We start from the raw sequence: 68706 nt of genomic DNA, 5'->3' as shown, positions 1-68706 counted from the left end.
TGGTACTGCAACTGCAATGGGAGCCATCCCCAGTTAAATTTAGGATTATCCAATCATTCTCCAAATTCCATCTGTCTTCTGCACTGATTAAATAGGTAAGTTGAATAGGGATGTGGTGGGGATCACCACCCCTGCATCCTTTGAGAACTTACAGCACTGATCTCTTCAAGACCCTTAAGAATTTAGTACTAATGATCCTTGGTTTACAATTATTTCAAATGTACAATTTTGCCAAAGCGGCACACATTAAATAGAAACAGCACTTCAGCTTTTGAATTTTGATCCTCCCAGGCCAGAGCTATGGGTTATAATACTCTCTTGCATGCTGAGCAGTAGTAGCCAGCCACAGCTCTCCATATTCCACATGATAAGGAGGGAAAACAACCAATACTCTAGTGTGTTTCCAGCATTTTTTGGCAATTGTGTTTTGTGTTTTCATACCTTATGTCTACAAAATGCCAATCGCTGTCTCCTGTACCATACAACCATTCTGTTTTTATTACTGTACAGTCATACTCAGCATAACAATGTTTCAGTCATTGACAGAATGCATATATGTTGTTCCATCATACATCCTATAATGTCACTACATAATCAGAAAAATTTCTGATTATGTAGTGACATTATAGGAATCATAACATAATAGCACAGAACATTATGTGTTCATGGTAAAGCTCCTGCACTGCCAGTCATGTGAAACATGTGCCAGTCATTGCACATTCCTTATGTATAACATTGAATAACAGATGACTGTTAGTGGCTTATGTATTTATTATACTTTAAGAGTATACCCGGGGCTGGGGATGTGGCTCAAACGGTAGCGTGCTCGCCTGGCATACGTGTGGCCCGGGTTCGATCCTCAGCACCACATACAAACAAAGATGTTGTGACCGCCGAAAACTAATAAATAAATGTTAAAAATTCTCTCTCTCTCTCTCTTTAAAAAAAAAATAAGAGTATACTCCTACTTATAAAAAAACACAGTTGCAGGGCTAGGGATATAGCTCAGTTGGTAGAGTGCTTGCCTCGTATACACAAGGCCCTGGGTTCAATCCCCAGCACCACAGAAATAATAATAATAATAATACAGTTGCAACCATGTTAAGGTGGCAGAAGCTTTACAATTCTCATGTTTACCATGTCTCTGGATTGTTTCAAAAGGATACATCAAGTGATTGATCTTTACCATCTAGGTTTGTATAAGCACACTCTAATGTTTGCATAATGATGAAATTGCATAATGACACATTCCTCAGAGATATCCCCATTGTTAAGTTATTAGATTATGTGAGATATTCAACACTTTCATTATAAAGTAGGCTTTGTGTTAAAATTATTTTGTCCAACCATAAGCTATTGTAAGCCCATTAAGGTAGGTAAGTCTAAGTTATGATGTCTAGCATGTTAAGTATATTAAATGCATATTTCACTTTATGATATTTTCAACTTAGGATGAATTTATCAGGGTATAATCCCATCTTAAGTTGAAGAGCATCTATAATGCTCTTGGGTTTTTTTGGTTTTTTTTTTAATACTTATTTTTTAGTTTTCGGCGGACACAACATCTTTCTTTGTATGTGATGCTGAGGATCGAACCCGGGCCGCACACATGTCAGGCGAGCGCGCTACCGCTTGAGCCACATCCCCAGCCCCAATGCTCTTGGTTTAATAGATAAAAGTCCTAGTGGCTTCTACTTAGCCTTCCCACCATAGTTGCTTACACTTCACAGGTTAGAGAATCAATATGGGGATTTTGCCATCTGTTGAGTATGTATTCTAAACCAAGAGAAATAGCCACAGGATACACTGGGAGATGGGCCTGCATAGACACTGTTCAACACTTGGTGGGCCACATTGACATTTTGGGTCTGTTGAAATTTGTGTCAGTACAATGCCAGTATCCAGTATTCCACAAAAGTTGATTATTGTCTTTTACCTTGTATAGAAACCCTGTCAAAAGGCTGTAGGTCCCTTTGGGAAAGACTGGGAGACACTTAACACTAAATTCTTAGTAATGTACTAAAATCCTTCCTTAAAGGACCCAGCCTCTGCTTTCCTCAAGGACTTCTGTACACTGACTTAAGTCTGAGAATTAATTCGGGGTCTAAGATTCTTTCATCATTATGATTCAAGTTAGGTTTTTGTTCACTTGACCTAGAATTTTTGTGTTATACATATTAGGTAAGAAGTTAATAGACTTCCTGTCTATTTCACTCACAGGAAAACCATGATCACCAAAGCCATTGGTCTAGGCAAGCAGACTATTATTACTCCTCTGGTTCTGATGTCTATTTTGAAAACTGTGCCACATTAACTTCAGTGATTTTTTTTTTCCCCAATCACTTTACCCCACTACCCTGGGGTCCATTATTCCCCTTTCATTTAAATTTCCCATATCAGAAACTACAGTTATCACAGTGTGAGGTCTAGCCTACAAAGATTGACCAGGAAGCTCTGAAAAGAATACCTACCAGGATACTGTTACTATTTGGATCTTAAATGTCCCCCAGAGACCACTTGTTGAAGACTTGCTTACCTGCTGGTGGCGCTGAGGAGAGGTGGTAGAAATATTTGAGGCAGAGCCTAGTGAAAGAAGTTATGCCATAGGGGTAGGCCCTTGAAGGAGATATTGGGACCTAGACCCTTCCTCTTTCTTTGTTTCCTGGCCACCATGAAGTGAACATATGTTTTGCCACATGCTGCCAGCCATGGTGTTCTGCCTCACCATGGACCTAAAGCAACAGGACCAAGCAACACCAAATGAAATTTCTGAAACTGGGCCAAAATAAATGTCCTCCTTTAACATGATTTTCCAAGGTATTTTGTCAAAATGATGAAAAGCTGACAAATACTTAACTCTGAGACCTGATTAGTACATTCATTGGCGGGAACAGACTGGACAGGGGTGATTGGTCACCCCTAAGCGGGGTGAACATTCAAACTGATTGGTTTTGGGGCTTGGATGCCTGCGTGCCAGGCTACTTAGAGTCCCAAGTTATTAGACAGCCAGAGGAGTCAGTGAGAATATTACTGGGCAGTTCAGGTATTGTCCTAACAGCTATAGGGATTACAGGTTTGGGGGGGTAGCAGAGGAACTTAACAATACTTGGTCTTTTACTTTTTAACCCAAGCCCTGCAGTTTAGAAACTTTACAATGTCCGGTCTTTTACACTTTAACTCAGGCTCTGCGGCTTAGAATCAGCTTAGAAATTTTACCTTTACAATACAAAATATATACCCCATAGCCATGCCCCCCCCAATTAACCACTTCCTCCAGCCACACCCAACCTGCCTCTAGTTACCACTCAATCTCATCAGGGATTAATTCACTGATGAGGTTAAGACCCTCACAATCCAATCATTTCTCCTCTGAAACTTCCTGTATTGTCTCAAACATAAGCTTTTGGAGGACACCTCATTTCCAAACTATAACAGTAGGCCATTTTTTCTTCATGGTTCACCTATCCAAACTGTAAACTCCTAAATTCCCAAGCAGCAATATGACTGGATCCAACTTTATGTTTCTCCCATCATTTATTCATATCCTTAGTATCCTTCCCCACACATTTCCCCAGATTATTTTCATATAAATGAGAAAATTCAGGTAATTTCTTTTGGAATATTGTGCACCTTTTCATGGGTAACACTTCCTTATCTTAGGGAGCCTATGAGGCTTGAGTCTAGTTATAGGTCTATTTATCCCAAAGATGGGTGATGAGGAAAGTCCTTCAAAGAATCAGCATTGTCTACCTTGACAACTGGCTCAGAGGTGGGAGGGGAGGCCATTATAATTTTCACAGACAATATGAGGTTAATTCCCTCAGGCAAGGTTGGAGGGTATTATAACCAAATACAGGGATGCTGCTTCCACTGGGCTTAGGGAAGCCTCTTCTACTGGCAAAGAAGACTTACCAGAATTTAGTGGTTCTTGTATTTCCAGTTTCATGGAGATCTTTTCATGTGTTATCACAACTTAAAGGATTCCATTCTTTCCCAATCGGTACCCTCAGTTTAATAATAGACATCCTGAAAAGTTGGGATTTCAACTTCAGCTGCAAGTCAGCCAGTGGGAAGATGAGATTCTGTGTTTAATTTTCATCAGCCTGAGCTGTGCAGTGACTCGAGATAAGTCTCCATAAGGGCACACATAAACACTTGTAGATCATGTTTGGTCACTTGAGCTAAAAACTGGAATTCCTGAACTCATCCTTTGTTAGCATCACTTTATCAAGTGATATTAGGAACAATCGGTCTACCTCATTTTACCCAACAGTTTTCCTAAAACATTTGAAATAGTCACCTAGCTCCTTGCCTTTTATAAGTGGTTGACTAGGAGTACCCAATGAAAATATTTTATGTATCTCTATTGCCAAACCATTCCATGGACTATCTTTATTTCTGGAAAGAGGATTATTACATCTATATACATATTCCATCTGGAAAGAGGGGTATTAAGTTTCATGAGAGTGCCAACTTCAGAATCCCTGAAAAGCAATTCAGAAAATTTATCCTTAACCTTTTGTTCCTTTTGAACCACTCTAGATACCAAAACCTGTATTAGTCAGGGGTTTCTAAAGAAACAGAACCAGTGGGAAATAAATAGAAAAGGTATTTTATTATGAAGAATTTTGGCTCATATGATTTTGAATACTGAGAAGACCCATAATCAGCTATTTTTAGGCAGCAGACCCAAAAGACAGACACAATTCAGTCCAAGTTCAAGGGCTTAAGAACCAGAAGAGCAGATGGTGCAAATCTCCATCTAAGGGCAGAAAAAGTCCAATGTTGAAAGTTCAAACAGGTAGAAGGGATGAATTCTCTCCTCCTCTGCTTTTCTATTTGGGCCTGATTTAGAATCTGCTTTACTCAATCCAGCAATTCAAGTGTTAATCTCATCTGGAAACACAGACACACCCAGAAACAATGTTTAGCCATATATCTGGGCACCCCTATTCCTTTCAGGTTTACACATAAAATTAATCATTACACTGGACTTGGGAAACCAGTGCATATCTGGCACAACTCATGCCCTATGTATCTACAATATCCTTTAACATAAACATCCCTTAAAATAGGGTGGGGACTCAAGGAAGTCTGGGTTCCTATATGTGGATGGAGCTGGATATTGAGATATCTACCTTGTTACAAAGGTTACTTGAGTTCAGCTCACTGAATAGTCCTTTAAATCAGAAGTCATCCAAGCTTCAATCACCAGTCAAATTTTGTTAGATTTTTAGAATATAGCTCAGGGTAGAGTGCTTGCCTACAATCTTCAAGGCTCTGAGCAATAGAGTAGCTTGTGTGATAGATAGTTGGGACTTCTTGCAGTGCTTTCTCCTATTCTAAACTGCTTCCTATTCCTCGTTCATTCCTCACTAACATGTCATATAATGTCATCGATGTAACAGACTAGTGTAATATCTTGTAGAAGGAAAAGGCAATCAAAATTAAGTTAATCCCCTTAGAACAGGCTGTATAATGCTATAACCAAGCATGGCAAAGCTGTTTCCACTGGGCTTAGGGAAGCTTCTTTAACTGGCAATGAAGATTCATCAGAATTTAGCAGGTCATTCTCTCCAGATTCTTCATTGAAGGCTTTCTACTCATTTCAATCCTTACGAAAGTGTCTGTACCATGTAAAATTTGTACTTAAATACATGTATATGCTTTTTTAAAAAAAGGGGAATTAAATATATATATATATATATATATATATATATATATATATATATATATACACACACACACACACACACACACAACATATTTATGGATTGCAAGGCAAGCCTAAGAAACTTGGCAAGAACCTCAGCAATTTAGCGAGAACCTGTCTCAAAATAAAGAATAAAATGGACTGGGGATGTAGCTCAGTGGTAGAGCAACTCTGGGTTCAATCCCCAGTACCAAAATTAATAAATTAAATTAAAAGAAAATGAATGAATAAACTACAGACTAAGGAAAAGCAATTCCAATACAAATTTATTTTCAGAAATATTTAAATAATTCTTTCAACTCAATAATTCGAAAAAAACAATTTTTAAAATGTACAGAAGTTTTTAATAGACACTTCACTAAGGAAGATATTAGAATAGCCAACAAACACAGAAAAAGAGGCTCAACATCTAGGAATTTCAAATTAAAACCATATTGAGATACTGTTTCTCACCTAATGGAATAGATAAAATTAAAAACACGAATATGAAAGGAAAAATTTTGACTCTACATTTTAGGCTTTTTCAGTTAGACCTGAGACTTAAATTGACATAAGACAAGCACACAAGGACTGGGGACGTGGCTTAGTTGCATATTGTGAGGCCCTGGATTTGATCCCCAGCATCACCACCAAAAAAAAAAAAAAAAAAAAAAACAGGAAAAAGAAAAGATATTCATATATATATACATATATATATATATATATATATATATATATATATATGAAGATATTCCCCTATATTTTCTTCTAAGCTTGATAGGTTAGCTTTTGTACCTTGACAAAGTTAATTTTTAAGATACATATTTAAATATAAACACCAGGGGCTGGGGTTGTAGCTCAGTGGTAGAGCACTTACCTAGCACTGTTACCGCTGTTGACCGGTAACGAGTCCTTGCTTCCCCATAACACCAGAGAAGCACGACGAGGCAAGGTCAGAGTGGAAAATAGAAGTTTATTAAAGGACAGCAGAAAAGACTTCTCCAGGAGGAAGAAAGGGACCCAAGAGATGGAATCTGTGGAAGTGCGGTTGTCTCTCCATTTTATAGTTTCCTTCAGTGATGGAATGTAGGTGAGAAGGCTCAAGGGGTGGGACACAGGTGAGCCAAAGAAGTAATCTGGTCAGGAAGGACTTCTGAGTCAGCACCTTCAAGTTTGCTGGGGGCTGTTCATTAACACTTCTTTGGGATGGGCTATCTTTAAGTTTGCTGGGGGCTGTTCATTAACACTTCTTTGGGATGGGTTATCTTCATGTTTGCTGGGGGCTGTTCATTAACACTTCTTTGGTATGGGCTCTGGCCTTGCGCTTTTTCCTGGACTTCATTAACATTCCATGAATTGTCCTGCGTTTCCCTAAATTCATTCTCAACATGGCCTCCATCTTAGATCTTACTCGATATTAGACCTGATTTACCTAACTACACTGACTACCTAACTTTAAATCTGGCTTCAGCACCACATACAAATAAACAAATAAAGGTAATGTGTCCATCTACAACTAAAAAACTAAATTTAAAATTTTTTTTAAATAAGAATTTAAAAATTTTTAAAAATGTAAACAACAAAAGTTTATGCTATGTAGACACCCTGAATGCCTCCTAGACTTTGCCATGTGCTGTAAATTCTAAATGAGCAGAATATAAAGACTTAAGTAATTTTTTTTCAAGCCCAGTTAAAATGACAATTTTGGTTGCTTTTTAAATTGGCACAGAGCCATAATCCAAAACAGTTGTTCAAAACTTAACTTTTACAATATAATTATTTTGCTTAACTTCTGGAGAATGATTTTGTTGTATAGGTTTGTGGTGCACTCAAGTTTGGGAATTTCTGGCTAGAACTCCTTAATGCTTGGCTAGATTTAAGGCCACTTCACCTACCATTTTCTCAAATAATAAGAGGGCCAAAAAATGTTAATGGAAATAACCTGCTGCACTCACACATCCGTGTGCTGTTACCACCAGTGCTTTTTATTATCCCTTGAAATAATTAATTAAAAATCACTGCGGGAAAAGCTTTGGAGAATTTTACAAAACACATTGTTACAGTAAGATATGACGGTATAACCTATTTTAGGAAAGGAATCATTTACTGGGATTGTGCTTTCCAAAAGCTTGCTTATGCTTACCTTCTACGAGAGAAAATTTCATCAAGCCTGGACAGAAAGTTGTAGGGTTTTGTTTTCTTTTTAATAGCTGTTTCTGCCATATGGTTTTGATAATGGATTCTAGTTTGTCTGGCAATGAAACATGAAACTTCTCATTGGGTATTTTGGAAACTACCATGGGGAATCAGCTGCCAGCTTACTGCTTTGTGGAAAACTGCACGAGGTTCCGGGATTGGAATCAAAATGCTAATATAAAAGGTCAAGTGAAGCTGCGCCTCACGTTTTGAGCGTGCCTACTCTTTCTGAAGGCGGAGGAGACAAAGAGCCAGCCGGAGAAGGCAGTTGCTGAGACCTATTTCGATTGTTTTCCCGAAATAATTTTTGAATCATGCCTGAAATGCCTGAGGACATGGAACAGGTAAGAGTTAGCAATAAAAGAAATTAAGAGTGTGTTTAAAAGCATTCCGGTGAACGCCTGGTACAAGCAGAATGGGTATGTAAAGAAAATAGAAACTGGCGTCATTCATTTCCTTAAAGCATAATCTTAGGACACTGAGTTACTAACCCAGGAAACCTGGTTATGGAGCCCTCAGCTAACATTAATTGACAAAAATAATGCAAAACATAACAGCAGTTTCATATGCCAAATTAAATGCAATGATAAGTAAAGGTTCTATGTAAACAAGGATTTTATTCATGCATTAGCTTTTGTGTGACTTGAATCTGCTAACATTTAGTTTTAGGCTGTTCCCTTTGGGTTTGGCCTCCCTGTGAAGTTGCATATTGTCTGTAAAAGGATAGTTAATGCACACAGAACCTATCATTAAAAGAAATGATTAGAAATGGTACCCGAATATGTGTCCCTAGAACTGTACCTAGTTTTCCCTGCCCATCTCAGTACAGGGGATTGAGCTCAGGGTCTCGGGCTTAACCACTTGCTCTACCACTGGGCTACATCCACAGGCCCTATACCCAGCTTTTACCTGGCAAACATCAAATCAGATTCTTAAATACAGAGAAGTACTTTGTTCCTCACTCAAGTAGGCTCTGAGAATTAAAATGCCAATTACATATGTAAACCCTTGAAATCTCCTAGATGGACCCAGTTTTTTCCCCCCTCAAGGAAGATTAGATTGCATCACACATTAAAACTAACAACTTTAAACAAAACTCCCACTTTTAAGGAAAGATAATGAAGAAGAGGATCTTGAGTCCTTTCCTCGGCCGTTTTATCATCTCCTGATTATGCTTGTTTAGTGCCTGGGCAATCCGCACTAGAATTTCCTAAATAATGCTAAATTCATGAATTCACAAGCACTAAACTGTCTGGATTAAAAAAAAGCGGTGGGGGGAGGGTAAAGAATCTCAAGCTGCCTTTGGTTACTGTTCCACAAAAACTTTTTTGTGTTTACGTGAATAAGGAAGTGGGTTATTTGGGAGGTTGGGAGGAAGGAAAGTCACGGGTCTCTGAGGTAGAAAAACTTTCTTAGGGTGTTTGATCTTTAGTTCTACAGTAAACCAGAGGGATCTTAAAAAATAAGACCTTTTTAGGGAAATCCAAGCCATGGTCACGTTTGTGGGCAACTTTTAAATCTTTCATTCCGGTGTATGGACTTGCACACTCACAAGGTTCACGGTTCAGTTAAAAGTGAAAGAATCCAAGAACCCTTCGTGCTCTGTGTCGGATTCCCCCGCCCCCAACACACGCCTTCCCGGCGTAAATTTCAGAGGCTTGGCTGACAGGGGTCTTTTGAGATTTAGAACTGGAAGGGAATTCAGTTAAGTGCTTGGTCAGTCTCAATCGTTTGTGCTGTTGTTTCTGCTGATTTACTTTTTTTTTTTTTTTTTTGGTGGTGGTGCTGGGGATTGAATCCAGGGCCTTGGGCTTGTGGGACAAGCACTGACTTACTTTTAAAAAGCGATACAGGTGGGAAAACGCCCAGCTTCGCCCTCCCCATCCTTCTTCAATCTGCGTTCCCCACCAAGGCTTGGTGCCCAGAGGCTAGTGAGGCACTCTAAACCAATGCTTCTTAAACTTTGGCCTGGACTCCTGTTAAAGATACTGAAAAGTCAAGTCCAGGGTCTATTACCAATTTTCATTACCAGTTTTACCATTACTATGGATATGGATATGTTTTGAAGAGATACCCAGATGATTCATCTCGTCTCCCACACCTTATTTTAAAATTGGTGCAAAATTAATTTTTGAAATTTCACAACTATTTTTTTCAGGACTCTAGAAAAACAAATGATTCCTGAGATGTTAATAACTCAGATGCTTGCACTTTTTATTCCAGTCTTTTACTGAATCTCGTAAAGACCACGCCTAATGCCCTAGAGCTATGTCCTTTCGTTGCCTCGCCGGACTTTAAATGTTTTATTCTATTATATATGTTGCATGTTGTTGATTTTGATGTACTGTGCATGTCCTGCAGACCTGAAATTCTAGACGATTCAATTCTATCCCTGCCCAGTTAAGAAGAAAAAATAAGTGGAAAGAGAAAAAAGAACAATTTCGGGGGGCGGGGGGAGTTGGATTCATTGCTTAGGTCAGAGTCTTTGTTTTGTGTGTCACTTTAAGATTTGGCGCGTGGGCTGGGAGCGTCCTGCACGGTCCCGCCCCCTTTTTTGAGCGTCCGCGGAGCGTGGCCAATCAACAGGCGCGACCATGGCGGCGGAAGTCGGAAGCCGCGAGCGGGGTCGGCCTTGGCCTAGGGGAGGCGGGCCGAGGGCGGGTGAGCTGCTGCCCGCGGTAGTCAGGGGTCGGGGAGGTGGCGGCCGCTGCGGCGGCGGCGCGAAGACGGCGGGCATGGTAGGACGGGAGAAAGAGCTCTCCATCCACTTCGTTCCCGGGAGCTGCCGGCTGGTGGAGGTGAGTGGTTCTGGAGTCTCCTGTGGGAACCTGGTCGGCGAGGAGTACTGCTGCCTCCGGGGGCTCGGGTAGTTTTCTAGTTGCTGCCCTTTTAGATTTGCAGCCTCTGGCCGGAGACGCTCCGGAGCCTCCTCCCTAGTCGCGAAGCCGCTGGGGACGCAGCCAGATTTGTTTACTTCTGCGCGCAGCAGTCACTGCCCGCTTTCCCAGCCGCTGCGGCAGGAAGCTCCGAGGTGGAGGTTTTATTTTCGAGTTTTCTGTCCTCCCCTCCTGGGGACCAGGAGGCGGGGCTTACAGTTATTTCTGTTTTGATTCTTTATCCTTCATCTTTTGTTTGTGTTCCTTGATCTTTCAAGTTCATAGCTTAGCTTTGAGAAAGAAGAGGGGAAGATAGCTTTTCAGAAACATCAGTGTTGGCTGTGACAACTCTGAATTCTTGTTTTGTACAGGCACTTCAGGCTGCGCGCTTCGCATACGTTAATCTTTTGAGATTGTTATTCCCTCATTTTACAGAAGGGAAAACTGAGGCATGGCTGGTGGTCTTACGGTCCAGGGCTTTGAGCCACTGCATTTTGCATGATGGAAAGTGATAAGTGATGTTTCGAAGATCTATCCCTGGCATCCCCTCATCCTCCCTTCCATTCCGTTTTAGGCACCTTAACATTTATCCATGCACAGAATATAGGCAGCACTGAGGATTGGAAGACTGCTAATCCCTGTATCAATATGTTACAGATGTGAGAAAGAATATAGGATATGGCTGTTTTTATTAATGAAACATTTTTGTTTCCAAAATGTAATATATTGTTTTCAACTCACTTTGAGACCAAGGTTTAAGTAGCCCATCTATCAAAACTTTACCAATCTTCCCATGTATCCCAAATTGCTGAGTACCTGTTACCTATTGCTTTGTATACCTGCATACATTTATTTTATACATGTATTTATTTGTGTGTATATACAGCTTACTTTGTTTTTAAAGTTTAGTAAAGAAATGAAAAATGGTATTTCATGTTTTCCTCAATTAAAAATGGTACAAGATCTTGGCACCCACTTGTTGCTCTCTCAAAACCTGTAGCAGTAAAATTCACTCGTTCACAAGGACACTTACAGTTGATGTTACAGAAGCAGCTCCTAATGATTCCTATTAAGAATACTATATGTGGTACAATAATAGGGTGACAATAGAGTCAGACCTATGTAAGTAGTCATGAGATCTTAGTTTCTTAAATTCCAGGGGTGCGTAGGTAAAGGTCCACTTCTGTAGGAACACTGGGAGAATTAATTAAAAATTCATTGTGAAAATTTGCTAAATTTAAAAATTCCTTAAAGTATTAAGATACTGAATTTCTTAACTCCTTTCAGATATTTGTGATATTTCACTTTACTTTTTGAGAAATCACTGCCCCTGAGTATTCTGTTGGACCATTTGGAAAGAGCCATTCATTTCCCAATATCTATACAATATGATATCATTTGATTAAATAGCATGAGTACTAGCTCTGTATTTATTTATATGTACTTAATATTTCAAGAATTTTTTGGTGTCTATATACCTGATCACCTGAAGTGATTGCATTTCATATACCTAAGACTTTGTACAGTATGGCAGATATGTTTAGAGTGACAAACTGGTGTTTGTTTTGTTTTTATAGAGCTTTGTAGTTATACATGGTAGCTGGGTTCATACTGACAAACTTATAAATGCATGGAATTTGGTTTCATTTATAATCCTCCCCTTTTCTCATCTTTCCTCCCTCCCTCTCTGTTCTATACTAGACTTTCTTTTACTTATTTTTTACTTTTTTAGTTGTAGATAGACACAATGCCTTTATTTATTTTATTTTTAATGTAGTGTTGAGGATCGAATTTAGTCATTCACAATGAAAGACCCACCGATTCCCTGTCCAAGAAAGACGCACGAGGCACTGGCTGCAAATGCAAGAGGTTTATTCAGACACAGACGCCTGTGGGTGCTCAGCAAAACCTCAGCCGGAGCTTTGGTGAACTGGCACACCGGGCTTTGGGGTACAGGTCTTTTATAGGATAATGGGGCAGGTTTCGCGCGCGCGGTAAGCAACAGGTTTCTTATTGGTTATTTTGAACCCAGCATATAGATTACCTAAAGGGCAAAGTTGTTCTTCACTTTATGTTATCAGTTCCTATTTGCCTAAGAATGCCCTGGGACCTGTTTTTTTTTTTTTTTTTTGTTCTTTTTCCAACCATCCTGTCCTTACACAATAGACTACCCTTAACTGATTAACAGATAGACCTCTCCGGTGTTTAGTGGGTTAGCAACACGCCCTGATGGTTTCACAATGGGGCCTGGGGTTTCTGGGCTGGGGTCTTTCATTCCCCCCTTTGTCTGGAAACTTGGGAACCAATCATGGTTCCCTCAGTTGGGGGCCTATTTAGGCAGACTCTACATCTTGGTAAACAGTAATCCTCAGGGGACAGTCTTTAACTTTCCAGACTTACTTAAAATTGGCCTCCTAGACCCAACCTGACTCGATTTACCTATCTACACTGCCTTTCCATTTTTGGCTTTGTTTCCCCCTAATTTTAGAAACTTGTGTGGAGAAGGGGCGATGACTCGTTCTGGCTGCTTCAGAGCTGAAAAGGGGTGTCGAACATGAGGGGGGCTTGAAGACGTGGGGGGCGACTTGGGGGACGTGAGTTCCCATTTAGAAGTCAGTTCCATTTTGAGATCTGGTTGGGGAAAAACAGGTTGTCATCTGGGGATGGGTGTTTCTATGAGAGAAACAAAAACCATGAGTACTGAATAAGTGTTGCAAAAGCTGGAACATGTCACTATACATAAGTTCCCTCATCAGGCTTTAACATCCTCAGTTACCAGGACTGTAAACATAACATTTAACTTTTAGGGTTACAGATGTCCTTTCCCTTGAGACACAGTTTAATAATTTAATGTCATCTGATCTTGCAAAATCCTTTTACTAGTTTGACCTCTGTGTCTAATAGAGAAATCTTTAATTCTGTTACTCAGGGCTGGATAACCATACTAGCAAACACCATGCCTACCTGTGTAGGTTAGAAATAAAGGCCTTGGACTAAAAACTACTCTGGCAGTTCCTTTTGATAGTTATCAGGCATTCCTGTCTGAGAATCTCTTTTGAAGCCTCCAGTTTACTTATTTATGGAAGTTACATTTAACTATTATTTTATTTAAAAATGCCCAGGAATAGCTGTGTTTTGGCTTTGACTGTCTTTGCTAAGTGTTTAAGATGAAGCAAGTCAAACTGACTTTTGTTTCTATCTATTGTTAACAGTCAGCTGAGTTTCCTTGGGAGTCCTTGGGAACTTTACAGCAGCTTTTCAGATCTGCTAGTGCCATTTGCGCTAGGATGGGTCCAGGCCTTGCTTGACCATGTGGCTTCCCTCGGAAGCATCAGGCATGTCTCCCTTTTCTGATGACCCTCCTCTTCACAGCAAATGCACTGATTGGCTTTCTGTCCTCCACTGGTCTCATTAATCTCCCTGATCGGGAGGTTATGTGGCCTAGAGTTGCAAAGCTCTTTGGAAAAGTCCCCTATCCCCTGACTCAGACTGACTCAGAGGGCAAGAGCCAAATTTTTAATTTTAAAACTTAATCTTAAACATCCAGCAAATAAGTTTTAACAGCCTTATATTAAGAGCACTGGGCTTTAATATCTATCTCTCTATCCTGTAGGTGATAACTCCTTATCTTACATTAACCCAGGTTGTGAGTTCTTAAAGCAGTACCTCTGCAAAACAGGTAATCTATAGACCATCTAAAAGCAAACTACAAAACAAAATTAACTAGGGTAAAAAAACATATTTAGTTCATGTAATAGCTACCTTGAAGTTTGGCAGAGTTATACATTATAATCCCCTGTTTGAGATCCTAGTAATCTTGACAAAAAACAACTTTTGGGCACAACTTTAAATGTACTGAAATCTAGCCTACTTCTTTCATAGTCACTTTCACATGCAGTGAGATGGGACACAGAGCCTTATCTCAAGTAAGGTGGGGCTCTTCATAGATCTTAAATACTATAGTTCTGAAACTGATCTTTGCTTTTTAAACATTATTTTACAAAGCCTACATAAATTGTTGTGAACTTGAGCAAACACAACATAATATCACATCTAAAACATGAATTAAAGAAAGGTTGAAAACTTTTAACCTTTTGTAGAAAAGTAGTAAAGTACTTTTGTGTTTTACAATAAAACCTTTACACAGATTAAGCCCTCATTAACTTAAAAATACACTTGTTGTATCTTAGTGTAAAAAGGTAACATAGAACTGTACATCTTATTGATAACAAGTCCAGTTATAGAACACAAATGATTTAATTATATCTTCAACATGTCTTTCTTTTAAGCCTAAAATTACCATATAACTTTAGAACACCAGCTTGATATAATGCTCTTTCTAAGGCTTCTACCTAACAGACTTGTATACCTGGAAGATGTGAACATATTAATAGCACCAATTACATTGATGTTTATATTAACCAAGTTTAGCTTTTAAAGAGATAACATAGCACAATTCTCTAAAACAATAGCACTTGTTTAACCAGCTGTTTAATTTCTTTAAGATTACTTGCTCAAAAACTTATACTTGTAAGCAACTTACACAGACCTTCTTTATATCATTTACTTAAACTCTTTTAATTACTTAATCATATAGACTCTTATCCAGAAACACATTTTCCCTCTATGAAATCCATACCTAGAACCTTCTAGTTTCTCTTTTTTATCTGTTAACCTCCTTCTGTTCACATTTTGAAACAATACTTGTAAATTTTGAATTTAATCAGATTATTTTATAGACATAAACATTTTGTTAGGTTTTATTTTTGAACACCTAGAAAAACTTATAATAAGCTTAATTTTAAAGACATCTTTACTCTCATCTGTTTACCTAATTTAAATTGAGCCATTTGAATCACGTGAATCAAAGATATTTGGATCCATTTTTAAAATTTTTCATGAGCGCTCCTCATCTGTCAATTGGCATATCACTGCATGATATATGAACATACATACACACATACAGACATACTGACATACAACACGTAACACAGTGTAACACAACACAATAGTAAAGGCCTTGTTGCTTTCTCAGGTGATATCTCATTGCAATGTTTAAAAAACTCCATAGTTGATCAAAAATAGAACTTATCAGAAAAACATTAACTTGTCTATAGGATCAAAATCATGAGCTCAAAAAAAAAATACAGAATCTAAGAAAAAAAGCAAAAGTCCTAGAAAAAAATTGACCGGCCTGTAATTAGTAAATGCCATACAATTTACTCTCTGGTTTAATCTAGTTTGAGTTCCCATAAAAAGACACTTTTACTTTTTTTTTTCCTTGGGCCTCAGATCTGTCTCCTACTGAGTGCTCCAGGCTTCTTCTATTTGCATATCAGCTTAAGTCCTGGCTGAGGTCTGGGAAAACTGGAATTCTGAGCACAAACCTCATGCCTAAGGCATTTTAACCATAAGTCACAATTTCCAGGTTTGGATGTTGAAAATTATGATACAAGTTTAAGATGCAATTTATAAAATTTCATACCTTTTACATTTTCCTACACTAGAAAAACTTGCTCACACAAAACTGAAAATAGGATCTCTACCATCAGAAGAAATTTATTTAGGATCATTAAGTCACTTTCTTTGTTCTGAAGTTCCTAAAGTAGTATTAAGTTTCATTAAATCACCTGGAGAAAATCTTAAAAGAGAACTACACACTACCATGTATATCCAAAATTAAGCTTTTAAAAAAATTTCCAAGACTGTTGCTTTTCAATGTTATTTCAATAAGCCAGACCAACGTCCCAATCCAACATTTTTTTTTTCCTGAATCTTATACACTAAGGAGAACAGATACCAAATCATAATTTACTATCCTTGCCCAAATTAATGCACTGGTACACCTAGTGAAATCTTTTCAGGCTACCCAGTTCAAAATTGATAAAAAAATAACACTGAATGATTGGGAGTTACTTGCCAACTTGGAAGTAGAGTTCTTTTAATTTTCTATCCTAAGTATCTAATTTCTCTGGCATGAATTATCTGAAATCAAACTAAACAATTACCTAACCCTAACTTTTTACTGCAAGATTGTGCAATGCTTCAAACTCATTTAGATACCAGATGTTACAATGAAACATCCTCTTTTAGACACATTTAGCCTAGATTATCCCCAAGAAACAATCAGACAACTAGATAAGAAAATATCTCTCCAGGTTTTGAACTTCCATTTAATTATGACTCCTATCAGTGGCACCATAGATTTCCCCACGAGTGGACCAGATGCTTTCACATAGGGGCAACTATTGGTGTAAAATTAAGGGCCTCAGTGTGACTGACTTTACTGCATTCAGGTGGAGTAATCCTTGCAGTGCAGGGAAAGAATGAGGAAATTCCCCAGAGCGAAGATGGCTCTGGCAGCTGCTGAGAAATCCTCAGTTTCCCCTTTACTTACAGGATTAACTTCTTTGGATAGACCCAATCCCAGGCAATCTGGCATATCTCCTAACTTTTCCAGTAGAGTTAGTTTTTATCTGCCTTAGGTCTTGAAGGGGGAAGAGGGAATGTACTTTGATTGGCTCAAGTTTTTTTCTTGACTCTTTTTCTCATGGCAGAACTGTAGACTAAAGGAGCCGCCTAAGTGTTAAGGGATATCTACTGGTTGTAAGGTAGCAGATTACCGGAAGAGTTGATTCTAAAAATGCCTCTCTAGCAGCTTAAAGAACACAGCTCATTTTAAACACTGGGGTGGTAAAACAGACTATTGAAAGTTACCTATGCACCTTAGGGAACCTGGGCAGATTTTGCTAATTATCCCGTGCCTTTCTTAGTCCTGCAACCTGATTTTCTAACATTTCTGACCTGCGAAGGAAGGGGAGCATCCAGGAGGAATGGATGCGAGGTTGTGGGAGTGTTGCGTAGCCCATACGGAGGCAAATGTGATTGGGGCTTTCCCTCAGTGCCATTCATCTACCGATCACCCTAGATACCCCTTAGGGCTGTCGGGAGGGGGCTCAAGAGAAAGGAACCTTAAGAATCGTCTGAGAGTAGCCCAGACCAGAATTCCGCAGTTGTTCCAAACTCCTTCCTCCACCTCCACGCATCTGAGGCAGATCGGGATTCGGGACACTGTGTACTCACGCCAATTGCTCTCCGGGCCCAGACAGAAAAGTTGGAAGCGGCTTTGGCAGAACCCAACATGCCTGCTCTGTATTGAACAGGTGATTAAGAGCTGCCTAGGCCGAGAAACCTCTCACCCGAGTCTTGAAGAGTGGCGGCTGCACTAGTTGCGTTTAAGTAGCCGTCGGGTGCCCACCTTACCCTCCAGAGAGAAAGAGAGAGAAAGATGCACCTCAAACAGACATGGGGTGCGTGCACTTACCTCGGTGTAGAATCTCAGTCTGGGACAGAATTTATGACTGAAAGTTCGGCTCCCATTCCCAAAGCCAATTAATGCCAATTTAATAATGAGGACAGGGTTTTGAGAAAAGTTAAAGCGAGATATCAAAGTTTTTAGATCCCCAGCAGGCATTTCTTAACCGCAGTGGGTGCACGCAAGCCAACTACAGGAAGAAAAGAAAACACTGCTTCCCTAATCTCGCTTACAATTTAGGTTAAAATTTAGCTAAAGTTATCTCCACACCTCTAAGGCAGATTGAAATTTGGGACTCTGCATCGGTCCAAAGTAAAACAATGCCATCACACTAAACAGAGACATAAAAAGACACACAGAGACACACAAAGACATAGATTCCCTTTTCAGATTGTCAAAAAAATGAAAGTGGGTGTTGGCCCCAAGCCAACTGGGGCCTTCCCTTCAGATTGGGGGAGCATCCCCCTCAGATTGGGTCTGACAACGCCAGATTGGGAGATTAGTTCTCTTGCCAGGGTTTTGGGCTGGGGACAGACAGGACAATAGAAACACATAACACAAAATTCGCAACGCGGCCACAAAATTCGCAGCACGTCGTGGATTGCTACCCAGAAACTAAAGGCTCAGATGGATCCGTCAGCTACAAAATACTTTACCAAATACTTCACAAAATACTTTACTACAGGCAATCCACTCAGAACCCTGGGACGTCTCCCAGGGTGGCAGGAATCCCTGGGACGTCTCCCAGGGTGGCAGGAGAGAAGTCCGAGTTCGTCAACTCCTTCTCAAGCTGCCCAGAAAACAGAGCGATTACGCGCAATCGTACGGACGCCGCGCACAGACAGATAACGACCAAAGACTGCAAACATAGAACAAAAGAGACACAAAATGACACGAGCTGGCCAGCTTACCTCCCAGTGGTTGCCGGGTGTTCCTCGGGCAGGGATCCGGACGGGGTTACAGGAGTTCTCCTGGCTGGCTCGCCAAATGAAAGACCCACCGATTCCCTGTCCAAGAAAGACGCACGAGGCACTGGCTGCAAATGCAAGAGGTTTATTCAGACACAGACGCCTGTGGGTGCTCAGCAAAACCTCAGCCGGAGCTTTGGTGAACTGGCACACCGGGCTTTGGGGTACAGGTCTTTTATAGGATAATGGGGCAGGTTTCGCGCGCGCGGTAAGCAACAGGTTTCTTATTGGTTATTTTGAACCCAGCATATAGATTACCTAAAGGGCAAAGTTGTTCTTCACTTTATGTTATCAGTTCCTATTTGCCTAAGAATGCCCTGGGACCTGTTTTTTTTTTTTTTTTGTTCTTTTTCCAACCATCCTGTCCTTACACAATAGACTACCCTTAACTGATTAACAGATAGACCTCTCCGGTGTTTAGTGGGTTAGCAACACGCCCTGATGGTTTCACAATGGGGCCTGGGGTTTCTGGGCTGGGGTCTTTCAACATGTGCAAGAGCTTTACCACTGAGCTAGGACCCCAGCTCTGGGTCTCCTCCTTCATTGCTGATCTTTCCTTTATCTTTGTGTTGTCCCATTCTTCCCTCCCCCTTTTACTCCAGCTTCCACAGATGTGAAAACATTTGACCTTGGAGTTTGAGTTGGGCTTACTTCACTTAGCATGTTATTCTCCATTTTCATGCATTTACCATTAAATGGCTGAGTAGAACTCCTTTGTGTGTACACATCACAATTCTTTAATCTGTTCATCTTTTAACAGGCACACTAGCTGATTCCATGATTTAGCTCTTAAAAATTGTGCTGCTATAAACATTGAGGTGGCTGTATTACTGTAGGTTGCCAATTTCAGAACTTTTGGGGAAATACCAGGGAATGGTCTTGTGGAGGTTCAATCCTAGTTTTTTGAGAAATTTCCGTACAGCTTTCCAGAATCTTGTACTAATCTGCAGTCCCACCAACAGTATACAGGCATACCTTTTTCCCCACACCCTTGCTAATATTTGTTATTGTTTGTATTCTTAATCGTCATTTTTACTGGAGCAAGATGAAATCTTAGTGTAGGTTTTGTTTTTGGTGAGGTCCTTGCTAAGTTGCTGAGTGTGGCTTTGAATTTGCCATCCTCTTGGCTCATCTTTCCAAGCCCCAATGGCTACAGGTGTGCACTATTGCACTGCACTTAGTTTTGTTTTGATTTTCATTTCCTTGATAGCTTGAGATGTTGGTAATTTTTTAATTTATTTGTTGGCCATTTGTGTTTCTTCTTTTAAGAAGTTTCTATTCTTTTGCCCATTTATTGATTTTTTTTTTTTTTTTAAGTTTTTGAGTTCTATGTATGTTGTGGACATTAATCCCCTATCCAAGGAGTAGCTAGCCAAGATTTTCTTCCATTCTATAAGGTCTTTCTTCATACTCTTGTTTCCTTTGCTGTGCAAAAGCTTTTTGGTTTGATGGCTTCCACTTACTGATTCTTGGTTTTATTTTTGCAGTTAGGGTGTTAAACTGATGTTTGATCTGCTTTACCCTTAAAATAACTTTTTTTTTTTTTTTTTAGTAAAACAGACTTCTCAGGCAGACAAAATATTTTTAATTTTATTGTGGTTTGGGTAAACTGGGCACCTTCATTCCTTGAAGTGTTTGAACATTCCTGTGTTTTGCAGGAAGTAAATTAATGATAGTCTAAAGTAATATTTAAAGGAATAGTTGTATTCCTATAACAGCAAAACAGTGTACTTTTAAAAGCTTCAGGAACAGTTTAGTTTATATAGAAACATAAACTGGAAAACGGAAGAGCTGTTTTTGGTATTTTTAATTTGTAATGTGTATTCTGTTTCTCAATTACCAATAAACTTGCAATCCATATGGCGGGGGTGGGTGGGGGGGCTGGGTTTTGCTCTTATACAGATGACAGAAGGTGCTCTTTGTGTCTTTAGAGAGACCTGAACTATTTGAAAAGGGGAAAAAGTTACCTTAAGTAAATGAAGCTCTTTTCTCCCTCTTCAGATCCTTTGTAAGAAAGATAATTTAGAAAATGGTAGAATTATAGAACTTAAAGTTGCAAGAGCCTTAGTCATCTAGTCCACATGCCTCATTTTGCCAAAGAGAAATCGGATCAATAGATATTCTAATAATTTCTCAGAATGACAGTTTGTAGCATAGCAGATGAAACTTTAATCACTGACCAAACCAAATGTAGGTTCAGAGAGCTGAAACAAGATTCATTGTATTTGGCTTGACCATAGAAACAATAAGACTCAAGTTCAGCTTACAACTTTTTTCTTTTTACCATGGATAAAATCTTTAAAAATCAGGGTCCTCTTTTGGAAATTACGAACAGCCTACATTTATATAACACTTGAATTATTTCAAACATAAGGTTGTATACTGTTATTCCCATTTCAATAGTGCTTGCATTTTTTTATAACAGAAAATTCTTAAGCATTAACATTTGATTTCTGAGTAATGTATATTATTTGATATTTTCTTCTTGGGATCTTATATATTATTCCAAGGTATAAGGTTATAAAGTCGTGTTTTACTCATGAAACCCTTGTTCTTGTTTTTCTTTATTTTTATTCTAACTTGTTACATATGACAGCAGAATGCATTACAATTCATATTACACAATAGAGCACAGTTTTTTATATCTCTAGTTATACACAAAGTAGAGTCACACCATTTGTGTCTTCATACATGTACTTAAGAGTAATGATGTCAATCTAATTCCACCATCTTTTCTACCCCCATTTCCCCTCCCACACCTTTGCCCAATTTAGAGTTCATCTAATTAGTCCTTATGTTTAAAGTGTATTCTATTTCAAATCAAACCTTTAATTTCTTCCCCCTCTGGTACCAGGAATTGTACCCAAGGCCCAATGCATGCCCGAGGCAAGAGCCCTACTATAGTTATACACCCAGCCCCATGTAATTTGCTATAGTTTTATAGTTCCATGAAAACAAAAGCTTTTTTTGTTTGATTTTTTTTTTCCCAAGGGAATGATCAATGGATTTTATACCATGATGTAGTGAGATTTATTCTTGCAAAGCAAGAACATTTCAACATGAGAAAATCAACTAATGGTATACATTGTATTGACAGAATACAGGTAAAAAGAAACAATGAATCAATTGATGCAGATAAACCTTTTACAAAATTCAAGTCCTGTTTGTTTATTTTTTTGTTTTCCTTCTTTTTGTATTGGGGATTAAACTCTGGGTACTTTAACACTGAGCCACATCCCCAGCCCCCTTTTTATTTTGAAACAGAAACAATAACTTGCTGAGGCTTCACTAAATTGCTGAGGCAGGTTTGGAATTTGCAACCCTCCTCTCTTTGTCTCCCTGGGCTTTGGGATTACAGGCATGTGCCTTCTCACCCAGCTAGCTGCCTTCTTCTTAAACTTAATACTTTACCAAATCAAAGATGCTCTTAGATTCATAAGATCATCTGGGCTTTTATTTTAAGATGCTCTAAGATAGCGGGGGAAAAAAAAAAAGCCTGCCAAACTGTGACACATTAATAAAATTCATCTTTTTAATTCACCAGAAAGTGTTCTCCACAGAAATCAGTCAAGTACCGAGATCCTAAGATTCACTGTTTCATAACCATTGTGGTTTGATTTCTATTTCCAGTTTTCCTTTTTTGGGTGGTGCTGGGGTTTGAACCCAGGGCTTTGTGCATGTGAAGCAAGCACTCTACCTACTGAGCTATATCTCCAGCCCCGTCCAGTTTTCCATTTTAAGGGAAAGATTATCATTTCTAGAAAGGTAATAGCAGTATCTTGTTTGTTTGGATAAAAGAAATGTATCTTTATGAAAAGCTTTGCACTTTCCTGGAGTTTAAGATTACAAATGTTCTCAAAATACAGGCCCCAAGCCAGAATCACCTGGAAAATGGTTAGAACTGCGGAGTATCAGACCTACAGTTCTGAAAGCTCTCCAGTTGATTCTGGACCTCACTGTAATGATGGACTGGGAACTTTGATGTGATGACAATAGGAATGAAATTGAGTGAGTACAAATACACAGGCAAAGCTTTTACTGGGGCCTCTGTCTGGGAAGGGAGTCACAGCTCCAACAAGTGTCAGCCGTTTTTCACTAGAACAAAAGAAGGGTGGGATAAAGGCCAGGGCTGCTTTACCTCTGAGCCACACCCCCAGTTCTTTTTATTTTTTGAGACAGGGGTATCATTAAGTTTCTGAGGCTGATCTCAAACTTGGGCTTCTCTTGCTTGGATTCCTGAGTTCCTAGGATTCAATATGTGCCTTTTCTCTGAATGAAGTGGTACCTGAGAACTGTTAACTATTCATTTGCTTCTCTAGAGTGAAGAAAAAAGTGAGAAACTTGGAATACACTAAGTCATCTCTTTTCTTTTCGGGGGGAAGGGATTTAATCCAGGGGCAGTTTACCACTGAGCTATATTTTCAGCCCTTTTTATTTTGTATTTTGAGACAGGAGTCTAAGTTGCTGAGAGCCTTGCTAAGCAGCTGAGGCTGGCCTTGAACTTGAAATTCTCCTGTCTCAGCCCCTGAGCTATTGGGATTGTAGCGCTGCCCCACCTATGTCTTTCATAGTATCTTCCCAGGAGTTTGGAAAATTTATTCTGCCTAAGTTGTTTTCTGAATCTTATTTTTACTAGACTTGGAATATATTTTTCCTCTTTACAGTTAAATCTTTGTAGAACTGTTTTCTTGCCAAAATTCAAAGAAAATATTTTGCTGACTGACATCCGTTTTGCATAAATCAACTGGTTTAGAGCCAAATGTCGCAACAGAGAACATGGATGAAATTGCTTTAAACTTTTTAAATGTTTTGAAATTGGTAGAACTAAACAATAATAATGATTCTTAAGAATTTATCTTCGGCGGCTGGGGATGTGGCTCATGTGTGTGGCCCGGGTTCCATCCTCAGCACCACATATAAACAAAGATGTTGTGTCTGCTGAGAACAAAAAAATAAAAATAAAAATAAATATTAAAAAATTCTCTCTCTCTCTCTCTCTTTAAAAAAAAAAAAAATTATCCTCTACTGGTTTTTCCTGTCAGCCCTTTCATTTCAGATTTTTCATAAACTAGAAATATCTGACTTTTATGTTTTTTTTAAAGTGTATAAGTAATATAACTGAAGTAAGGTTTTAAAAAATGTCTTTGGTTATTGTATACATAGTTTTTGACAGCTCAGACTTAGATGTCTAAAATAACACTTGAAGTAAAAAAAGCTTCAAGTTGATAAAACTTAATTAAGTCTTTAAAGTATTTTACTGTTAACTTATGTGTATGTATGTGTATATATTTTTTGTTTAGTTTTTGCACTTCTGGGAATTGAGCCCACTAAGCTATATCCCCTACCCTCTTTTATTTTTTATTTTGAAACAGGGTCTTGCTAAAATTGCTGGGGCTGGCCTCAGATTTGCAGATTCTTCTGCCTCAGCCTCCCGACTTGCTGGGTTTACTGGTGTATACCACCAGTCACAGCCAATCACATCTTTTGCCAGATGGCGAAAGTTGATTTTATTCTGGAGTCTCGGAGGAAATTTAATGTTACTCATCTTGAGAAGAGAGAAATTTTGAAACTTTGTCTTGGATATCCAGAATTTACATTTTATTAAATAGTGTTTCTCTTAAATGTCTGTGTATAATTGTTTTTAAATCTAGGAACATAGGTCAATTTAAAATATTTTTTTTTCATCACTGTTGACTGAATCTATTTCATATATAGGCAAATATAAAGTTAACTCGGCATTTTCCAATCCGGTAAAATTTAGAAAGCATGTTGTGTTGTGAAGGCTCAATTTATTTTTTCACATAAGCTCTTTTGAAATGTTGGCTAATTCTCAGAACCATCAAAATGTGATAAATAAATTGGGGTTTGAAGGAAAGTTTGGGATTAAAAACTGAAAAGTAGAAATTTCATCTTATATAAACATATTGGCAGTTATAATCTAAATACTTAATCAGACCATAAAAGAGATTAAGACTTGTATATTTTTATAAACTGAACATAAAGTTTCTGTTTATTACTCATTGGGGGGGCATCATCAATCAAATGTAAAACCTGCCTTTGTTACCATGAAATCTAAATCAAATAAGATGATCATTTTATGTTTTTTTCCTTTAAAACTTTGAAGTGATAAAGTAGTAGTTGATGCATTTTGATGAATTTTTATTCTTTGTATTGACTTGTAGATATGACAGAAGGTTAAAAAGCAGTCGACTTTAGTGAATATGGTAACTCATTTCTTTGAGGGAATTATTTTCAAAGTGAATAATCACATTTTCTCTTTTTTAGGAGGAAGTAAACATCCCGAGTAGGCGGGTTCTAATTACTGGTGCCACTGGACTCCTTGGCAGAGCTGTATACAAAGAATTTCACCAGAATAATTGGCATGCTGTTGGTTGTGGTTTTAGAAGAGCAAGACCAAAATTTGAACAGGTTAATCTGTTGGATACTAATGCAGTTCATCACATCATTCATGAATTTCAGGTATGGTTGTCTGTTTATTTAAATACACACATGAATTATTAAGGATTTTCTAGATGACATAGAAAATGTGCTTGTGGAGAGGGAAAATGATATATTTAAAAGCACCCACAAGGGGCTGGGGATGTGGCTCAAGCGGTAGTGTGCTCGCCTGGCATGCATGCGGCCCGGGTTCGATCCTCAGCACCACATACAAACAAAGATGTTGTGTCTGCCAAGAACTAAAATAAATAAATATTAAAAAATTTCTCTCTCTCTCTCTCTCTCTCTCTCTCTCTCTATCTATCTCTCTCATCTCTCTCATCCCTCTCTCTTAAAAAAAAATAAAATAAAAAAAAATAAAAGCACCCACAATATTCAGTACTGTTTATTGTAGCATGACAAAGGTATATGTAGTCATTAAAAAGCTTCGGTGATACAGGTTGGCAAAGACAAAAACTTAAGCTTTTCATAAAATCCTTCATATTTGTGAATGACTTCTAAGTTAAAAACATTTTTCAAAAATTACATAGTTTATCTATATATCTGAAGCACCTACATCAGAATCATTTTGAAAACATGTTCTCAGGTCTCATTCCCTGAGATTGTAACTCAGGAAATCATCCCTCTTGGAGTCCAGAATGTTGCATTTTAAGAAGCACCTCAGATTATGTACTTACAGTCTTGGAAGCACTCAATGATTATGTCTCCTTAATTGATTGTTGAGAAGGAGTAAACTTGGTATATGATACACTGCCTCTATCAGTCGTCTTGTTAGATCTTAGCTATTGCTCAGCTCCTCTGGCAACTAGGTGCCTTTTGTCTAAGAGGACCTTTCATAGACCTTTATCTTGATGTCTGTCACATCAGTGAAATTCTCTTTACATTCATCTTTTCCACTAGATTATGAAAAAATTGGTCTTCCCAAAATATCTGTTTTATAGGTGGCAGTCTGGATGCTCAACTAGGAATATGTACTTGCGCATACTTGATTTTCATTAAGCAATTGATCAAAAAATTTTTGATTTAATTTTGCAATTGATAATACTTCCCCTTTGTCATAAATATATTAAATATTAGGTCTCCCATTCAAATCGGGAGATTAAATTTTATTTTGATACTTAAATTCTAATTATACATAGTTGGGAGAGTTTTTTCTGATTTTTTTTCTAAGGATTACAAAATTTATCTTTGGGCGGACTTATTATATATATTTGAGGAAATTTGAACCTTCGGGGGAATGAAGAAATGTGACAAGACTACATTAAAGATTAACAGTGATCAATTTATTCTTAGTTGAAGAAATATTGATTTAAGGAACATTTTTCTCTGAATTAATTTACTCTGGAAAAGCTGTAATTTCTCTAATTTATTCCATTTTGGATTAAAAATACATTAATGCTTACCTTCCAGCCTCATGTCATAGTACATTGTGCAGCAGAGAGAAGACCAGATGTTGTAGAGAATCAGCCAGATGCAGCTTCTCAACTTAATGTGGATGCTTCTGGGAATTTAGCTAAGGAAGCAGGTAATGATGACTTCATAAAATCTTCATAAAATATTAAATCATCACTGAGTTTTTAAAGATTAAAGTTTTGTAATATTGCACAGAACACACTGTTCTAAATTCCACTTAAGAGTAATGTCTTGTAAAAGACTTAATAGATTCATTTTTTTTCTTTTGTAGCTGCAATTGGAGCATTTCTCATTTATATTAGCTCAGATTATGTATTTGATGGAACAGATCCACCTTACAGTGAGGAAGACATACCAAGTCCCCTAAATTTGTATGGTAAAACAAAATTAGAAGGAGAAAAGGCAGTCCTGGAGAATAACTTGGGTAAGACATTCCTCTTTAGCCCCTGATTAAAGTTTTGCAGAAATTTTATTTAGGGGAGATATGGTTTTGTTTTGGGTTTTTAAATCAAGGAATATAAATCAATGGAGAAAAATTAGAGAATATAGTTAATAAAAAGAAAAAACAAGGATTTTTTTAAAATCCTGAAGGATTTGTACATTCTAGACTTTTTCCCGCCCTATCAATATATGCGCATACATCTTTGCAACTTTTTTTTTTTTTTCCTTCTTTTGAGGTACTGGGGATTGAACCCTGGGACATTCTACATGAATTACATCCCCAGTCATCCCTCCCTCTCCACTTCTTTTTTTTTTTTTTTTGAGCAGGGTTTCACTAAATTGTTGAGGCTGGCCTATATCTTGTGATCTTCTTACCTTAGTCTCCCAAGTCACTGGTAATATAAGTGTGCACCGTCATGCCTACCTCATCTTTATAATTGCTATGTTCTACTTTGAATAAAATGTTCTTTATTGTTTTTTCTTTTAATCTGGCATCCAGTCAGCATTATTTATTGTATTTGTTGTCCTATAGGTTTTATTTTTTATGATTATAATATAGAAATTGGGGGCCAGGTGTAGGGGTAGACAACCTGTAATCCCAGCAATTTAGCAAAACTTCTCTCAGAATAAAATAAAGGACTGGGGATGTAGCTCAGTGGTGAAAGCATTCTGGATTCAAACCCTAGTACCGATTAAAAAATAATAACAATAATGTTAAAGTTACATGTAAACACATCCCAAGTGACAAAAGATGTTTATCGGATTCAAGATCATGTTTATTAAGTTGGCATGATGACAGGTGAGCTGTGTTATTTTGGTATATTTTTGTTAAAAGGCAAGTTATTTATTGTGATACTCCTTAAATCCACATATTGTTCTTTTATCAAAACCTAGGAAACAATAGGTTTTAAAACGTCTGTTTATATTAATCTCTAGGAGCTGCTGTTTTGAGAATTCCTGTTCTGTATGGAGAAGTTGAAAAGCTTGAAGAAAGTGCTGTGACGGTCATGTTTGATAAAGTGCAGTTCAGCAATAAGTCAGCAAACATGGACCATTGGCAGCAGAGGTTTCCCACACATGTCAAAGATGTGGCTACTGTGTGTCGGCAGCTGGCAGAGAAGAGAATGCTGGTGAGTCTTTGGCAGGAATGGTTCCTAGCTTCCATCTTAATAAAGATTCATTTGCCTTTTCCTTGCTTAAACTTTCATAGCTACACTTGGAGTGTCAGTGAAAGTTAAAAATGCCTTTTTGAAACTAGGAGACCAAACAAAAATAGTTTATAGGTAATACACTTATTCATAAAGGATAAAAAATATTCTTATGTTTATTTCTTACATATTTACAGACCCCATCTTTTTTTTTTTTTTTTTTTTTTTTTTTTTTTTGCAGAGTGACAGAAAATTTGTAGTTGTTGTTTAGGTAATAAACTAATTACTTAATATCTTTTCGAACCCAGGGCCTTGTGCATGTGAGGCAGGCACTCTACCAACTGAGCTATGTCCCCAGCCACTAATGTCTTTTTTGTTTGTTTGGTACTGGGAACTGAACCCAAGGGTCCTTAATCTCTGAGCCACATCGACTTTTTTAATATTTTATTTTGAAACAGGATCCCGCCAAGTTGTTTTAGGGCCTTGCTAAATTTCTGAGGCTTGCTTTGAACTCACGATTCTCCTGCCTCAGCCTCCTGAACCACTGGGATTACAGGTGTTCACCACTGCACCCAGCATCACCTGATGACTTAGAAGTTTTGTTGATTAAGATATATGTAGTACCAGCCAGGCTAGGTGGTGCATACCTATAATCCCAGAGACTTGGGAAGCTGAGGTAGGAGAATTGCAAGTTCAAGGCCCGCCTCAGCAACAGCCTATCTCAAAATAAAAAAGGCAGCTGGGGGATGTAGCTCAATGGTTAAGTTCCCCTGGTTCAATCCCTGGTACCCGCCCCAGAAAATTGTAGTGCCAAAGAAGAATCTAAGTAGGAATTCAGTCATTTTACCCACATTGAGAATAATTGATGGGGCATGGTGGTGCGTGTCTGTAATCCCTGTGACTTGGGAAGCTGAGGCAGGCATATCGCAAGTTTGAGGTCAGTGATGATTTTTGTTTATAAAAGGCTATAGATGTAGCTCAGTGATAAAGCACCCCATTGATTTAGTCCCCAGTACTGCCAAAAGAAAAAAAAAAGTTTGTATTTTGTTGTTTGAATAAGAGTTAATTTTAAATATTTGAGAAAGTTGGCACTAAATAGAAGGTCTATAGAATTTTTTTTTTGAGTAGTATATTATTATTTATAATAAGAATATTTAATTATCTTGAAAAAAATGCTTATTAAATTTGGTTTTAGCCTTTTAGAATAATTTAAAGTATTCATTAACTTAGTCTATTTCCATGAAAATGTCTTAATTTTCAGGGTTATTATTATGTAAAATTGGAGGCATTTACATTTTTATTTCAAAAAAGTTCTTCAGAATGAATTTTAGAAAAATATTTTGTGTGTGTGCTTAGCTGGTAAGAGTAATAAGAATTGGATTTTTAGATAATTGTGGAAAGTATTCCAGAAAATGAATGTTGCATTTTAGTTCTTGGATCTTTTATAAATTAGCTTTCTTGTCAAATCTATCATTCCATTCAACCCAAAAGTTTGAAACTATTTTGAATTTTTTGTGTCCTTATTCATAGGACCCATCAATTAAGGGAACCTTTCACTGGTCTGGTAATGAACAGATGACCAAGTATGAAATGGCATGTGCAATTGCAGATGCCTTCAACCTCCCCAGCAGTCACTTAAGACCTGTAAGTACATGGCATTTAAAAACTCCTGACTTCTTAAAAGTCTAGATCCTTCACTGTAGTGTGTATTATTGTTTCTTGTTTTTGGATAACTTTATTTCCTGGTACTAATCAGAGTGAACTTTGCTCATATGTTTTCAGTTTGTAGTGATACTTTTCTCTAAATTATTATCTGTTTAAAAAAAAAAAAGTCCATGAGTATTGATGAAGTTAAATGTCTGCCATCAAAATAATACTTTACTTCCAGGGATGATACAAATCAGTTTTCTGGAACTATATGCAAAATGATATAAGAATAAAAGCCTGAAGGTGTGGTCCTTCATTGACTTGCAATTTTTTTTTTTCTCCCTTAAAGATCACTGACAGCCCAGTCATAGGAGCACAACGTCCACATAATGCTCAGCTTGACTGCTCCAAATTGGAGACCTTGGGCATTGGCCAGCGAACACCATTTCGAATTGGAATCAAGGAATCACTCTGGCCTTTCCTCATTGACAAGAGATGGAGACAGACAGTCTTTCACTAGTTTGTGTTTTTTTTTTTTTTTTAAATGAAAAGTATATAGTATGTGGCACTTTTTAAAGAAAAAAGGAAATAGTTTTGTATGGGTACTCTTTAATTGTGACTCTTAAATAAATCTTTCAGGTAAATGATGCTCTTGCACTAGTGAAATTGTCTAAAGAAACTATAAGGCAATGATGCTTTATTTAGTGATGATTTTTGTTTATCGTATTTGTTCTGGCTTAATTTGCAATTTGAAATAAAATTATGATTCTTAAATATTTAGAGCCAGGATGAATCAATCTGCTGTAGACTTATTTTGTATGAAATGCATTGTTCATTTCTACGAGTTCTGTATTTTCAGGGTTTTTTTTTTTAAGCTGTTGATTCGTATGTTGATTGTTTAAAGTGTGAAGTCATACAAAAATCATTGGTGTTCATTATGTGCTTTGCTTGAGCTCAGATCAAAATATTTGAAGAAAGAAACTTTATTTTTGCAACTTAAGTACAGTTTTTATGCTTGAGATACTTCAATATGTTATGTATATGGGAACTTCTGCAGCTTGATGCCTCCTGCTTTCCTAGCAGTGTATGGTGAGCATTTGAGAGAGTGTGTATGTGTATTTTTAAATATATAGAACTGTTCTTTTCATCCCATGTTGCTAAGTAATATTTCATATGTGTGGTTATAATAATAATAATAGATCTTATAATTCTTTTGACCACTCATGAATAATAAATATGTACTGCTGGCATGTAATGCTTAATTTTCTTGTATTCTTTTTAAATGTAATGCCTAAACTAATTGTCCTTTTTTTTTAAGAAAATTATATTGTTATGTAATATCTGATGCATACAAAAAGTAGTTTATGTATGTTGAGAGAAAGCACACCAATAAATTGAACACTGAAGAACTCGCCACTGGAGATCTACAGTGTGACTTTATCTGCTTGTACTAACTGAATAAAAATAACTAATCTTGTGTATTATGCATTTACAAAGATTTCCAAAGAATATACCTTCTTAAAAATGCAGATTATTTGAATATGTTGTAAATTGCTATGTAATTTTCAGGTGACCTTGGCTTGGACAGTACTTGAGTTCTTAGTAAGGGAAGCCAGGAAGGTAAATTGACTCCTGTGACTTGGCTGCTTCTATTCAGTAATCATTGCAAATATTCTAATTTCACTTTTGAAGTTTTCTTTCCCAGATTATGTTTTATCTCTGTCATTGGACACAGTATTTCTAATTTCCTAATATACTTAAAATTTTGGGATTAGAGTGGATCATACTTGGGTAATTTGGTTAAAACAGCAATTCCCAGATGCCATATATTTGAGGATTAACTGGAGAAATCTTACTGATTCTTAACCCTGAACCTGCTAAAATGGAACTTTGGAAATTGAGGCCTACTCATCTAGGAGGTTTTTGTTGTTGTTGTTGTTGTTTTTAATTATGGATTGAACCCAAAGGAATTTAACCACTGAGCCACATCCCCAGCCCCTGCTATAATTTTGAGAGGGGCTCTTCGTAAGTTGCTTAGGGTCTTGCTAAATAGCCGAGGCTGGCTTTGAAATCGCAATCATCCTGCTTCAGCCACTAGGATTACACGCATGTGCCACCACCCCCAGTCTCATCTAGTTTTAAATACTTCCTGGGTGTTTCTAAGGTAGCCAGTGTGACACTTGCATTTGGCAAATGCTTAAATACACTTTTTTTTTTTTTTTTAAGTTGCTACATTATCATATAGCCCCAAATTAAAAAACTTCAGAGAATAGAAACCTCATTCTTTTCTAGCCACCCATTTTCCATCTGTGCAAGAAACCAATATAGATCATGTTTCTAGAGGTGTTTTGCATATACAAGAATATACTGAAGGGCTGGGATTGTGGCTCAGTGGTACAGTGCCTGCCTAGCACATGTGAGGCACTGGGTTTAATCCTCAGCACCACATAAAAATAGATTATGTCCATCTACAACTAAAGAAATATATAAAAATGTGTGTCCATACTCTCCTTATCACTCTTACACAAAGAGTGGTATGATACACATTTTGCCACCTTATTTTTCACTTAGTTAGTTCTATATAGAGAGAGTCTTTGAAATTTCAAAATGAAGTTTTAAATCTTACAGAAAAGTTGCCCTAAGTACAGGGACCTTTATTCCCTTTCCAGGGCCTCCATTTGTCAGCTGTTATATACATGTATATTATTTTTTGTTTTTTTTTTTTATACACATATATGCTATATTTTCCCTGAACTATTTAAGTTGAAGTCATGGTGCCTTGTCACTTCAGTGTGTTTTATAAGAATAGAATTGCACTTACACATGACTCATTAAAAGAAGTTATCTTTGATTCAATAAGGTATGGGCTCCCATTCAAATTTCATTAGGTAACCCAGTAATGTCCTTTATAGGGCTGCCAGTTCCAGAAGTACTCATGGCATTTGTTGCCATGTTGCTTTAGTTTCAATCTGGAAGAGTTCCTTGATCTTGACATCTCCCTACACAAGAAGCCAGAAAATTCACATTGGTAACTTCCAATCCAGTTTTATCATCAGGGTTTATTTTAGCTTCTCTTTGTGTATTTGTAGCTCCTTTCTCTTACAGAAACCTATCTCCCATTATTCTTAATATATTTTTCCAACTCATTTATAAAACCCAACTGATCAAAAGTCCACCCACTCATCACACAAGTCTCCATGAGACAGCTGAGCATTTCCAGACTACTGCCCCTCCCTCATGCCAGTGGCTGTGCAGACCCCTGTAGTGGGCCCAAAGCCCATGGCATACTGCAGTAACAGCCACACAGGCCAACAGGTACCAGCAAACCACCAAAAGGAGGAGCTAAGTATTCCTTTCATTATTCCATTATGTCAATGAATAAAACCAATTTAATCATTCTGTAACTGATGTGCTTAGACTATAAAATCTTAATAGCATGCTTTGAATGAGCTGTGTAAAGCTTTCACGTTTGTCAGATTTCATTCTGTGTCCACAAGTATCCATATATGCTACACATCCCAAATGTGTATCTGCGGAATAAAATCAGAAGAAAAGGCGTGGACACACCTATAAATAATCCCAGCAACTTGGCTGAGGAGGGAGGACACAAGTTCAAGTTGAACCTGGGCAATTCAGTGAGATCCTGACTAAAAATGAAGAGAGCTGAGGAGGTAGCTCAGTAGTAAGGTTTCTCTGGGTTCACTCCTCAGTACCAAGGGAAAACATTTTTTTTCCAGGAAAAAAGTCATTATTAGAATGACTGCTGAAGTTTTCCTCGTTCTTTGTTTTGCTCCTGTTTTTGAAGGGCTGTTGGGAAAGAGTGGGAGGAAATTAAATTTTCTTTTGAACCAGAATGAGGGCTTTAAATCAAGGACAAGCAGCTCGAGATATGGTGTGTCTCAATATGTGAGAGGTATAACATCTTGAACATATCTCAGTCTGTATACTTAAGACACTTTCATGTCGTAAAGTTGTTATTTCACATGGGTTTTAATACAGACGAGTAATTACTTCAGCCATTGTCAAAAAGTGGGGAATACACTGCTGTCCAGTAGCAAAACCTTTCAAAGAACTATTGGAGTTTAAATTAAATCTTTGAAAAATAATCTCATAAACATTATGACAGGTTTTAAATCAAAGTCAAGCAGGTCATGAGCTTTTTGACTTAAAGGCAGCATTATATATATAGTAAAAAGAAATGACCAAATTTGGATTTTGAATGTGATTCTACCAGGTGCTAGTGGCAAATGTATAAGTCAGCTTCATGTTGTTATAACAAAATGCCTGAGGCAGTACACTTGAGAGGTCTATTTTGACTCACTGTTCTCAAGGTTCTAGTCCAGGATGAAGTGGTGCCATTTCTTTGGTCCTCTAGCAAAAACAGCACATCATATCAAGAGAGCATGTGGAATAAATCACTTCTATTGTGAGCCAGGAAGCAGAAATGAAAACAAAACATTATGGGACATCATAGTCCTTCCCTGTAAGGGCTTGTCCCCAATGACCTAAGGACCTCCGACTAGTCCCAATCTCCTAAAAATCCCACCAACCTACCTACCAAGCCTTTTAAATATGGACCGTTGGGGGATATTCATCATCCAAACTATACTACCAAGTTACTTTTACTTTATGAACTTCAAGTCTTTTTTAGAATTAAATGAATATCTCCTATTTTTGCAGAACTATTATAGAAATTCTTGGAAAAGAAATTTGCAAATATGGCTGCAAAATTCCCAAATGGTTAAAGGTTGAGATTTGGGGGAGAGGTGCTGTACTTGTTATTGTCAATATTACCTTCACTTTTAGTCAAAAGATATTAAGAATTTAAAAAATAATATTACTAGTGTTTTTTATTTGTGACTTAAAAACTATTTTTCCAAGTTTTCTGCAATAAAATTATATGAAATAAAATAAAATTATATATGGTAGGTAGGTTGGTGGGATTTTTAGGAGTTGGGGACTAGTGGGAGATCCTTAGGTCATTGGGGACAAGCCTTTACAGGGACTATGAGGTCCCATAATGCTTTCTGTTTTCTGTTTTCTGATTTCTGGCTCATGATAGAAGTGTACTTGTAATATTCTGGAAATAAACTGAGAGATTTCAAAGATAAATTATTTTTGCAATGTCTTTTGCCTAATGACTTCTGAAACTTCTGTATTTTGCCACAGAAATGGTAAAATACTTGAATTTATATGCACATAATTTTATCTCTGGAAATTGGATACATTCAAATTCATGTATTTACTTGCAAATGATTTATATAGAAAGATGGCTATGAAATTGCTCAGCTCTACTTACAGTCATTCTGCTTTCCATAGTCCCCACCTTGATTCTAATTTATAACATACATTCTAATTTATAACATTAAACAATTCTGATTTTTTGCCAGTTATAAAACTCAAAATATGTTGCCTTAAAAATGTAAATTTGATATAAAGGCCTCAAAATATTCTAATGTGAGATGCTAAAACTTGTCCATGATAAGTCAAACACATTGGCAGTTTGGAGGGCTGGGAATAATTTTTTTTTCTCCTACAGTATTATCCCCCAGGCTTTAAGTGCTTAGTATATATTAAGTCCTCAGAAAATTAAAAATGTGTTTATGGTTCTGGCTTTCTGAGGTGTTCTTCCATAGTTAGAATTCACACTGAAAAGAGAAGATGAGGATGAATGATGGAAAAAATGCATGCTATATGACAAAATTTCATATATGACATGAAATTTTCTGACACCATTTATCTCGTTGGATATCATGTCTTCTCAGTAGCACGAGGGATTTTGATCATTCCTAATGTCAACTTAAAAAACTCTCAATTTCTCTAGATGACCCATTACAGATCCATCCTGTGTGATTTACATAATTCTGCCAAACCTAAGTTAGTAAGTTTAATATGATTTCTATCTATAGATGAGTTTATCAGGCTTGGGCTATTTCTTTTATTTAAAATCTTAAAGAGGGGCTGGGGATGTGGCTCAAGCGGTAGCGCGCTCACCTGGCATGCGTGTGGCCCGGGTTCGATCCTCAGCACCACATACAAACAAAGATGTTGTGTCTGCCACCGAGAACTAAAAAATGAATATTAAAAAATAAATAAATAAAAAATAAATAAAAATAAAATCTTAAAGAGAGTTGTTTGTAAGCTGGCGAGAATGTTCGTAAGAATGCTAATTAGTACAACCACTTTGGAAAATAGGAGATTCCTTAAAGACTAGGAATGAAAACTACCGAAAGACCCAGCTATCCCACTCAGTATTTATATAAAAGAACTAAAATCAACATACTGTATTGATACATGCATAGCAATATTTGTAGCAGCAGAATTTACAATGGCCACATTATAGAACCAGATTAGGTGTCCTCAGTAGACAGCTGGATGTAGAAAATGTTGTCTACATATGCAATGGAGTTTTACTCAATCATAAAGAAAAATGAAATCACATCATTTGCTGGTAAATGGATGAAACTGGACAACATTGTGATGAGTGAAATAAATCATACTAAAAAAGTCAAAGGTTGAAGGTTTCATATGCAGAAAATGGAAATAAGGAATTTTTTAAAAGGTTGGAAGGGAGAACAATAGAGTAAAGGAAGGGGAATGAGGGAGAGGAAGAAGAGATGAGAAAGGGGAGGCACACCGAATGAAATTAACCAAAATATGTCATGTGCATGCATGAAGCTGTCACAGAAAGTTCTACTTTCATGTATGACTATAAAGCACTGATGAAAAATAGATCAGTAGGGCTGGGATTGTGGCTAAGTGGTAGAGCACTGCCTAGCATGAGTGAGGCCCTGGGTTTGATTCTCAGCACCACATATAGATAAATGAATAAAATAAAGACCCATCAACATCTAAAAAAAAAAAAAAAAAATAGATCAATACAAAAAGTGTTCCTAATAATATGTGAACTGTGGTGAATGGATTGGTTGCATTTCAACTTTAGACTCTTTGAAAAAGAAAGGTTTTATTTTGAAGAGAATAATACATACAAAAAAAGTGCATGGGGCTGGGGATGTGGCTCAAGCGGTAGCACGCTTGCCTGGCATGCGTACGACTGGGGTTCGATCCTCAGCACCACATACAAACAAAGATGTTGTGTCCGCCGAAAAACTAAAAAATAAAAATTAAAAAAAGTGCATAAAATATAGATACAATTTAAAGAATAATGATAACTTTTCATACCTACCACCCACATTAAGAAATACAACTTCATGAATACCTTAGAAGCTCTCTAAATACTTTTCCCCTATTGTGTGTGTATTAGGATTTTCTAGAGAGAGAAAAAAAATTTTGTGTGTGTGTGTGTGTGTGTGTGTTATAAGGAACTGGCTTACATGATTATGGAGGCTAGCAAGTCTAAAATCTGCAGGGTAGGCCAACATCCTGGAGAGTTAGGGGATCTTATTTTCCAGCTCAAGTTAAAAACTGCTGTTGAATGTGATATCCAAAGACAGTCTGCTGGGGAATTCTTTCTTCCCTAGGGAAGGCCAGCCTTTTTGTTCTACATAGGCCTGTAATTGATGAGGCCCACCCACACTTTAGAGGGCAGTCTGCATTACTCAAAGTCCATTGATTAAAATGTCAACATCCGAAACACACAGAAACACCCAGAATAACATTTGATCCAATATCCGGATATACCTTGACCCAAACAAATTGTCAAATGTGGCATAAAATTAACCATCATAATGCCTCTTTTCTCCTAGAGGTGACCATTTCTGTCCCTCCTCATTTTAAAAAACGTGGTAAACCATATCTAACATGACCTTTACCATCTTAATGACTTCAGAATGTACAGTTCAGTATGGTTAGATACATTTACATTTTTATGCAACCAATTTCCAGAATTCTTAATCTTGTAAAACCAAAACTTCATAATCATTAACAAGAACCATTATTTTCTTAATTCTCTCCCCTGCCACTGACAGCTACCATCTATCTGTCTCTACTAATTGACTATTATAAATACCTCATATCTACATACAAAGTCTCAAACTGGTTTATTTCACTTAGCTTAATGTTCTCAGGTTTCATTTATGTTGTAGCATATTTCAGAATTTCCTTCCAAGGCCCCAATAATATTCCATTCTATGTATGTATCACATTTTGTCAATAAATCTGTTGATTGACATTTGAGTTGCTTCCACCTCTTGGCCATTGTGAATAATGCTGAAATCAATCTGGATGTCAAATGCCTCTTTGAGACTGTGCTTTCAGTTTTTCTAGGTAATGCCCATCAATGGAGTTGCTGGATCCTATGGTGATCTATTTCTGACTCTTTTGTGGAACTGCCATATTGTTTTCCATGATAGTTGTACCATTTTGCATTTTCACCAAAAGGGCCACAAGCATTCCAGTATCTCTGTGTCTTCACCAGTACTGGCTATTTTCTTGTTTTTCTGATAGTAGCCATCCTAACAGGTGTGAGGCAGTATTCAGACTTTTGTATTAGTATCTTTATTATTTTTACAGTTGTTTATAATCTACATCTGTATTTTCCAGTATACATTATTTAGTTTCAAAATAGCACACATCTAACCAAGGGGGAAAAGTGCAGTATTTCCACTGCTAAGTGACAGCTCCGAGAAGATTGACTGCTTTGTCTGTGGTTTCGATTTTCCTGAAAGTTTTTAGAGTTCCTTGGGATTCCAAGGGCAAGGGCATCCATGAGTCTTGGGAAAACTGGGCCTACTACAAGATAGTACTTTGTGAAGGGATTGGGTAGGCAGTAAGAGTATTGCAAAGGGAATTAGGTTGCTCTGTATTTTCCGCTTTCAAGCTAATCGTTACCTACCTCTGACTTTCAGGTGTGTCAGTGGTGAAGTAAGAATCTTATTCCGGGTATCACAGCATGGAGAAAAAAAGAGAAAGAAAAGTGGTGTTATTGTTTGGATCTGGAATGTTCCACAGTTGAAGGCTTTGTCCCCAATACAGCAATGTTCAGATATGGGACTTTGGGGCAGTAATTAGATCATGAAGGCTCTGATCCACCGATGGTGGAATGGACTGCTGGGAGGGCCTGGAAACTCTAGGCAGGGGGGAAATGTTGGAGGAAGTAGAACTCTGAGGGCCTGCCCTGGAAGGGTATTTATTGTCTCCAGGCCCACTCCTCCACCCACACCTGCAGACTCCTGGCTCCTGTGAGCAGAGTAGCTTTCTCCTTTCTATGGCCACTCCCTACCACCATGATGTTCTGCCTCACCTCAGGCCCAATGGATCCAGCCAAGCATGGGCAGAAACCTTTGAAACCGTGAGCCAAAATAAAGCATTCCTCCTTTATTGTAAGTTGTCATGTATTTTGTTCATAGGCACCAACAGCCTATGACCGATTGTGGTACAACCGCAAAAGCCCTTCATTTCATTCTCTAGTCATTTTGTTCCGGCCTCTACTGGTTGCTATATATTTGTGACCTCCCTTCACAGCTGTCCCCAAACGTCCTTTCTCTCTCTTTGCTGGGTCTCCTATTACCCGCATTTTCTCTCTCTCAGTCTATTGTGTTTTAGTTGTTCATCCTTCGGTAGTTTCTTGACGAAGGATGCATATGAGATAAAAATGTTAAGATTTAACTGAGTGCCTGGCTATCAAAGTTGAGCTGGGAAATAATTTTTTTTCACCAAATTTTGAAGACACTGCCCTATTGTTTGTGCTTCTAGTGTTGCTAAATTGAAACTCTGGAGCCACCAAGAATCCTTACCCCTTCTTACCCCTTTCCTCCCCTTCTCTCTGCCTTCAGTATTCTGAAATTCCACAGTGGAGGGCTCTGCTGTGGTTCTGTTTTTACCCATATTGCCTTGCTATTGGTAGGGCCTTTCAACCTTTCAACTTAAATCCTTCACTATTAAATGGCTATTTTCCACCTTATAAATATGACATCTATTCAGATTGTGGTAGGCTCAAAAAGGCCCTCTTTTTAAGAAGTCCTTGTCTAAATCCCCACAACTGGGGCTGTAATTATATATAGCAAGAGGGACTTTGCACATATATCAATTTAAAAATCTTGAAATAAGATTTACCTGAATTATCTTGATATATCCAAGGGTCCTTTTAAGAGGAATACAGGAAATTGAAGAGGAAGTAAGAAATGTGTTGAACTCTAGATAAATTTTTAAAATATTTATTTATTTATTTTAATTAGGTATATATGACAGCAGAATGCATTTTGATTCATTGTACATAATTGTAGCACAACTTTTCATTTCTCTTATTGTATACGATGTAGCATCACACCATAGGTGCAGTCATACATGTACCTAGGGTAATGATGTCTAACTCATTCCAATATCTTTCCTGCCCACCTCCGATTTCTTTCCTACCCGCCTTTGCCCAAAGTTCCTCCATTTTTCCTATTGTCTCTCCCCGCACCCTCCACTAAGGATCAGCATTCACTTATCAGAGAGAACATTTGGGCTTTGGTGTTTTGGGGATTTGCTTACTTCGTCTAGCATAACATTCTCCAACTCCATTCATTCATCTGCAAATACCGTAACTTTATTCTTTTTTTAATGCGGAGTAATATTACATTGTATATATATACCACAGTTTCTTTATCCATTGATCTACTGAAGGAAATCTAGGTTGGTTCCACAGTTTAGCTATTGTGAATTGAGCTGCTATATACATTGATGTGACTGCATTACTATAGTATGCTGATTTAAGTCCTTTGGATATAGACCGGGGAGTGAGATAGCTGGTCAAATGATGGTTCCATTCCAAGTCTTCTAAGGAATCTCCATACTGCTTTCCAGAGTGGTTGCACTAATTTGCACTAATTTGGTTGCAAGGTATGAGTGTGCCTTTCCCCCACTTATTGTTGTTTGTATTCTTGATAACTGCCATTCTGACTGGAGTGAGATGAAATCTTAGTTTTGTTTGCATTTCTCTAATTATTAGAGATGTTGAACATTTTTAAAATATATTTGTTGATCAATTATATATCTTCTTCTGAGAAGTGTCTGTTTAGCTCCTTAGCCCATTTATTGATTTTTTTTTTTTTTTTTTTGGTGTTTTTTGAGTTCTTTACATATCCTGGAGATTAGTGCTCTGTCTGATGTGTGCATGACAAAAATTTGCTCCCAAATGTAGGCTCTCTTTTTACCTCTTTGATTGTTTCTTTTGCTGAGAAGAAGCTTTTTAGTTTGAATCCATCCCATTTATTAATTCTTGATTTTATTTCTTGTACTTTAGGAGTCTTGTTAAGGAAGTCAAGGACTAATCTGACATGATGAAGATTTGGGCCTGCTTTTTCCTCTATTAGGTGCAGGGTCTAGATAATTTATTTTTTGTGGGGGGAATTGTTTTGGGGTGTTTTTGGTTTGTGAGATATCTATTTTTGCTAAATTGCTTTTGCTTGGTTTTGGTCAGTTTTCTTTTTGGTTAGAGGCTTTCCATAGCTATCTGGTAATTTTCAGTTTCTGATCATAATTGAGAATGAGACAAAAAAATTTCTGAGTCTAAGGTATTGTTCTGTGTTGATGGCAAAAGGGAGGTGGTCCTGTGCATAGTGAGATGGCTAGCAGCATCCTTGGCCTCTACTCACTCTGCTGAGGTATGTCCTGTCTTCCAGCCCCAACAATCAAAACGTTGCCCCGTTTCCTGCGAGAATCCTGCGAGAATCACCCTGGATAAGAACCACTATTCTAGGACAGTCTGAGCAGTTACCTTTAGTTAGAGAACCACCAGTGTAGATTTTAGTTTTCTCTCTCAGGATCAGATTTCCAGGTTTCCTCCAGTGACCTATCTAGAGGGCAAAGTTCTGACTGTCCAGGATCTAAAGAGAGTGCAAGAAGGTGGACATTGACCACAGCAAAGTGATGCTGGAAGGAAGTAGGGCTGAGTACATCAACATCCCACTGTCATTCCTTTAAGCTTCTGGGACAGACAGGAGATTGCTGGTCTAGGTGGGTAACCACCCAGTGCTTCTCACAAACCCTTGTCTTCCTGCTTTGGCTGATTATACCATGGAGATTCCATAATTAGTACTGTTGAGGGCCATTGTTAGAACGGAATCTTATCTTTTCCTTAATAGGCTTTCTTCCTTAAGAGTGTACAGTTCCTCCAGCGGAGGCCTAGTCCCAAGATACAGGATAAACAATGTTGGGCTTCTTGCTGAATAATGGCCAAAGTTGCTGTGATTAGCATTCAGCCTTCACATGCTCGCTTCATCTGTTCTCAGTGCAGTGCCTCCAACATCATCCTGGCGGTCTACCCGTCACCTCACCCCAGTCTAGGCCTCATTTGTGTTGGTCTCTCCAGAGGATAGAAGCCTGTCATCTGGAGGTATAGGAGAGGAGCTCTGGGAATCTAATTTGACTCCTTTCTCTTTATCACTTCCCAACATTTACCCAACATTCAGAAGTGTATTTCTGAGTTTTTGATACTTTTTAGAGGAAGTTTAGTTAGCTAACTCTCCACACTGGCTAAAGTTCAGCTTTGGGGGCGGGGGTCAGCTAAGTCCTTTACCATTAGTCTCCTTGCCTTTCTGCTCCCCGCATTTTGTTACTTTTGCCTCCTTTCCTGCTCTCTCTGAGCTTAGTATTTTATCTTTAAAAAAAAAAAAAAACAACAAAAACAAAAACTTCCCCCCTGGGGTTTTGGAAGGACACAAAATTTGATACATGTATTCAATCCACCACATTAATGTGGGATGCTATGCCACGATTGATTTTATGGGCTTGGGTCCCGAAAGTCCTCCTGACCTGCTTTAGGAGCTGAAACTCTGTTTTCTTTAGTTTGATACTTTACATAGCAGTTTGTGATCCTCCGGCTCCCTTGAATTACTATTCTTTGCCATTATGTCTTTGGGAAAGTTAATTAACTACAACCGGAACATTAAGTATCTCAGATAAGTTCATCCTTTAATACAAAAGAAGCCCTGAACCGGACATTTTATTTTGGTCTATTAATATTGGCTGCCTTCACCTGGGTAAAGAGATGCTGTTATTACTCATGATTCCTATGGTTTCTGGAGTATCTTTGGTTGAAAAGATCTGAACCTTCCTTGAACTCCTGTGGACTTCTCATTACAGACTCTCAAAGCTAAGCTTTGAACTAGAGAACAATCAATTCTCTGATTCCTGCCAAGAGCACCTCTTGGAAGATGATTAAGGGTCAGCATGCATATTAACAATGTGGGTCTAAAACAAAGTTATTAATTTTCATCCTTTACCCAATGTCCCAATCATTGTTCTTAATAATGGAGGTTTTCTGACATGAGAGTACAGTCTATTTTCCATTTATAATATATGGTTTAATTTGATTTTAGCAAGCGGTATTTGAATGACCACTGCATAGGGTCGTGGAACTAGATGCCAGATGCAATAAAATCAATATTCTATCTCTTCTGTTTGATCACTTCATGGATGATCAGGGTATGAGAACAGGATATTATGGTGTGGATAGCATATTAGTTTTCTACATGGCTTTAATGAGTCACTACAAACATGGATTACAAAATTCATATGTGTTATTTTACGGTTCTGTTGGTCAAAAGTTTGATACCAGACTCACTGGGCTAAAATCAAAGTTCTGCAGGCTGCATTTCTTTATAAGAGGCTCCAAAGGAGAATTTTGTTTCTACCTCACTTGGGTTGGTGTTGGAATTCAGTTCCTTGATTCTATGGGAGTTAGGTCATAAGCTGGCTGGTCATAAGCTGAGGAAAGTACCCACCTTCAGCTTCTAGAGGCCACCACACTCCTTGGTTGGTAGCCCTTTTCCTCCCTTTTAAAATACAGTGGCAGCAGGTTGAATGCCCATGTCAAAACTCTCCCATGTGTCTGTGTCACCTCTCTCTGGCCATAGCCAGGGAATTCTCTCTAATTCTCAAGAGGTGTGTGATTTGATTGGGTACCCCATGATAATCCAGAATAATCTCCCCATTTTAAGGAATTTGCTTGCATCTACTAGATTACATCTACAAAGTCCATTTTGCCATGCTGGTTCCTGGGGATGAGATATGGACAAGTAGGGTGTGAGGGACCATCATCTGCCTACCGTGTACAGTAAATGCAATTTATCCTGCAATTAAAATATAAAATTATTTAAAATTAGCACCTTCAAAGCCCAACGCAAAAAAAAAGTTCTCCTAAAATGAATAAATTTACTATCATTTGTTTAAATGTGTTCACAGAGGATGGCAGAGACACAGCCAGTTTTTAAAACAGATGTCTATTTGTTTTTAATTGATACATAGTATTTATGTTTGGGGGGTATGTGTGACATTTCAGCATATCACAAGCAGCTTTTAATAATATTCCTTCTCCTCTCAAAATTTGGCTATTTTATTTTTTGATTAATATTTATTTAATCTTTGGTTAAAATTCTTTGAGAATGACAAAACTTATACTTTTATCTTTTTATAAACATTGACTACCTGTCCCCAAAGCTGGAGCCATTGCCATAGGGTAGATACAAATTGGGCTTTATTCTCTTTGTTATTTATTTATTTATTTATTTATTTATTTGTGTGTGTATGGTGCTGGGGATCAAACCCAGGGCCTTGTGGATGGGAGGCAAGCACTCTACCAACTAAGCTACATCCCCAGCCTCTCTCTTTGTTATTCTTAGGCACCAACAAAGTCATTTAAAGGGGAAACAAATTAAAATGGAGATACTGCATAGTTTCAGAGGCAAATACTGCCTTTCTTTTCTCTTACCTCGAAACTTCAGCATATGATCCTAAGACAGACTGGCAATATTGTCTACTGTCTTTTATCATGCTCCAAAAAGCAGTTGATTATCTTGGAAGGGCTTCAAAAGCAATTAAGAAAATCCCTTATGTCAAGTTACATTTCAGACAGGACAAATTAGATGTATGGGGAAATGTCCTGATGAAGTACTCTAGAAATAATGAATCTGTGTACAATTTGTAATTGCTCCTGCAAAAAATTTACAACATAAAAGGGCCTGTTAACCTGAGACTGGAAGTGCAATGATGGATTTTTTTTTTCTTTCATTACAAATGCAAATGTCTTATGAAATTGAGCCCAGAGCATTTTTAAATGTCCAAAATGTAATTCAAAACATTGTTTATTACATTTCTGTCTGGGCTCTTCACTGGATCACAAGCTGTTTTGTAAATGCTGATTTTTCAGCCAGCAGGACTGCAGTGAAAAATGGCTGACCTGGCTCACAAATGTAGAGTCTGTCCGAAAGGGCAGCTCTGGGCCGGAATGAAGGGCCGGGTTAACATGAAGGCCACTGAAGGATGGTGATGGATGGCAACCAGAAAGATGTTTTAGTTTTAAGGTGTCCCTGAGATTATTGCATTTGATTTCAACTCAATGCCCCAGAGACAGACAGATGCTCTTCATTGTGCATAATCCCATTCTTCTCATTGCAGAACGAGGCCAACTCCATGGATCATGGATAATGGGTTGGTGGTGGCAGGATTTGGTGAATTGGGTGCTACAGGCTAGGGATCCTCAGTTAGAAAGAGGTATCATCTAGATAGGGTACCTTTATCACAATGCTGGGAAATTCAGCTGTAATTTTCTTCCCGTATGAACTGCTATTTCCCCTCTGAGTCAAATGATTTCAACTCTTCCAAGCGACTTGGCTTTTATCCTCAATTTTCTAACTTTTGAAGGATGGGTGTGCCCATTGCTACTCCCCCTCCCCATGATAAACATTAGAAAATGGGACGTTATTATACAATATTTATAGTCCACTTTTTTTTTTTTTATTTGGGAAGTGTTTGAAGGTCTCTTAAATATGAACTGTTTCCAAATAACCTTGGGCTCATTTTTCATCTTGATCCAAATCCCATGGAAGCAAACCAATCATGAAGCTCTCTGAAAAGTCATTGGGAGCCTGAGGCTCAGAACCCAGCTGTGTAGCATGAACTATTAGGCCCAGTGCTGCTGGAAGCTTTCAGTAACCGAACCGCAGGGACGGATGCTCATTTAGGAATCAAAGTTGGTGCTTTGTTTCCCGAAGCCTTTGCCTGAGCAGAGCAAGTGGAATAAATCCCTCACAGGAGTTTAAATTGTACAGACTTTATTTTATACACAATTCCTTTTGAGATGTTCAACAAAGTGATGTCTTTTTTTTTTGTTAAAAGACTAGGAAACAACAACAAAGCCAGTAAGAACACTGACTTCGGGGTCTTCTCATCCACAGGACGACTCTGATTTCTTAGTTTGCCTTCATTAATGTTCTGTTCCAATTTCATTGGCCCAGCTTTTTTTTTTTTTTTTTTCTTTTTTCTTGGCAAGCTTTTCCTCTCTCCTCCCTCTCAGGTACATATACAAACCCCGCCTCCCATATGTCTCTACCTCAATCTCAGATTACAACTTGATTGTATATCTTTCTCTTAACAAAATATGTTTTTCTCTGTTTCTCTCCAGATTCATCAGTTGACACTATGCTAGTGCTTACTAAATATCTAAGTTCTTGTCTAAGTCCAGTTTTTGTTTAATATAATCCCACTGGATAGTTCACTAATGTTGTGCCCATTTTACAAGCTCAGGAACCTGAGCCTCATGACAGTAAAGGTGAAGACATTGTTGAAATCTCACAGTTTGCATGTCTGGGTGATCTGGCTGCAGAGCCCCACTGTGCGCTGCTTGGCGCTGGCTCTGGAGTGGGGGAGCCTCAGCTTTCAGTGCATAGAGGACTTTGTTGAAATGCAGATCCTGCTGTTGACACATAGTATATCAAAGATGTTTGACCTTGAGCAAGGTAACTCCTCTGAGCTCTAGTTTCCTCAGCGGTAGTAAAGTGATACTTATGTGAAGAAAACAGAAATAACCCTCATAAAAGTTGCTGTATTTTGGATATGAAATGTCCTCCAAAGTCCCATGTATTAAAGGCTTGGTCTCTATCTTGTTGTGTTATCCTGAGTGGTGAAATCTTTAAGAGGTGGGGCCTTGTGGGAGGAAATTAGGTCATTCTGAGTGTCTCTTAAAGGTAATATTGAGACCTTATCACACCCTCCCGCCATAATACACTGTGTCTCCATGAGCCCAAAGGCAACATGGACAAGGGACTATGGACTGAAAGCTCTGAAACCGTGAGTCAAATCAAACCTTATTATCTCTGGTATTTTTTTATAGTAACAGAAGGTTAATAAATGTCTATGGCACTAACAGGTGCTTGGTAAAGTTAAGGTGTTAAGTAACCCTGACTCCTCAGAGTTCTCCCCTCAGCTACATAACTTGCAAATGAAATCAGCTGATTTGTCTGGGCGGATGAGGAAAGTGGTTTATTATGTTGCCTTTTTCTGATTTAACTTCAAGCATCACGTATTTTCAGGTTGGTAGACTTCTCAGTGTTCTAATCCATCCTGGCAAAGGCTCTATCATCTCTGAAATTGTACCAAATCACATGTTTCCGGGCGTATTTATTTTTGATCTGGAACTTTTATGTTTCACTTACGTGTGCTCATTAATGTGATCTTTGGAAAATGTTTTGAATGAAGAAATTAAGTGAAGCTGCAACCACCTGCTTCTGCTTTGCATCACATCATGAAGAGCTGGTGGGCCAGTTTGGTACTCTGAGAAGGGCAATGACCCATAGCAAATGCTTGGGCAGCTGTCACAATCCTCCCTGGCCATGAGGTCAGCTGTTTCTAACTGCACTGCACCGTGTGGTGGGAAGTTCCCTTTCCAAGCTGCATCTTTCCTGGGAACCACACAGTCTATTAATTTTACAGTGGCAGATATAACTGCAGATGGCAGTGGCGCAAGACTGGGTTGCAGGATGAGCCTGAATAGTTTGCACACTTTCTGGGAACAAAATGGAAAGTTTTTAATTTTTCTGTTACAGTTGTCACAGTAGCAATTAGCATTACAGCTCTCACCATGTTTCTGTTGTATTTACTTATATGAGATATTAAGTATATGAAAAGCTGTCCTATGCTAACCAAATACTTCCTCAAATGAGCCCTAACATTATATACATGATCAGTTCAGATGTATCTTTTCCTCTACATCCCTTGCATGACTTGGCTTTCCCCTGTGTAAATCGGAACATCTTAATTCACATTTATTGAGTATCTCCCACGAGGAATTTCCTGTGCATGTAGGACTATCAAGAAGAATAAAACACCACCCATGTCCTTAGGTCCTGAAATCTCTTAAGAGCTAAGTATCTAACATGTAAAAGTCCTAGGCAAATGAATAATTTACATTTTTTTTAACAGAAGCTATTTTCAAACTACCAATTTTTTTGATATCCTTCCACCATTAGTCTATGCAGAGATTAAGCATAGGTTAATACACATATTCATTTTCAAAATACAGCAAGAAAGATGCTGTACATGCTTCAGTGTTCTTTGATTTGGGGCACTGGACAATATATTTTGAAGGTCATGTTATAGCTAGACAGATATATCTGCTCTGTTATTCATAGTAGCTTCCTAGTATCCATTATATGGAAACCAGTTATGTTATTGCCTTTCTGTCTTAACCCCAAACAAGTACATCAAACTTGATCATTTATTTATCTATGTTAATTGATTAAAATGCTCTTATGGGAGAAAGTTTTAGTAACAGTGAAGATTTTGACAGAGAATTTTGGCATATTATTGAAACTAGTTATGTAGCTTGGTGCACATGGTAATTCTAGTGACTCAGGAGACTGGGGCAGGAGGGTCACAAGTTTAAGGCCAGCCTCAGCAACTTAGCAAGCCCCTGTTTCAAAATAAAATAAAAAAAGCAGAGGATGCAGCTCAGAGATAGAGTACTTATTTGGCAAGTGCTAGTGTTCAATCATCAGGACCCCTTCCCCACCACACAATTATATGTTGTCTTTGGGACTATTTTGAAAGAAATGGCACTTATTGTATATTTCAGGTTCTATTCCTGTTGACAAGCAGTTCTCCATTTCCCCCTCCTGCCAGAGCCTGGCAACTATCATTCCACTCTCTGTTTATGTGTTTGGCTATTTAGGCAGGTCAGTATGAACCATACAGATTTTCCTTCCGACTTTTTATGTCAGGTAATGTTCTCTGGGTTCATCTGTGTTGATACATATGGCAGGATTCCTCCTTGTTTAAGGCTGAATAAAATTCCTTTGTCTTTTTTAATCTGCTATTGAACAGTTGTTTTCACATCTTGACTATTGCAAATGATGCAGAAATGTAGATGAAAGTGCTAATCTCTATTTGAGAGTCTGACATCAGTTTTTTTTTTTTTTTTTTTTTTTTTGGAAAAATACCAAGATACGAGCTTGCTGGATCTTACTGGAGTTCTATTTTTATTTATTTATTTATTTTTGAAGTGTCTCTATATTGTTTTTTCATAGTCCTTGTATCATTTGCATTCCTATTGACAATGTAAAAGTTTCCAATTTTCTACATTCTTGTCAACACTCTGTACCTTTTTTTCTTTTTAAATATCTGCCACCCTAATAGGTGTGAGGAAATAATTCACTGTGGTTTTGACTTGGATTTTCCTGATGTTTAATATAGTAAACATCTTTTTATATACCAGTTGGTGATTTGTAGGTCTTCTTTGGAAAATTTTTTATTCAACTTCTTAGCCCATTTTTAAGTTAGGTAATTTGTTTTGTTTTGGTTTTTGCTGCTGAGTTGTAGGAGTTCTTCATGTACTTTGGAAATTAACCCTTTATGTCTTTATGGTTTGCAAATATTTTTTCCCATTCTCTAGACTATTTTTTCACTCTGTTGATTCTTTACTTTCCCAGACAGTCTTGTTTTTTCTGCTGTTATTGCTTATTTGCTTAAGACAACATAAAAAAGAAATAACATGCTCAGCAAATTTTAACTGTTTTCTTTTCATCTTTAGTACAGTAAGAGCTAATGCTTATAATGCTGTTCTAAAAGTTCAGAGATGAACTTTTAGACATCTTTTAGACACCACCTCATGTCTAAAAATGAATCTGAGAAAGGCAGGGCTCAGTGTTTGTTGAAGAAAGATGAAATCCATGCTATTTTCACACCTATGTTTAATTCCATGTTTTTAGTGCTCTTATTGTTGTGTCAAATGATTTACATGCATTATGTCATTGAATCCTTACATGTACAGTAAATTTTATTCTTTACAGATGAAATAAACTTGGGAAAACTAAGTAACTCACCATAGTTTTGCAGCAAGTTGCATAGGTGGAACTGAGGTCTGGTTTTATGTCAAGCCCTTTCATTTCTGTCTTGCCACGCTGCCTTTCAATCTTTGAAAACTGTGTATCTGAATGTTATTCTCATACATGCACCACATATACATGCAGAGCCCTCCAAGTGCATTAACTAAAATCGTAGCCCTGAGCCACTTGCAGTCACCTTTAATTATAGAGAGGAGGTAACACGTGCACATTGTAACATCATACTCATCTTTCATTTTAAAAAGAGCTGGAGGTCCACCCATGTCATGTGGAATCCCACTCCTCTTTTTTTTTTTTTTTTTTCCCAGGGGGCAGGGAGGTGGCTACCAGCGATTGAACTCAAGGGCACTCAACCACTGAGCCATATCCCCAGCCCTGTTTTGTATTTTATTTAGAGACAGAGTCTTGCTGAGTTGCTTAGCACCTCACCATGGCTGAGGCTAGCTTTGAACTTGCAATCCTCCCCTCTCAGCCTCCTGAGCTGCTGGGATTACAGGCATGTGCCAGAGCGCCTAGCCAGAATCCCACTCCTCTTGAGGAAAACAATTCTGTGTGGTACTCATGGGCTGAACTTCTCCTCCCTGTCAAGGGATAGTCATATCATATTCTCCTGAGCAGCATACCTGTTTTTCTGGTACCCAGTTTTTGGATCAGGGGTAGGCCTCTGGCCTCATTTGACCTCTCTGGGGAACTTTTGCCATGACTCTCTGGAAAGGAATTTTTTCTTTTTTTCTTGGGAACACTAGCTATAAAGAAAGCATTAGTGTCCAGCTTAGCCACAACGTGTACCATCTTAGCCACCACCTCATGTCTAAAAATGAATCTGAGAAAGGCAGGGCTCAGTGTTTGCAAGGAAGCTTTGAACCCTTAATGACCTCAGCTGAATCCTTAATTTGCTGTTCATGAAACCAGCTTTACTGCTTTGAACTTTTTGATGACGTCAGTGTTCTTGAAGAAATGGCTCATCCCAGGGCTGGAAACACGTGATGAACATAGATGAAGGAAAATGAGGAGGTGCTCAGAAATAAAGGGCATGTCAAAAGGACACAGAAACTAACTTAAAAAAAATCTCTCAATGGCCAAATATGGGGCACTTTTAGCAAAATATAAATAATAATAGTGATGGATTATAGCTCATCAAATAAATATCTGAGTCCACACTGATAAAAATAAACAAGTGAGTGAACAAACCAGGGAAATGGGACAGCTCTTCCCTATGGTAGAATTCCAATTAATAAACAACGTAAGCTGCATGGTAGAATTAGAAATCTACCATTTGTTTGTGCTAAATACCACTGTGAACATTGTTGCAGGCAATATCCATTGATGGATGTTAAAATTATCAGGTGAAAGCATGAGAGATAGTATATTTGCCTTACCTTAACATATCACTGCACAAAATACTTATTATTTAAAAAGGAAAAAATAGTAATCGCACAGCAAGGAAAGCATCTCAATCAAATGATCAAACTTAACACAACCATCAATGAGACCTGTGTCTTGCTACGATGCACTGGGAAGGACATATCACTTTTGTGGTATTCTTACCCCAAAATGCATGTCCAAGTTCATATCATGAGAAAATATCAGACAAACTCAAATTGAGATTTTTCAATAAAGCAACTGTTCAATATTTTTCAGACTTTTCAAGGTTAAGAAAAAGGGGAAATTTCTCAGGCCAGAGGAGTCTTAGGAGAAAGTAAACCTAAATTCAATGTGGTATGCTGAACCAGAAAAAGACATTATTCGGACAATTGCCAAAATTGAAATCATATCTTTAAGAGTATTTTTATCAAGTTGGGAGTATATCTCAGTGCATTGAACACTTGCCCTGGGTTTGATCCCTAACACCACACAGAAAAAGACAATTATGAAAAAAGTATTTCACCAATGTTAATTTCATAGATTTTAATAATATTATGGCAGTTATCAAGTTGTTTGTATTTGGGGAATCTGGATGAAGAGTATGTAGAAACTGTATATTTTTGAAAAATTTTTAATTCTAAAATTATTGTAAATTAAAACAGCCTATTTCCCTGTTCTGTTATCATTTTAAGTGATTTTTTAAATGCTGTTTTTCTAGTCTGAAACTCAAAATATTGTTATTTATTTATTGGCACTGAGGATTGAACCCAAGAGCACTCTACCACTGAACTAGGTCCCCAGCCCTTTTTATTTTTATTTTTTAAATTTTTATTTTGAGACAGGGTCTTATTAATTTGCCAAGGCTGACTGGGAACTTGCAATCCTCCTGCCTCAGCATCCCAAGTTGCTGGGATTAGAGGCCTATGGGACTGCACCCGGCTAAAAAACTCTAATTTAATAAGGTACACTTATCTTGTCTAATTTTTACCACAAATTTTTAATCTTAGGGTTATTATCCCTCAATTACCGATTGTGAAACCAAGTCTTAGGTAGTTTGAATAACTTTTCCAAGATCACATAGAGTGAGGATTTAAACTTATGCATGCTTGACTTCAGAATATGAATATTATAAAAGCAATCAGCAGGCTGGATAAATAATTCTTCTTACTTTTAAAGTTTACTGTACTTCCCAAATCTGCTTTGTTCTGGAGAGGACTGGAGAGGAGACTACTTGAGAATTGACTGCAGGTTGGAAGAAATAATGGCACAATGTTAGGAAATGTCTTGGTACTTGTGTCTCAGACGCATACAGTAGAACTCAGTAATTACATGGTGCAGGAGGGCAGGCCAATTAGCCTCAATTTGGACTTCTAAAAATAATTAACATTTGACAAACAGTATGATCAAATAAACCTGATAGCAGAAGCATTTTTTCCCCAACGGAACATATACTTGGTTTAAACCTTTGATGAGCTGTTTTTCTATATTGAAGTAGTTTAAATTTAAAGAAAAGCAAACAGTAGGGCATGTTAAAATATCCATTAACTAAACATCCTGAAAGGGTATAAAACGCCTCCAGCTGCCAAAAAAACAATTAGGCTGCAAATATGCCTTTGGTTACCTAGCCACACATTCCCTAAACGTTTAGTTCTAATTAATTTTCTTCATTACACAACAATGCCTCTCCTAATTACACTAGAGAAATTCTATAAACCTACTAGCTATTCAAAGTCTTTATTGCACAAATTATTCTGGTAGGTCCCTCTTATAAGCAAATCCTCACTCTCTAATTTATACATTCCTCATCTCTGTGGACACGAGCTACTTAGTAAACCCTTGACAGCCGGGCAAACTAATCCTGTATGTGACCATATTTCAAATTAGCAATTTTAGTGAGATGGAACATCAAGGATGAATAATTTAAAACCTATCAAGGTAAAGGTGAAAAGTACAAGCCCAGGAAGCATGTAGCTTCTGAATTCCTACACGTGTCGCCAAGGCTTGTGATGCCCGAGTCCGCAACAGAAGCAAACTCCAGGGAGCAGAATCCCTTGCTTTCACTGAACTCCTAAGTGCAAAGGGTGGCAATGTGGCAACCTTCAGGCACTGGGAGCAATGGAGCAAGTGTAATAATAGAAAGGACCGAAGGGTCATAGGACCAGGCTGTTCAGGGCAGGCAAAGACCATCACTCAATAAGTGAGGAAAACAGAACCTGATAATGTGATGTGATGTGACATACCCCTAGCTGGCAGAGCTGGGAGCAGACATGTCCACATAGCACAGTGTCCCTTACTGTCAGTTTGGAACAGAGCCTAATAGCTGGTAACTGACATATTTGTACATTGGGCAAAAGGCAGACTTTACTCCCCGCTCAGCTACTTTTAGTTTCCTTTCCCAGGCCCATAAAACTATATAATCTCAGTTGTCAGGGTTTTGGAAGATGAAGTATGGGCCAATCTGCATGAATGTATCCTTCATACTTAAAACTCAAAGCCAGTGGAGGGATCTCAGCATCTACACAACTATGCCTACAGTATGTTTAGTAACCAGCCACTTCAGCCCATGACATTCATTATATTAGGTCAAAGATTAACCTAAAGTTTGGATACTTGAAGCGTAGTCTATGAATTAGTAACATCAATGTCCCTTGGGACAGTATCACTTAATTCTTAAACTTCTCAAAATAATTTGCATTTTAGCAGATGATTCACTTTGCATAAAAGTGTGTGCAACCTGTGTCTGCAGCAGTGTTCCTGAACTTTCAGCTTGCAGAGTCATCCCTAAGTACTCAGGCCATGGAGTTTTGGTATCACTGAGCTGAGGCTGAAAATTTGTGTTTCCAGAAAGTGTTTCAGGAGGCTTCTGGGACAGAGCCTTCCTGACTTCAGTCACAGACTCTTTGCTCTATCTAGAGTTTGGGGGCTTGGGGGATTTGATTGATTGAAAGATATAACCAGAGTTATTGTTCACAGAATGTGTGTGGATATCTGCAGTCTTTTTGGATGATCTTAGAAATTCCATATACCTAGGGATACTTACTCAGTAGTTTCATTTTAAAGGCAGGTTATTAAATGATGCATATTCCTGGTCCCCATTACCATCACAAACAAACAAACAAACAAGAGTAACACAAATTAGTGGGTCCTGAAAGTTGTTCAGAAGTCCGAATTTTTCATAAACATCCAGATGATTCTGAGACAGGTGACCAACAAATAACACTCGGAGAAGCATTCATTTGAAGCATCATCAAAGGGAAAGAGCTGAACTTGTGTTCTCTCAGCAGCAGAATGTCAACATTCCTCCAATATGGAAGCAAATGTGTCTCAAAATTTAGAAAACGAAGCAGCTTTAGGACATCAGTCGACTGGGACTTTCCTCACTGATGCTCCAGTGGAACTTACAAACTCTGCCTTTCTTAATTATGTCTGGCCAGCAGCGAGCACTCCAGCCACTGAGCTCTTTAATCTGTTTATCCACCTACAGCTCCATCTAGCCAGGTGCATCCCTCCATCTGTCTCATATGAGACAAGCTGTTAATTTGCAAGTGAAGGAAAAGGTCTGCAGACAACAAGCAAATTAGCAAGGGGCTCTTGGAAAGTATCAGTGACCCAAATCTATGCAAAGCAGAGTGAGAGGACAGGGGAATTAGTTTATCTCAATAAAAGAAGGAAATATTCTTTGGGGATGGGAAGGGAATACTGAAGGCGGGCAGATTTTGGTGTCCATGTGAGGTCCCCCAGTTCATCTCTGAAGTTCATATTTCTACCTATGTATTAGGAGGATAATCATACTTAGTCTTTGTTTCAGGGAAGTTAGGAGACTCCATGAGATCAAATTATATAAAACACTTTGTAAAATGCATCAGAAATAGTTTATTGATTTTTGGGCCACATTTCTTTTGATTTCTTTTCTGTGAGTATACAGGGGAATGTGCTCACGTTTGATGCACACCTCACAGTTTAAAATCAGTGTTTCTAGTAAGCAAATTGTAAACCTTGATTATAGGGTAGCTTTACTATTTTTAGTCTTCCACATATATTTTGTTTTGCTTTCAGTTTCTAAAGTAAAAACAGAATAGATTTCCTGGGTCACCTCCAACCTATTCATAAACATTAACCTGCATTGCAATTACCTGGAGAACTTGTTGATCTCATATAGCTTCATCCCCAGCATTTCTGATTCAGTAAGTTTGGGAGGGACCTGAGAATTTTTTTTTTTTTTTTTTTGTACAGGGGTGTGAACCCAGCTTAACCACTAAGCCACATCCCCAGCCCTTTTAAAATATTTTATTTAGAGACAGGCTCTCACTGAATTGCTTAGGGCCTCACTAAATTGCAACTAAGTTGCCTCACCAAGAGGCAACTCTGTGTGTAGGCACTTGCCGCAGTCTGGCTGGTACAAAATCACTAGCCACTCAAGCAGGAACAAACTTTATTTTTTGAAACTGCCGCCAATGCTCCGTAGGTGTCCGGGAAGATTGCCTTTTGACCCATGCCTCGTTCTTCCGGATCCCAAGAGGAAGGTCCTCCTCCGGAATTCCCTCCTACCGCACTTCCCCAACCAATGGGAACTCTCCAGGAGACCCGTAGCAGACCCAGGTGGACAGTAGGAGTCCAATATCCATATGAATGCAAATCTTAACTAATCATATCATCTCAATGGCTTGCTGGTGTCACCTTTCAACCAAAAGTGCCATGCATCATATTACTTGTCTGTGGCTTTTAGCAGGCACTGATAAGCCAGGAGCTGGCAGCCTCCCTGGGATTATAGGCATGTGCCACCATGTCTGGATGAACATTTGCATTTTTGACTAGTTTTCTTTCTTTCTTAATTACGCTTGTTGCAGATCACATTTGGGAACAATTGTATTTAAACAACCCTTCCCCTGATTATAAAATACAAAATAGTCATGCCTAATCTGAAATCTGAAATGTTCCCAAATCTGAAGCTTTTTTTGAATGTAGATATGGTGCCATAAGAAGACACTTCCACACCTGACAGTTGCACTAAAAATATTATACAAATCACGTCCAGGCTATGTATAAAAGGGGGTCTGTGAAACAAAGAATGTTGTGCTTAGAATTGAATCCCATTCCCAAAATATCTCATCCTGTATATGCGAATATCCCAAATCTGAAAAAACTTTTGGCCCCCAACATTTTGGTTAAGAGATACTCAACTTTTATAAGCTTTCCTTACTTTAAAAAGTTAATATCCTCCACCTCAAATTAGTACTCCTGGGGGTCAATTTGAAAAGAGTAATTCTCCAGATTTAGAGCTGAATGAGAGAGCAGAAAACTAGCACCTGTGACCTTGGGTGCACTTCTGTAAACAGCACTGCACTAAGCATTTCTCTCTTTCCGTGGTTTCTTTTAATTTTTAAAAGGTTGCTAACTACCCCAGGAGTTTATGATCAAACTGGGGAGACCAAATAGACCCTATAAAACACTTTGTGAATAATTACTGAGCAAAATAAGCTATAAATGTAAAACAGCACTGCCTGAAGTTCCCAGGTGAGATTGCAGTCACATTCCTAGAAGGAGAAATTGGGATTTAAATCCCAAATGCTGAGAAAAGCTACTTCATCACTTTGACCTTTTTACAGCCAGCTAGAGGCAAACATCCTGACTTCATTTCAATCAGAGATGAGGTAAAATTTAGATCTCAGTATCTGCATGGTGTAATTACATAAAGTTTGAAAGCAGTGTGATGTGTGCACCGTTTGTAGCAGAATTGCTTTTGAAAGCTATTCAGTGTGCATATTAATGATGACCTACCATTTTTCTGTCTGCCAGAGAAACATTCCAGTGTACTGTGGCCGCCTTGACCTGTGGGGGAGTTGCACCTACCCAGGGACACAGAAAAGAAAACAAAACATTATGCACCAAAACAGAATCTTGAGATCAAGGTCTTGGAAAATCATGTAACCATTGCCTTAGATACATCTTGTTTATTTTGTTTAGTTTGAGAGGGTGTCCTCTGGAAACTTCTCCCCAAACCACGCAGCACATTGAACTTTGAGATTAACACATTATCTTTGGGGCAACTCTGTGTGTAGGCATTGATAAGCCAGGAGCTGTCAAGAGATACCTGGTTTTCAGTAGATCCTCAGTTTCTCTGTAGCTATAAGGTCCCATCAAGGACTTGATGTTACTGTTGTTGTCCTTGTCCCCATGACAATCTAATAATGAGGACACGGTTTTGAGAAAAAAGGAAAAAGATGGTTTATTGCTTTGCAAGCAAAGGAAAAACATATGGGACTCCTGTCCCAAAGGCTGTGATTCTCTTCATCAACAGGAACAGGGGTTTTTATATGGGGTGATTCACAGAAATGAGATTAGGGAGGAGAGATCAGGAAGGAGGGAGAAGATCAGGGAAAAGAAAATCAGGAAGGAGAAAGGGAAAAGAAGATTGGGAAAAAGAAAAAAAAGTGTAAGTTTCAAAGCCACAAGGGATATAGGCAAAGCATCAAGTGAACCCCTGTTACACTACCTGTGACAGGCACTGGACTTTGGCACCTGCAAGGAGCACAGAGATCCATACTGGATGAATGGGAGACATCAAGGATAGACTGTAATAAGAACATTTGAGAAGAGTAGTCTAAAGGGCAAGGAAAGGATCAGGATCTGAGGGCAATAGGAAGAGCCACATTGCTGCTGGTGGTGTCCTAGGGAGATTAAGAGACTAAGTTAAGAGGTAAACTTGCTTTTGTTTGTTTTCTTAAATGATTTAATTACTAAAAAGAAATTTTTAGAAAATACTTATTTTTTAGTTGTAGTTTGACACAATACCTTTATTCCACTCATTCACTTGTATACGGCACTGAGGATTGAACCCAGGGCCTCGCATGTGCTGGGCGAGTGCTCTACCACTGAGCCACAACCCCAATCCACCAGGAAGGAATATGCTTTCATTAACCCATGCTATCTCCAAAGAGTAGAGGATATGACATGAGGGCAGTAAATGTGGTCAGTCCTGTAGTCTAGTTTTGAGTTGCAGCATGGGGCAGTCTTTGTCTCTCTTTTTGAATTCTACTGAGTTTAAAAACCACTTAAATTTTCATTTAATCCTTGAGGTTTACTGAAAGCAAATACAACAAAAATCCCAACCCCAAGAATTTCATAATTAATTAATTCAGTATATATTAATCAAAGGTGGTGCCTGAGTCACAAGTCCTGTCTTCCATGGGTTCCATTTTGGAGAAGCCCATGGGCAATATCCAAGTAAAAATAAATATATAATATAATGTGAAGTACTGATAAGAATCCTTTACATAGGTCTAGATTTATTACTATTAATTAGAAGGGCATTTGTCCTATTGCAAACCCTGTAATTCCCACAATGTCAGGCATGGCAGCTCAAGGACCCCTACCCTTTGACAGGTAGCATTTCTTGATTAGACCCTGATGATCTTCCCCTCTTATGGAACATATCAAGAGGCTGATGATAGCTTGATGCAAGACAATTTTTAAATTGGATGGAGGATACAAGTTCTATTTTTTTTATTAGGAGGTTAGCTAGTAGTGGCATTCATTATGCCATATTCATACATGCACCTAACACCATTCGGTCAATCTCCTTTCCCAGTATTCTCCCTTTTCCTCCTCTTCTTCCTCCCACTGGTCCACTTGTTCTACTCTAGTGATCTCTGTTCTACTACTATTAATATGACTATTATTATTTTAATTAGTGCATTATCAATGTATAAGCAGGATTTATTGTTGCCTCTTTATATGTGGACACTGCATAATTTAGTAGATCTTGTTCCCCAATACTTTCCTATTTTCTCCTCTCCCTTCCCCCTCTTGATCCCATTCCTCTATTGGTCTCCCTTCTATTTTCATGAGTCCCCTTTGTTCTCCCCTCTCATTTTCTAGCTTCTGCATATAAGAGAAAACATTTGATCCTTGATTTGAGTGTGGCTTATTTCACTCTTCATGATGTTCTTCAGTTCTATCCACTTACCAGCAAACAACACAAGTTCACTCCTTCTGGCTGAGGAAAACTCCATTGTCTGTGTAGACCACATTTTCTTTATCCATTCATTTGTTGATGGGCACTTGGTCTGGTTCCATGACTTGGCTGTTGTGAATTGCGCTGCTATGAACATTGGTAGGCATGTATCACTACAGTATGCTGATTTTTTTTTCTTTTGGATAAATTATTAAGAAGTGAGATTGCTGAGTCATATTGTGGTTCCAATCCTAGTCTTTTGAGGAATTTCCACACTGCTTTCCAAAGTAGTCCTACTAACTCGCAGTCCCGCCAACAATGTGTGAATGTAGTCCTTTTCCCTACATCCTTGCCAGCATTTATTGCTATTTACATTTTTGATGATTGTCATTCTAACTGGAGTGAGATGAAATCTCAGTGTAGTTTTGATTTGCATTTCCCTGACTGCTAAGGGTGTTGGAATTTTTTTTTTTTCATATATTTGTTTGTTCTTTGTATTTCTTCTTTTGAGAAAATGTCTGTTTAGCTCATTGTGACTTTCTGGTCATGTTGGAGAGGACTGAAACAGTTTGCTTTCCTATGATTAGAGTATTATTATTATTTTTGGTGTTAAGTTTTTTGAGCTCTTTTATATATTCTGAGTATTAATTCCTCTGTTGGAGGAAGTAGCTGGCAAAGATTTTTCTCCCGTTCAATAGGCTCTTTCTTCACATTATTTTTTTCCTTTGCTGTGCAAAAGGCTTTTAATTTGATGACCAGGCCTATTTTCTAAAGTGGATCATTTCATTCACAATGTCCTTGCCATTGACTACCTATTGTTTTTATTTTTTTTTCTTTTGTTGTTACTTCTTTATTTGTTCTAAATCAATGAAGGGTTTACATTGGGATAGGTAATATCAGGAGTTTAATTTCTCCTTTCAAGTTGAACACATGCTATTTACTGTGTATTTCTGGGGTCAAGCAAATCAATAAAAGAGGCCACCCAAAGCCTGCCCTTCAAGAGGCCCAGGCGCACTGTCTGTGAATTGTGGCAAAAGCTGGACCTTTAGATCTCAAGAGAAAGGGGCAGATTCTACTAGTATATGCTCTGTGGCAACATATGAAGAGAACCTGTCCAAATAGTGGCTCTGGTACCTCATTGGACTTCAAATGAGTATTCATACATAGAACTGCTACTTAGCTAGTAGTCTGGCTCCGTGAGGTCATTAAAGACTGATGTTTTCAGAAATAAAATTTAAGTGTGACTTTCTGGTAATGTGAGAGAACACTGAAACAGTTTGCTTTCCAATGAAGTTCTTTTCTGTTAATGCTAAAGATGAAATCTCCATGATCTCTTATATGCTTATAAGCATGATAGCTAAACATTGCCGAGGATTTTCTCATCATTTTTTCTGTAATTCAAACCTACACAAGCTTAAAAGGAATGATAATGATATCTCGGATTGGTTTGATAGACCCAGATGGCTTTTGCATATTTTCATTACACTCTACTTTCATTTGGTAATCAGAAAAATATATAAATATTTCCTCTGAAAAACAAAGTCAGAGTAAAGTGAGAACTGGCATGCATTATGAATGTTCCTATATTAGAAGAAAATATAGTTTTTAGCCCTATCTATGGAAAAGGAGTTAGGAAGTTCAAGTTCAAAACCTCGTTAGTCTTATGATTGTTTCCTTAATGTGGCATGATCAAATTTTCTGGGTTAAAAAAAAAATGCTTGGACCAATTCTGAGGAACCTTGCATGGGATCTTTCCGGAAGAGATTGTCTCAAGTGTGAAAACTTTCCATGGTCTGTCCTTTAAACAGAAAGGGAAGGAAATGATAAACTGAAATGAGAGCTTTCAGAAATTCTGACGGAGCCTCAGATCTGACTATCGTATTGACACAGGACACTTGCTCCCTGTTCAGGAGCTTGATGATGCTTCTCAAGCCAGAAACGTGAGGTGGTCTTTCTCATTATTATTATTATTATTTTTTTTTAAAGAAAGCTTCTAGCTGCTCATTGCAGAACACAGGGAGAAAAGAAAACAAAGAAAAAGAAAATCATACACACAAAGAAAAATAAGCTCACAATCTTACCAGGTAGAAATAACCGTTGTAAACATTTGAGCTTTTTAATTCACTCTTTGTTTTAATAATGAATTAATAGAGTATTGGCCACATATTAGGTACTTGGAAGTCACTGAAAAACAGCTATTGTTATCCTTCATTCTTAGAAATTAGCGTGTCATGTACAGATCAAAGGAAAATTCTTACCAGATTTCCTACATGCTGTAATCAATGTGAATACACAAACATACACAAGGCTGATTCTTGTGTATCGGTTTCTGTGCACTTGATGTTACTCAACACACTATCATGAACATTTACCCATGAAAATGGATAACTTTAGAAATGCCTTTTAGGAAGGCATGTGGTTCAAGACATGGCTGGACCAGTGTATTCAAGCACATCCCTCTTCTTGGCTTCTTAGATTGTGGGTCTTACTCTTTTCCACTGCTTTCAACACACTTGCATGTCCTAACATATGAGAACCAAAATGTTTATTTTCTGAGAATTGGGTATTTCCAACTGGGGCTGGGGTAACTCTTTGACAGACTAAATTGTTTATGGGATTATGAGCAAGCCAATGTTGAATAGGAGCATTCCCAGAAAGGTGTCGTTAAAACGACGCTCTTCGATAGACTCTTTCATAGAGAAGTCACCCTGCAGCGACACTCACAGTTGACAATCCCTCCCTTCATTCAGGTTTCAGTTTTGTTGTACAGTGACATTCAAGACAAAGCAAAACCAGGAAGACTGGAGAGATGGATGGTCACCAGGAGCTAGGAGGGAAGAAGGAAGGGAAGCATAGAGAAGAGTCCAGAGACCAGGCCAGAGTCTTTAAAACAATTCTCCAGGGTTAAAAGCCCATCTCAGAATCCCTAGCCATCTCACACCACAACCCTTTCTTTCTCCTGACCCTTCCATCAATTCCATACACATCTTTTTTGGGAGGTGGTAATTTTTTATTTTGATGAAATCACAAACTTCCAAAAATATTTGCAAGAATAATACAAAGAACTCCCATGTAGTCAAAATCACCGATGGTGAAAATTTTGTGCCATTTGCTTCCTCAATTTTATATCTTTAAACACGATTTCCCCCTGAATTACTTAAGAGAAAGTTATAAACCTCTTCCACCTATACCCCATGAGCAAACAGTATGTTTCCTGAGAACAAAGATGTTTTCACAGTACTATATCAAAATCAGGAAATTTAACGTAGATAAAATATTCCTATCTAACCCAGTCTCTGCTCAAATTTTGACAAGTTTTCCAATAATGTTCTCTGTGATTTGGGGAAAGCTGGGGAAGGATCCAGTGAGATTTTTTCATTGCATTTAGTTGTCATGTATCTTTATTTAAAACTTAGTTAACCGCTCTTTCTTTTTCTTTCTTGATGTCAGCGTTGTTTAAGTGTGTATTTTGTAGAATGTGCCTCTGTCTGTGTTTATCCAGAGCTTCCTCACAATTAGATTCAGTCTATGCATTTTTTTGGTGAGAAACCAAATCAGGTTTGCCTTTGTCAGTACTATCAGGAGAAGCTGGGTAGCTATTTTTTTGTATTACTGGTGATGTTATCTTTGATCCCTTAGTGAAAGTTAAAGGGTATCTGCCAGATTTCTCCACAGGGAGGTTATTTTCTCCATGTTATTGATACTTTGTTAGGAAGTACTCTCAGATTATGTAAACACCCCATTTCTCCGTGACCTTCCAATATCATTTTAGCATCTCTTTTTTTTTTTAAATGTTTTATTTTTTAGTTGTAGGTGGACACAATACCTTTATTTTATTTATTTTTATGTGGTGCTGAGGTTCAATCCATGGCCTTGCACGGCGCTAGGTGAGCGCTCTACCACTGAGCCATAACCCCAGACCCACTCTCTCTTTTTTGAAGGCTGCAGAATGGTGATTTTCTAACTCCGTGATTCATCTATGTTTGTTAGCTGGCATTCTACCTTAGGAAGATCTTTTCATTGTTCCTCATTTAATTATTTGCTCATTTGTTAATATAAGTATGGGTTCATGGATTGTTTCATTCACTTGTTTAAAATACATTACTGGGCTGTGGGTGTGGCTCAAGCAGTAGCGCGCTCGCCTGGCATGCGTGTGGCCCGGGTTCGATCCTCAGCACCACATACAATCAAAGATGTTGTGTCCACCGAAAACTAAAAAATAAATATTAAAATTCTCTCTCTCTCTAAAAAAAAAAAATAAATAAATTAAATACATTACTATTATAGTTAAATTTGATGATCAATTTTTTTTTTAAAGAGAGAGTGAGAGAGAGGGATAGAGAGAGAGAATTTTTTAATATTTATTCTTCAGTATTTGGCGGACACAACATCTTTGTTGGTATGTGGTGCTGAGGATCGAACCCGGGCCGCACGCAGGCCAGGCGAGCGCGCTACAGCTACAGCCACATCCCCAGCCCTTGATGATCAATTTTTAACTCTCATTTTTTTTTTTAATAATTAAATTGTTACCCAGATTTGGTTAGTGGAACACCTTCAGGCTGGCTTTGTTTGTTTTGGTATGTCCATGATGTGTCTTAAACACTTCCAAACTTTCTGATCTAGCACATTCTCTGTTCATTTTGACTTTTCCTGCCTCAGCCCTGGAATACACTTTAGCGCCTGTTGCTGGAGAAGGGTGTTTAGAAATCAGGGTGTTTCTAATAAATTCCTCAATGCTAAAGTAATTTTTATTGCCCCATGGAGTTTGTGTTCTGGTAGACAGTAAGAGAAGTCTTTGGTAAAATTCCCTTTTTATTCATTTTGCTTGCTATTTGATAAGCCCTCTCCATCTGGAAACTTATGGCCTTTTGTTCTGGAGAATAATATAAGACGTATATTTTAGTTTTCTTTTGAATGGGTCTTCTAATTTTCTTATCTTCCTCTCTCTCTCTCTGCATTTCTTTGTCTTCTTTCTCTTGTTTCTGGGAGATTTTCTAAACTTTATCTTTCCACCCTTCTGTTTATGTTTTTATTTCTGTTTTTAGTAACTTTATTTATTGGTTTAAAATTAAAAGTGACCCTTTTTTTTAATGAAAAATTCTCATAGTTTGCTAAGGATGCCAATGAAAATGTTTAATTTGAATTTTTCATTTTTCTTCCTATTACATATGCAAATACAAGTGTGTTTTATTTATTTGCTTGTTTTCCTCTTTCATGTAAATTTCCTTAAATGTCTGGTCATCCTTGAATGTCTGCTCATTTTTTTTAAATGGATATTTTTAGGGCAGTTTTAGGTTCATAAAACAGCAGAAAATACAGAGCTCTCCCATGTCTCCTTACCCTCACACACGTAGCTTCTCCCGCTATGGATGGGCACCAAGAAGATGTGATCACTACAATTAATAAACTTACATTGAGATGTTGTTATCACTGTAAATGATAATAATTATCACCAAAGTTTACATTAAGTTTCACTTTTGGCATTGCACATTCTTTGGGTTTTGACAAATGTATAATAACATGTATCCACCAATCTAGTATCATTAAGAATGGTTTCACTGCCCTAAAAATCCTCTGGACTCTGTCTCTCTCTCTCTCTCTTTTTTTTTTTTTTTTTTTTTGATACTAGGGATTGAACTAGGGTCTCTCAACCACTGAGCCACATCCCCAGCCCCATTTTGTATTTTATTTAGAGACAGGGTCTCACGAAGTTGCTTAGCACTTCACTTTTTCTGAGGCTGGCTTTGAACCTGCAATCCTCCTGCTCCAGCCTCCTGAGCCACTGGGATTATAGGTGCTGCCGTGGTCAGCCTTTGAACTCTTCTCTATCCTTCCCATCCTTCTTCCCTCCTAGCTCCTGGTGACCATTGATTTTCCAGTCTTCCTGGTTTTGCTTTGTCCTGAATGTCACAGTACAACAAAACCGGAACCTGAGTGAAGGGAGGGATTGTGAACTGTGAGTATCACTGCAGGTGACTTCTCTAGGTATCTCACCAGGCTACCCCAAATATAGTGAGGCTTTTCCTGTGGCTGACCTGATTCCCTAGAGAAGTCTGTTGCGGTGTTCTGCTTGGAGGACTTATTCAAGGTGCCAGCAACCTGGGTTGAGGTGGAGGAGGAGGGATGTGGGAGGCGGGTCTCAAGTTTTGCTGTGTAAACTTTCAGCCTCTGCCTTTGGTGGAAGATGTCTGCCTGGGACTAGGTCTGACTCTCACTGGCTCTCTGGGCGGAGTGGAGGAGGCAGTCTGAACCTAACTGATTACAAAACAGCCTGTCAATTTTCTAGTGTTTTAATGCCATTCTTTCTCTATTCTCCTTAAGGTATCCAAGGCCACAGACACCTGTGCATTTGGGGCCTGGATGTGACAATGGGTTGCTCTTTGGCTCTCCCTACAGCCAGCTTAGGAGTCTGTTTCCCCAGGTTTTCTAGATCAATTACCCCTTTATCCTTATGAGTATAGGCCTTTTTCTTTTTAAATTCCTTTACTATAGATACAGTGAGGCTTTAGGATGGAGAGGATATGAACTGTATATTCTATCTGCTGAATTTCATTGAAAGTCTCCCAATACTTTGTGTCATGCTTTTATTCCCTTGTTAATGATGCATACTATTGATTAAGAAGCCCCCCTCCCCGTTTATCTTTCCACACTATTCTTACAAGTTCCAGAGGGAGTGAGATTTCTATTCAGTGTTATAGTTTAGATATGAGGTATCCCCTAAATCTGAAGAGGTGAAATGGTTAGATTATGAGAATTGTAACCCAATCAGTGGATTAGTCCACTATAGATTAATTTTGTGGTACCTGTAGGCAGGTAGGGTGTGGCTGGGGGAACTGTCACTGGGGCATGCCTTTGGGATTTATATTTTGTCTTATTTTGTCTTTGGTAAGCACAGCCCTCTCTCTGCTTCTTGGTGGCCATGTCCTGCGCTGCTTTCCTCTTCCACACCCTTCTGCCATGATGTTCTGCCTCTCCTTGGGCCCAGATCTATGGAGTTGGCCAACCATGAATCGAACCTCTGAAACCATGAGCCAAAATAAACATTTCCTCTTCTATATTGTTCTCGTCAGGTCTTTTGGACACCCTGATAAAAAAGCTGACTAAAACACCTAGTCCTGTCTTGTGACACTGGGCAAGTCACTCCATCTCCCCAAGCCACAATTTCTCCACCTGCAAAATTGAAATTGAAGCAATCCTTATCTCATGTGGATATCTTAAGGATTGGCTGAGACAACAGTTGTTAGTGTGCCATCATGAGTGCCTGACACCTAGTAGGTGCTAAGAAGGTGACTTCTCTTTTACTTGTGCTCATCCTCACTCCTGTTACGTCAGTACCAAATGGTCCAAAAGAGCTATGACATTTTCAGTAATTGAATCTGTTTCTGAAATACTGATCTCAACTGAACGTGGTCTTCTTACATCCAAAGTAGAGTGAACCAACCCACAGGTGAGAGGCCTAGGAGCCCTGAGTCATTCATTTCTTTACTCACTCATGCAACACAGGATGTGTGTGTATGTGTGTGTGTGTGTGTGTGTGTGTGTGTGTAACACTTAAAAGTAAATAATGTATGCCTTTTAGCAAAAGATTAAGTACTTCAGAATCTCACAAAGAAACATGTTTTTAAAATAAGACTTTAGGTAAGTAAGAAAATGTCCTTAATATTATCTAATACTCAACGCATATGAACATAGCTTTGATTATTATAAACTTTTTATCCAAATGATTTTCTCTTTATTAAATTGACTTCCAAGTTTGTTCTGCTTATTGCTTTTTGATGCTTAAATCTTGGCTCTCTTTTAACTCCTTTTTTAATTCCCCCAGAACATTTCCTGTTCCTTTTTTTCCCCATATGTCTTTGCTTATTAAAGAAACAAGGTGGGCTGGGGATGTGGCTCAAGCGGTAGCGCGCTCGCCTGGCATGCGTGCAGCCTGGGTTCGATCCTCAACACCACATACAAACAAAGATGTTGTGTCCACCGAAAACTAAAAAAAAAATAAATAAATATTTTAAAAATCTCTCTCTCTCTCTCTCTCTCTCTCTCTCTCTCTCTCTCTCTTTCTCACACTCTCTCTTTAAAAAAAAAAAAAAAAAGAAACAAGGTGATTGTCCCACATGCTATACTTGGCTGGTGCTTCCCCATGGTGCAGGTTGACTTACCCACTCATGTCCAGTGTTCTTTATGAGTAGAAGAGAGAAATAAAGGCACATTATTTTCCACATTTGTTCATTATTTTATTTGTTATAGTGGGGTCATATAGTTTATGCTTCATTCCTTTGTCTAATAAATAAGCTTGTTTAGCTTAGTGATTCTAAGGTGGTCATGATTTTATTCCTTCATGTAAGATATCCCATAACTTTCAATAATCTTTTTAATCTTTGAGTTGAATTATATCCTCCAAAAAGACAGGTTGAAACTCTAAATCCTGGTGCCTATGAAAGTAATCTTTATTTGGAAATGAAGTCTTTGCAGAGATACTCAAGTTTAAATGAGGTCATTACAATGGGCCTAAGTCCAACATGACTGGTAGTTCTACTTATTTATTTATTTTTGTGCTACTAGGGATTGAACCCAGGGTCTTGGGCACTGAGTTTTATATCCCCTGAACTTTTTAAAAATTTTATTTTAAGATAGTCTCTCACTAAATTTTCCAGGCCAGCCTTTACATTGTGATCTTCTTGCCGCAGCCTCCAGAGTATCTGGGATTACTGTGCCTGGCACCTGACTGGTATCTTTGTAAATAGGAAAATATGAGGAACACCAAGGACTGACAGGACTATCAACAGAAGCAAGAAAGAGGCAAGGAAGGATTCTGTCTAGACTCTCAGAGGGAGCCCAATCCTGCTGATACCTTGATTTTGGACTTCCAGCTTTCAGAACTGTGGAGAGAATACATATCTGTTGTTCCAGGACCCCTAGTTGTAGACCATTGCTTGGATTGGTGATTTTGTTAATGTTTAAGAAATGGTGATTTTTAATTTCTATCATTTCTTCTACATTTATTGGCTGGAATACTTTTGGATAGAAGAACTTTTTTTTTCACTAAGACTATTTTCATTTCACTAAAATTTATTTACCTCTTAGAAAGGTGTAACATATGCTGACCTTTTTTTCCCTTTTTATTATCACATTTCAAAATAATGAATTGGTGTCTAGGTGTCTAGAAACTTTC

The 68706-nt window shown here is 38.0% G+C and overlaps 1 protein-coding gene across 3 annotated transcripts; it reads left to right on the top strand.

Moving 5' to 3' along the window:
* The first annotated feature begins 8007 nt into the window (after window positions 1-8007).
* Window positions 8008-31571, top strand: Mat2b (methionine adenosyltransferase 2 non-catalytic beta subunit). 3 transcript variants are annotated; one of them, XM_076856368.1, is made up of 7 exons: window positions 8008-8232; window positions 25333-25527; window positions 26917-27031; window positions 27191-27343; window positions 28297-28490; window positions 30039-30152; window positions 30505-31571. In XM_076856368.1, the coding sequence occupies exons 1-7, from the start codon at window positions 8203-8205 to the stop codon at window positions 30673-30675; spliced, it is 972 nt and encodes a 323-aa protein (XP_076712483.1). In that variant the 5' UTR covers window positions 8008-8202; the 3' UTR covers window positions 30676-31571. The 3 variants fall into 3 exon arrangements, with proteins under 3 accessions (XP_076712483.1, XP_076712482.1, XP_076712484.1); XM_076856367.1 differs by lacking the exon at window positions 8008-8232 and adding an exon at window positions 10535-10686; XM_076856369.1 differs by lacking the exons at window positions 8008-8232; window positions 27191-27343 and adding an exon at window positions 10535-10686.
* Window positions 31572-68706: the final 37135 nt, after the last annotated feature.

This window comes from Callospermophilus lateralis, chromosome 5, assembly GCF_048772815.1.
Source record: "Callospermophilus lateralis isolate mCalLat2 chromosome 5, mCalLat2.hap1, whole genome shotgun sequence".
NCBI classification, from domain to species: Eukaryota; Metazoa; Chordata; class Mammalia; order Rodentia; family Sciuridae; genus Callospermophilus; species Callospermophilus lateralis.
The sequence above is the reverse complement of the archived record's forward strand: the minus strand, read 5'-3'. Positions and strand labels throughout refer to the sequence as shown.

Coding starts and splice junctions, on each gene's coding strand:
- Mat2b (XM_076856367.1), top strand. CDS start 10,624: ATGGTAGGACGGGAGAAAGAGCTCTCCATCCACTTCGTTCCCGGGAGC. Junction 27,032..27,190: donor GAATTTAGCTAAGGAAGCAG/GTAATGATGACT, acceptor TTTCTTTTGTAG/CTGCAATTGGAGCATTTCTC. Junction 30,153..30,504: donor CCAGCAGTCACTTAAGACCT/GTAAGTACATGG, acceptor TCTCCCTTAAAG/ATCACTGACAGCCCAGTCAT.